At 36.7% G+C, this 72,089-nt stretch overlaps 1 protein-coding gene and 2 pseudogenes across 1 annotated transcript; 1 reads left to right on the top strand and 2 right to left on the bottom strand.

Annotated features, from left to right (window-relative positions):
- The first annotated feature begins 16,367 nt into the window (after positions 1-16,367).
- On the top strand, positions 16,368-57,375 carry LOC149247542 (chaperone protein ClpB3, mitochondrial pseudogene; annotated as a pseudogene).
- A 16-nt stretch (positions 57,376-57,391) lies between these two features.
- Positions 57,392-58,950, bottom strand: LOC149247541 (protein NRT1/ PTR FAMILY 5.7 pseudogene; annotated as a pseudogene).
- Positions 58,951-62,972: 4,022 nt separating this feature from the next.
- LOC149247540 (protein NRT1/ PTR FAMILY 5.6-like) lies at positions 62,973-65,676 on the bottom strand. Its single transcript, XM_089444516.1, has 4 exons — positions 65,257-65,676; positions 64,951-65,168; positions 64,275-64,831; positions 62,973-63,852 (listed from the first exon to the last, which is right to left on the bottom strand). Exons 1-4 carry the CDS (start codon positions 65,426-65,428, stop codon positions 62,973-62,975), a joined length of 1,827 nt encoding a protein of 608 aa, XP_089300642.1. The 5' UTR covers positions 65,429-65,676.
- Between the last annotated feature and the right edge of the window lie 6,413 nt (positions 65,677-72,089).

The raw sequence follows: 72,089 nt of genomic DNA, 5'->3' as shown, positions 1-72,089 counted from the left end.
TTCAATCCATTCTGGAATGGGAAGGGAAATTGAGAGCAGGGTACTTTCCTCCTCAAATTGGCGAGATAATGCATCTCCTACACTATTTTCGCGCCCTTTCTTGTAAATGATCTCATAATCATATCCCAGCATTTTGGCGAGCCATTTATTTTGTTGTGGGGAGGATACGCGTTGCTCCAAAAAATATTTAAGACTGTGATGGTCTGTGCAAATTTGGAAACATCGCCCCAGTAAATAAGGTCGCCAGGTATCTACTGCATGTAAGATGGCCGTCATTTCGTTCTCATAGGTAGATTGTCCCAGACTCCTCCCACTTAGTTTTTGGCTTGTGAAGGCCAAGGGTCGACCTTCCTGCATTAAGACCGCCCCAATACCCATACCCGAAGCATCACATTCAATGACAAAAGATTTGGTGAAATCAGGTAGTGCTAAGACTAGAGTGGAACACATGGCATTTTTGAGAGATGTAAATGCTTGTTGTGCATCATCATTCTAGAAGAATAAATTTTTCTTGAGGAGTTGAGTGAGGGGCTTCGCAATGCGACCATAATTCCGGACAAATTTGCGATAATAGCCTATGAGATCCAAAAATCCTCTCAGGCTCTTCAAGGTCTTAGGTTGAGGCCAATCCTGCATTGCCTGGATCTTTTTGGGGTCCACCTTGACACCTTCATGCCCCACAATGTGGCCCAAATACTCAACTTCTTCCATGCCAAAAGAACATTTGGACATCTTAAGAAATAATTTATGCTTGCGGAGCAGTTGCAAGAGCAGATCTACATGCTGAAGATGTGCGGCCCAAGTGCAACTATAGATGAGGATGTCATCGAAGAAGACAAGGAAAAATTTCCTGAGATATGGTTTGAGAAGGTGGTTCATAAGGCTCTGAAAAGTAGATGGGGCATTAAAAATACCGAATGGCATGACCAGGAACTCATAATGTCCTTCATGAGTTCTGAAAGTAGTCTTTGGAATGTCAACTTCCTTCAGCGAATTTGGTGGTAGCCTGAGCGGAGATCCAACTTATTGAAGAATTGATCCCCATTGAGTTCATCCAACAAATCATTAACAACCGGGATGGGAAGTTTATCTTTGACTGTCAACTTATTGAGGGACCTGAAGTCTGGACACATCTGCCATTCCCCATCTTTCTTGAGCACCATGACCACCGGTGATGAATAAGGACTAATGCTGGGACGAATGACACCTGCTTCCAAAAGTTCCTTGATTATTTTTTCTATTTCATTCTTTTGGGTGAATGGATATCTTTATGGGCGCACATTTGGTGGTTGGGCCCCTGGAACCAAGGTGATGCTATGATCATGTTCCCCTCGCGAGGGTGGAAGCTCATGAGGCTTGTCAAAGACTAGAAGATGGTTATTTAAAATTTGTTGCATCTCAGGATGAATCGACAGAGAATTGGGTTCGATGGCCTGGATGGCATTAAATTGAGCGATAACTCCATGATGGCCCATTTTTAGCAATTTTTCCATCCTATGTGAGCTGATGATAGAGGGAGCTCTCGCCTGGAGTCCACAGAGGGTATATGTGGAGTTGTTCTGCTTAAAGCTCATATATAACTCCTGAAAATCCATTGTGATTGGACCAAGAGTGCGAAGCCATTCACCACCGAGGACAATGTCGCACCCTCCCATGTGTATGGCAAACATGTGGGTCTTCTACTAATAATCCCCCATTTGAAGTTTGACATTTTCACAACGGCCTTCACATTTCATTGTTCCCCCATCTGCAATTTGGACTTGGAAGTTAGAAACTGCTCGTACAAAACAATGCACTACTTTTGTGACTTTTTGATGGATGAAATTATGTGTACTTCCACTATCAATCAAGACTACTACTGAGCGATGTTTAATAAAATCTATGATTTTGAGAGTTTGAGGTGAAGAAATCCCTGCCAAAGCATGCAGCGAAATAACTGGTTCGTCAGGGACATTGTCCTTCTGGTTGTCTTCTTCTACCTCCTCTGGTTCCTCAAGTGGTGGGGCTTCCTCTGATGAGCTATAATCAGTGGCATCAGTTTGAAAAAAAATTAGGCTCCTTGCATTTATGACCTGCGGAGTATTTTTCATCATAGTAGTAACATAATCCCTGTTTTCTTCTTTCGGCCATTTCTGCAGGTGACACCTTTTGAACCTTAAGTGTTTGAATTGTGCTGTGAGCCTATGGGGGGCGACCCTTGGCAGTGAAATTTGGGCGAATGGACTGGGCTGCTAACACACGTTCCACGTTACGAGCTACCTTGCAAGCTTCCGACCATGTGGGAGGGTGGTGTAGTCAGACGTTGGCTTGTATGGCCTCTTTAAGACCGCTAATAAAACGTTCCGTGTAGAACGCATTAGTGCGGAAAGCTAATGCTTCAAAGGCTGTAACATATTCATCCACTGTGCCAGTCTGTCGGAGCTTAGTGAGACGACCCAAAAAAGGAGATTCCTGGTCAAAGCGCTCTGTAAGAGCTTTTCTGAAGATGGCCCAAGTCAGAAAACTTCCATTGCAACGTTGATGCCATTCCCACCATTGCCATCTTGCATTGTCCAAGTACATGCTCCGCACCATAAGCTGAGTCTCATTATTTAAGATGTTATTCAGATTGAAATATTACTCCATTTGTGCTATCCATGCGACCGGGTGAGTACCATCAAATTTATGCATATCCAGCTTGGGAGGTTGCGGACGGGATTGTTGGTGGGTGCCCCAAAGGTGAAGAGTGCGGCTAAATTCACCCTCACTATGTCCATTGCCAATATACGCCTCCTCATGGGCTTCCTTTCTTGCCTTTAAAGAGTGCGTCAGTTAGTCTATGAAGCTGAGATTGGATGGCTTGCAAGGATTGTTCAAGTTTGTGGATCTTCTCTTTGGCCATAGTTTGAGCTCTAGTTTCTACCATGCACCGATCCTATGTACTTGAAATTTGGGACCGCCCAAATTTTTTTCACTGACAATTGAATGGTACCACCTTGCTCAGCTCGTCGTCCTGATTCTTATGGGCTAGATCACCAATAAGTGCCCCGGGGGGTCTCAAACTTTTTTTTTTTCCCGAAAACTCCTAACGAAGTTTTACTCCTTTCTTAGGAATAATGCAGTAGCCGAATCCCGTGGTTTAAAGACGCCGGAACACGTCTCTAGCCAAAAAAAAAATTGCTAAGAAATGGAGATCCCACCGGCCCTAGAAAGAGCTCTGATACCACTTGTTATGCTCTTAACCTGCAAGACGATACTGGAATACAGAATATGCGAAGAAATATACCCAGAACTTAGAATAGTGAGAAACAATAGCAAGTATTTTATTATTCAGAAAGCAATGTTCACTTCCCTCTTCGAGGGGGCAACCTCCAATAGATCAGAGCTCGATTACAAAATAAGACACGATGCTCCTTGCAAGGAGTCTCTATATTTTATATATGACTCATACATGCAATACCATGGATCAATACCATGGTTCTTATTAATACCATCTATCTAATACCATGGCCCATTTGCAACTAACTGTGGTCCCGTCATTAATTGCGGGTTAACCACTTAAAATTATTAATACGGGCTTTATTGACTCCTTACTTAACTATAACTATGACTCAATCCTACTACATGAATAAGGGGGTTAGGTGGGAGCCTAACACACAATATCCTAGGTATTCTCCTCAATATCCTCCATACCCAACTCCATGTTATCCTTACCATTCCCCTCCACCACAACCACAACCCAATCCACATCCATCTCAAATATACACTCCCACTCAACTACATGTACCACCATTTCCAAACCCACACATTGAAGTAGCTCAACCCACTTACAATGCTGAGGTACAACACTTCTAAACATCTCCTCTTGGGCTAAATGGTATTCACCATAGCTCAGGAAGATTATTACAAAAAAGTGATTCTCTTGATGCCAATGAGGTACAATATGCAGAGAAATAAGATTTGAAAGAGAAGATCAAAGAATCATTGGCTGCATTTCATGAAGAGCAAACATCAAAATCAAAGATCGAGAGAACTCCCTCATGGTTACCATCAAATCCTCAATGTATTCAAGAGAAAAATCAACAAAAAGAGGAAGACTTGAAGGTCATGGTAGAAGAAGACATACAAGATGATACAAATAAACAAGTGGACTAGAGGCATCACAACTATATTGAAATATGGTTCCACACAGTCACTAAGTTGTAGAATCACTCTCTTCCTTAATTATGCTTGATCCTTTCAAAGTCAAATCATTTCGTCTCTGAAATCGAGGTACATTTCAAAGTATTCATTTCAAGCTTCCACATCATTTTGTCTATCATCTTGATGTGTATGTGGTTCCATTGGAAGTATTATTATACTTGAAAGTCATTTTGTTTTTCAAGTAGGGTAGGGTAGAAGGAGAAAAAAAAAATGAAAAATAAGAGAGAAAAAAAACTAAGGTGAAAACATCCTTGGAGGCACCTCAGATTGGCTCATTGATTGAAAACCTCCATGAGGCAGTCAATGGGTTGGAAAAAAAAAAAAAGAGAGAAAAAAAAAGGTCAAAACCTCCTTTGAGGTGCCTAAGCAGACCTACTAGTTAAAAACCTCATTGTGGCAGCTAGTAGGCCTAGAAGAAAAAAAAGAGAAAAATAAAAGAATCCTTGCTCCATGCATGTGTGTACTCTCCAACATCTGCAAGGAACAAGAAAAAGTTGGTACCAAAAGGAAAATTGGTCAAGCCTAGTCAAAAGAAGTCAAATTTTGAATTTCTCCCACTTTTCTCAAATGCTCCAAAAAGACCAAGGCCATGCCAATCCATCACCCTCATCTATTTTCACCATCCACCCATCATTCTCAAGATTATACCACTCATTTTCCTTGTTGTCCTAAAAAAACTACAGGATGCTCTGTTTTACTATAGGATACAAAAATACATAGAGCAGAAATTTGTTTTTTTCATAACTTGAAAACCATGCATTCATTTGCCAAGCGGTTTCAGGGGGAGATGCATATGGATGATGGTAAAATGCTCAAGCAATTTCAACAAATTCTAGTGCACAGTTCCCAAGCAATTGACCTCCCTTGCCTTTAGCCATTATTTCATTTTCTCAATATCCGTGCATCCATTTAAAAAGATGTTTCATGGGGATATGCATATAGCTGATGTAACATGCCCAAGAAATTTCAGAAAATTACATTGCATGATTTCCAAGAAATCGTTCTCCATCGCCTTCAGCCATTTTTAGTTTTTCTCAAGATCCATGCACTCATTGACCAAAAATTTTCTATGGGGAACTGCATAATGATGATGGCAACATGCTTAAAACGTTTCAGCTCAATCCAGTCTACCATTTGGGAGATATGGACAAAACAAGTTGTCGTCCTGTAACCCTACAAGATTCCCTACATGATACAGAAAAACACCTACAAGATTGGCAATGAGCAGTTTTAAAGCAGATCCAGAGGTCAAAGAAGCTCCTCCAGAGCCTAGCAGTAGTAACAGGATCATCAGCATCACCATCCAACACCTGCACATCAACATCAACTCAGCAACAACATGCATGTCTCTCCAATAACCATCAGGTAGGTACAGGTATGCAATATTCTTGACCTCTTCTCTTGAGCATATTATAGTTACAAATTTGTTGTCAATGCATGAGAGATGAGGTTTTATAAGCTAAGAATTGGTTAGTAGTCTCAGCTGCCTTCAACTACTTAATTGCAACACACTCCTTCATTCATGCAATGTTGGAAAGTCAAATTATGAACGGTGACGATTTCAAAGGAATGAGGACAACAGTTAAAAGAAGAAATTTTTGTGAGGGCCAAGGTCACCACAGCACTCCAAGCCCTCCATCCACTTCATATTCACTATCTATTCATCATTCATCCATTCCATTTTGTTCTTGAAAGAAAAAACAAAAAGAGCATCCTCTCCATTTTGTGAAATTTCCATTTCCAGGTCAGTAAGAAGGATGGTCAAAGAGCAAAGGAGTATTACAGAGAGACCCCTGTCACTCACATTTTTATTTTACCACTCATTACCATTTATTACTCCACAATTTATGTCATTTTTCCCACTCCTTTACTTCAATTTACAAAGGGACTGTGTTTTCTACAGGATGATCTTACAAGAATTACAGTGACCCAAAAATCATACAGGAGGCATTCCTAAGGAAAATAAATGACTTGGTATGCCAATAAAGTGCACCCCCTTCATCATTCCATCACCATACCTTGTCCACCATCATCACCCCTCCATTCACCGTTAAAAACAAAATCTGTTTCAAAAAAAAAAAACAATCTTCGAAAAGAAGGGAAACAGGGAGGAATAGAGAGCATCAACTGAGTATTCCTTGTTCTCCACACTCCTAGTCTTTCTCTCCCTCCATGTCACCATCTCAGCAAAGTGTATGAGTAAGATCTCTAAGGGAGAAGCAGCTATAGGACATCCTGTAGCAGCCTATCCCACAGAATACAAATGATAATAGCAGTAAGCCTCCAGCATGAGGATCCAAGAGCAGAAGGAGCTCCAAAGTAGTAGGACCATCACCATCTTCAACCACAGGTACCTGCACAAACAAAGGAGTCATTAGAAAACAACAAGAAAGGGAAGAAGAACTCTCATACAGTGAGAAGACCCCGAAAGACGAGGAATGACTACTACAAGAAGGTAGAATGTTGCTACAAGAAGGAAGAAATGAACAAATTATGCTAAACCCCAAGATGGAAAAAAAAATTCAGAGAACTCCAAGGCAATTAGGAATTCATCTAGGCCAGAAAAGAGAAGAAGAAGGCAACACAAAGAAATAAGGCATTCACCATTAAAATAGAACTCAATCTGTAGTGATGAAAAGAGGTGTTTGAAGAGGTCTCCAATCTCTTTCTAGCTTTTATCGAGGGCCTAAAAATTGGAGAAATGCATGGGAGTCAAGTTGATGGCCTTCCCTAACCTCAGACTGTCATTTATGCTCAAAATTGGTATCCTCTAGTTTTAACAGGGTTTCCTGTACTTTTGACAAGAATTACTACAGGATGTCCTAGTTCTCATCTAAAGGCAGTTTGAAGGTTTTAGAGGTTTCCAAATGGTGGAACAAGGTAGTAGAAGATTGATAAGGATATGGAAGACCTTGCTAAACAAAAAAAATATTCAAGAACTCATCATGAATAAGGGCAAGAAAGCAAGTTGATGGTCTCAAGAAACAATGATTTTTCTTTGAACAAATATGTTTTTAGGCTTGTCCTTGCAGAGCTTAGAACAAAGATTCTTAATGCACAAGAGAGAGGCCACCAGGGCCATGGATGAGGCACAGTGAGGTCACTAAGTTGCTCAGAGGATGAGCAACACTTTCAGCAAGGGGATATGATGGACCTCTAAATTAGACATAAATTAAGGCCCATGCCTCCACTTTAAAACATAAATTAATGCCTATGACCATCCTTCAGCACATTAAGCCTCTCCTTTTGCATAAGATAATTTATTTTTAACTTTAATATATTCATTAGGAAGGTTTATGAATAATTGAATATTTGTGCCTAATATTATTTATTTTTTGTGGAATATTATGAGAATATTGAGCAGATTATGAAGAGTTGGAGGAGGAGATAATTTAGGGACTTGTTCCCTACTACTGGAGGATCAATAATAGATAATAATTCAACAAGATATAATGGAATTATGGCACAAATTGTGAAACTCCAATGACAGAGAAAATCTAGGAATGTGTTCCACTAATCAAGGGAGAAGATCCATTAATCAAGGGATTTCGGTGGGGAAAGCTTCTTCCATCCATGGGGAATGATTCTTAAACATTTTATATAAGTACCAAGTCAAATTTTCCTCTAGTGAATGATGAGAAAATCTAGGAATGTGTTCCCTGACATTTAATGCAAATTCCTAGTTTTGAGGACTAGATCCACTAATCAAAGGATTTTGGTGGGGAAAGCTTCCTCCATTCATGGGGAATTATTCCCAATCATTTTGTATAAGTACCAAGTGGAATTTTCCTCTAGGGGGAGATTTTCATTAGTGTTATTGTGGAGAGAGATTGTAGTTTTGCAGTTCCATTGTATTTTCTTTCAGGGATGTAATTCTATTGATGAAAATAATGAATATTGGTGTCATCTTCAACTTCTAAATCTTGTTTTCCTCCATAGGTCTCTGATTTTCCTTGGGCCTAGCCATTCCAAGAACCTCAGAGCCATTTTGCATCATTTTCCTTCCTTCTTTTCATTGCTTATTCACATGCATCTCTAGTTTTTATTTCTTTCTATTTTTGCATTTAGTATTAATGATTTCTTGTTGTAGGATTGAGTTAAATGGTTGATGTAAGTTCTTCTGCAAGATCACAAGCATTATTTCATCCTTGTAAAAGCTTTGGAATTTCATAATAATCATTGAGTTTCTTGGATTAGTCTTCTTATTCCCAAATCTAGATTGCTAGACCAACTTTTTAGCAAAGAACAGTAAATTTCTGCTATTTTTTATAGCATGCTAACGAGCTTCAATTGACTTGATTCCACTTGCATTAGATCATAAAAACATTATAGGTCATTAAAAAATTACCCCATTTCATTTGCACTTGATTTGGTTAGGCATTTTTTAGATTTACTAGCTCACTAGTTCTCGAATTTCTAGATTTTTGACTAGTAATGTTTTTTATTTTATTAGAATGGGTTAACAGAGGTCTCTTTGCGCGATTACACTTGGAATGGGGACTTAAGACATCCTAGTTAATTACAAAATTTGTCCCATCCAATTTGGATTTGATTTTCTTGCTCATTCGATGAATTATAGTGAATCTGTACATCTTGTAGGAAACTTCTCCAAGCTTTTTGAGCAAATCCATCCATCTCCCAAATTTGGTTTTGAGTCCTGAGTGATCCTATGCATTTTATCACTCCACTCCACCCATCTACCACCTTCCCTAAGCCTTGCATCACCAACAACACTTTCCATTTTTCTCTTGGCTGTAACCTGTGGGTTTTTAGGGGATCCTATAGGTTTCTAGTACATCCTATAGGTTTTCCTGAAGTGGCATGTTTTTAGGTCGAATTGACAGAAAACCTCTGGGAAGTCACCAAAATCCTCCCAAGGGTCTCCCAAACCATCCAACCATCTCCTAACCCTTCTAACCATCGTTCACCATCCTTAATTCACCTGCCACATCACCAAAAGAAATTAGTTTGCATACTTTATTTTGCGTGAAAAGACAAAGAAAAAAAAAAATTATTTCAGTCCCTTTACCTGCACATTAGTGATGTTTGATGCTTCTTACTTCCATGCTTAGATAGTAGCATTTGGTTCATGATAATTTAACATTATTTCAGAGCATAGTTTCTTGGCAGTTCATTAGGAAATGGTGTGATTTATCATTGAATTTCTGTCTCTTTCCTTGCACTTTCTTTCTTGCAATAGGTTAAGCTTCCATTTCGAACATTTCATTTTCTGCAATTAGTTTAGGATTTGACTTCATTACATTCACTCGATTACACCATGACAGCAAAGGAAGGACACATTGTATGCCACACATAGAGTGCAGACACCTCTTAAGTTTATACGAACCCCGGGTTGATAATTAAAGCCGGTAGCCTTTGGAGTTGCAGCATTCTTATTGCGATACTGAGGATCATCACAATACATTGATGTCCAACCACTAGTTCTGATAGCGAAATGTTACAGCCACAAACGCCTGCTCCTCCAAAGAGATGTACTAGCTCTGCGCAGTGGAGACACGAAGGCTCATTACAATACTATCCAAGCTCTCTCCAATATAGTCTTATCAGAAGATTGGCCAACCAAAATCCTTTACAATGGGTTATGAGGGACTATTTATAGAAAAGGGTGGGGTGACACTTGAAATTCCCATTTGTGACAGTTCAACTATTCTCATGACTCTTCATCTACTCTATGATTGTTACATTCAACTATGACACATGACTTACACTTGAAAATACATTACATTACAAGTGGGGTGATGCTTGAAGTTCCCCTTTGTGACAGTTCATCTACCCTCATGACTCTTCATCTACTCTATGACTGTTACATTCAACTATTGACACATGAATTACACTTGACAATACATTACATTACAATGCACATGTACCCATGTAAGACAAAAATGGCTTGAGCAACTCATGCTAGACATCACTATGACTTAGGCAACCATGGAAGTCCAACTCTTCAACATCCTCGCGATGATCAATAGTAACATACTGATGCGAAGATCGATAGTCCGCGATGGTGTCCGTGTGCTCCAAGGTGACATACTTATAGAACCTAACTCTTGCATCTATAGCATCCGGGTATACTTCTTGAGCTACTCTTTCCACCTCATCTAAAAGCATGCACGTCATTGTCTTTAATGCAACCGGACCAACAACATACTTGTGCATGATTTCTGCACTGATGGGCAAGTCTGGGCTAGTGACATTGCGCATCAACTCATCAAAGTATCAGTAAAGCTCTAGTCAGACCTATGGCTTTGTCTTCGCTTGGGTGAGAGTCCCAATAGATGGGATCATATGTGCGCACACCACAACATCCATATTGTTGAATACATGTGCATGGGAACCATGTATACTAGTGATGAGCTACAGGTGATCCTCATAATTCCGGATCTCACTCCGGATACGTGCCTTCAGCTTAACCACACTTGCCTTCATTATCTTACACAAACGAAGCGGGGCTTTCTTGTATTTCATCATCCATGTTTGCATGTAATCAACAACAACATGCAAGTTCACCAAGATACATGCTCTTCTAGCACATCACTGTTATCATCCATTGAGATGGACGCCTTATGCACTATACCAAACTTGGAGTACAACCCTCACATAATTGTGTCAAGGGATAATACTTCATCTAGTATTGCCTTCTTCAGTTCAACTTGGGTTGACGTTGTCACCAACTCTCCTCCTTGCTTGGCTGTCAGTAGTTCCTTAGCCATTCGCTCATTCTCAACTATCAGAAAGCAAACACTTGAGGTAGTGGCTTCGACATACAATCTGGTAGCATCAGCCAAGGCTGTTGGATGTTTACGCACGTCAGGCATGATCACTCGTTCCTCAACTTGCAGAGGAGATGTATGATCATCTGAAGTTGACACTCTGCGAGACTGCACAACTCTATGTTGAGACTCATCGAATGAGATGTTGTGCATCTCTCCTTCCAGTCGATCAACAAGGATGTCAGTGCCTCCTTGGTAATATGAGACTTGCTCATCTTCTAGATGCAGTGAAGCGGGTAAGTCGACCTCTTGGTGGTGAGGCGTAAGGTTGATGTCCTGTTCCAATTCCCGTTGCTCCATATTCATACCCAACTGTTGAAGTGCTTTCTCTATCTCACGAGTGAAGTCCTGCTCCTGTTACGGTTCACCCTATCTGCCTGATGCTAGCTACTTTGATGAGTCCACTACCTGTACAAGTGTTGGTTCATCTGTTTGCACATGTTGCACCCCTTGCTATACCTATTGTTGTTGCACTTCCCTCTGCTGTTTGTGTAGCTCTTGTATCTTCTGAAGTTGCTCCATCACCTCATCCAACTCCTTCTCTATTTCCTCCATCCTTCTCTTCTACTTATGCCTTTGTGTGATTCTCTTGTCACGTTGTTGCCTCTTTGCCTCTATAGCCAAATATTCTTTCTCCACAAGTGGATTTTCTCGTAAGTTGTAGCTTTTCTCTTCCTCCTTGCGATCAAAAATCTTCTTCTCGCCCTTTTCACGCACTGGTACGCTGAGTTCTGCTATAGCTTCTACTTCTATTACTGGTGCTCTCCGGGATGCTGCTTCACATTTCTTCGCTAACCACTCCACAGTGAAGTGGACCTGTTCATTGGGTCTAGAGATACTGTAGCAATATTTCGATGGGTCCTGCTCCACCCAATGAAATGCCACATGGGTCTAGTTGAACTGTACTCTCGTGCAATTATCTTTCACAAGACAATGTCGGTCATACGGATTGTAACTTCGGACATCCAATGGATACTTATTCATATGTTCTGCTTTGACATTCTCTTTCTTGAAACTCCGGATCTCGTATAACCCAATCCCCAATGGAAGAGTGGGCCAAGCTGCCTACTTCTTCCAGTGCAGTCTAGCTGTCAATCCTGCCGAGATGTGATATGCTACTTCCTTCATGATGAGTATGTCCAAGGCAAACTTCAGTAGAACATGCAGACGCTTCTCTGTGCTGAAAATTCGTATGAAGGTGTCGGACGGTGAGGCATACCAATCATCAATGTCTAAAAGTGTCTCCATTTTTCCTTCAACATGCAGGATGGATCATGTTATAATATCATCTTGTAAGCCAGGGTGACAAAATGATCGAACGGCCTTGTGATAACTCCTCTGAAGATGCATTCGGACAACAACTTACAATAAGTGTTCACAACAGTTTCTGCCAATGACCATGCCCACTCTAAGCCCAAGAACTCCTATTGGGCATAGATTACATCTAAGATGTAGGTAGACATGTAGACCTCTACTTGTATACCTTCAGCTAAAGAACCAACTTGCTGGACTAGTTACATGGTTTTCCCTCTCTGGCCAGTTGGTCCAGTGTGATCACCCAAATTTGTGAGAAGTTTTCCATGCTTTCTTGGCCATACAATTGACATGAAAATATTACCAAGTATTGATATGCTTTCCGTAGTATCTTCGTCTTGTAGATCTGGTTAGGTGTCATCATGAATATAGCTAACTCCTTTACCTAGTTCTTTTGAATGTCTCTAGAGTTGGCACTGCTACTAGGTAAGCTTAAGGGAGTCTCGATGATAGTCATGGGCTCTGAGATTTGGTACATCTCATCATAATCATGTGCCCAGAAGTTTGTAATCTTCATCCCGCCGACACTGGTCAAAGTCATCGTCTCGGGATCACTATGTGAGATGATCGAGTGTATCATGTCTGCGCATGGGAAGTCGAGGTATTTGCATCCAATTTGGTACAAGGAAAACTTGTGAATGTTCACATACACTTGGTGGTCTTCGAGGTGTTCCCTAAAAGTGCCTACAAATGCTTCATTGACCTCTTGCCATTTCTGCTTGACGTCCTTGTTTATAAACAACTTTGTATCTTCATAGATTGGTAGACGTGCGGACACCCGCTCAACTCCTTCTCCAGCTGCACTTCCATCAATGTCCTTTGATCCTTCTCTTTTGGAGTCCATTCATCCTATACTACTAAGAGGTGGATGAACACATGACGGAATTGGAGAAAAAGCGACATTTATCACAAGAAATATGTTAGCAAAAACCAAAGAAAATTTGGGAATGACATGGCACATGCGTGGGGATTGATAAGCAAAGATTGTGCAATTTCTTCTGGGAGACTAGGTGGGTGGCTTCCAGAATTGCGCAAAAGGTAGTCTAGGTTATCTGGGAGGCAAGACTAGCTACTATATTTGCGCAATTCGTAGTCCAGGTTTATTGTTGACTACTAGAATTGCGCAATGTGCAATTCTAGCTGGCAATGACTACAGGCTTATTGATTGCATTGCACAATTTTCTGGGCCAACAGTCACTGTCCCTCAGAAATGTGCAAAGCAATCCTGAAGGATAGTTACTAGGCATAAATGTGCATTTCTGGAAAGGAAGACATAGCCTTCCTTCCCTGGATTGCGCAATGTTGTCTTGGCAAGGCAGATTCCGGGCTAACGCTGCCCAGACTTGTCGATAGACAAGTGAAAGAAAATGTGAAAGTGAATGCATGCCAATCTGTGTGAAAGCATAAGTGATAGATCATGCATGCAAGCATCGAATGAAAGACTAAAAAAAAAAAACGTGCATGTGGGTGAAGCGAGTCGTCAAATCGGCGACCGTTCGTGAAAAACAGTTTCATGCATGCAACAACAGTGAGATAGCAACGAAAACTAAAAGGATGCTAGTATAATCTCCTATACATGTAAACAACAACAATCGTTCAAAGAAATCAATAAAACAACACTCACACAAGCGAAAACACAAAAAGCGACGGAAATGTTGAAAAATACAAGTTAAGACCACTTACCCATGAATAGTTGAGCCAGATGTGTCGAAAAGTCCTAGATGTGATGTGGGATGTTAGAGCTCCAATATCGATGTGAAAGGATGAGCTCTGATGCATCGAATAAATAAGTTTGCGCTCATGACGTGCATGCCACAAATCTAGGAAAAAGCGACACTTAGAGGGAAGATTCTAAGACAATATTTGCATGTAACCTCCAGCTGCTAAAAATATCTCCCTAAATCAAGGGATGCCTTTTTCATGTTTTCTTTTTCTATTCTAGGACAAGCAAGCTATGCATGCAAGTCAAGTTTCCTTGGTCCTAGGTGGAATTGTTCAACCCAACTGCACATGCAAGAGGTTGCTCAACTGCTGGGAGAAAATGCACATTTCTGGATGGGAGTTGGGCTGTATTCCTAGGAGATTTGTGCAATTTATAGGCAGATCAGCTGACTACTGCCCAGGATTGCACAATGACTGGGCTGAGTAGTCATGCTGGGAAGAATTGCAAAATTTTCTAGATGAAGCCTGACTGGAAGAATTGCATAATTCTGGAGCCTAGCAGGATGCCAGACAGAATACCACAATTTCTGGAGGGAAGGTTGGTTGCCCTCCAGAATCGCGCAATTTCCTGAGGGAGCTACTCAGCCTGGAGCTGGACCAAGTCTGGAGGAAAATCCTGTGAGGGGAATGCATCAAGATTTGATTGATAGGATGTCCTTTTGCAAGAAAAACAATGGAGCTTGTGTACTTGATGAATCAAGACAAGGTGCTATGAAAGGTTGATAGGGAGGCTCCAAAAAGAATCTAAGGCAAAATTTTGGAGGTTAGTTGTAGTTGCTAGAATAGGACCACTAGCCTTTGTGACAAGAAATTCACCTCAAAGAAGCCCCTTGAAATAGACCCTTCCACTTGGAAATTTTGTGGCTCCAAGCCCCAAACTTTGTGGAGAAAGCTAGAAATAGTGAGGTGAAATTAAAGTGAAATTAAGGAACAAGATGCATAACTTCGACTTAAAATAAAAGAATTGAAAACTAAGATCAAGCTTTATAATAAGAAATATTTTGGAAATATTTCAAAGGAGAAACAATTGTTGGAATTGTAGATGTAAGAGATTCAACAGAAAATGATCTTAGAAGTTCGCACTGTTGAACAAGTGTTGAACGAAGATGTCAAGTTAAACAATTTAGAAAAAGCAAGATAGTAGGAAGAGACACTCTGGTAGAAAAAATTGAGAGTGCAATGGTTGAAAGAGGGTGAGAAGAAACCTAAGTTTTTTTAAAAATCCATGGTTCAAGATAGACTCTTTAAACAATTTTTTTTCACTCCAAGATAGACGTGGTTGTAGAGTCCAAGAACTGCTTTATCTTGACACCTTTTTTGTCCATGTTACTTCCCTTTTCCTATTGCTATCATCCAAATAAATGCAAAAAATATAAGGTTTTGTTAAGATAAGCATTCATATATCCTCTTTCTCATATTTTGTCAATATGCCTTATTGTTTTATTAAATTTTTCATGCAGCTATAGAATGGACATGATTTTGCAGCTAATCCATAGACCCCAGCTACTTCCATTGTTGATAGGGTGCGAGTGCGCCAACTCAGCAAAGGAGTATATGGGTAGATAGAGAATGATCCTGTTATGAATATAATTCATAACAATTAGCTAAATAAAATAAATATAAATATTAAATAATTAAAATATTATTTAGGTTAATTAGTCATTAAATTAAGTGAAAAGGCATGTCTAAAAGACATGGCCCTTTCACAAAGGGTCACCTGCTGAATTATAAAAGCAGGGTCCTCATTGTACATTCAATATCATCTTATACATTTTATATAATAATAAATAATAATTTTTAATACCTGTGTGTATTTTTAATAATTACATCTACAAGCTATCAAGTTTTTGTGCTTCAGCATAAGTTTTTATGCTACAATGGTATCAAAGCCATGACACACGATATAATCATGCGGGCCTTTGAACGTAGTTCGCCGCACAATGTGTCATTACGTTCACACCTTGATTATGTTGAACAAATCAGTATTCAAGAAGCATTTCAGCATTCCGAAAAATCATTTGCAGAAATCAAAGCATGTCAAAAGGAAATCGATAAGAGGGAAGTTGATAGCAACAGTGAAGAACAAAACAAGATCAAGATGAGGACTATCTTGAGAAACAAGGAGATGTAAAATATCATAACAATGAAGAAGAAGTCGTCAATGAAAAACTACAATTTGTGACTCCGGAGAAAGAGCAAGTTGTTGTAGATATTGACAATGAAAGGATATTAGATTTATCCTTGTTGGAAAAAGATGTCGATAAAACTTTGTCGTTGGTGGCTCTTGAGAAAAAACAAGGTTTAGGAGGTATAGAATCTATACAAGAGGATATAGTCAAACATTTAGGGTTTTCAAAAATGTTCACAAATTCTCGAGATATTCATGGTTGCAGTGAAAAATATGAAGAAATTCCCAAAGAATTTTTCTGCACGTTTTCGAAAAACTTCATATCAGATCCAGTCACAGTTCCCTCGTCTGATCTCACATACAATCGAGACTCTGTCAAAAATTTGTACCACCCAGAAGATGTGCAGCCTGATCTGATACTGAGAGAGAAAATGGAGGAATGGCTCTCGCATTACAATCTGGAGCCTCTCTTCAACTCCGAGGAAGAAAATTTCGAGGCATCCTTCCATTCTGTAATGAAGGAACGCAAACAGATATCATTAGACATGGGTGCATTGGTTGCGGGAGCTAAATTTCATGGAGACTTTGAAGAGAGATTGAAAGTAGTTTCAAAGAAGTGACAGCATCAAATGGATAGATCATTCTCTTTATCGATGAGATACATACAGTTGTTGGGGCAGGTGCTACAAGTGGAGCTATGGATGCAGGCAACTTATTAAAACCTATGCTTGGACGAGGCGAGCTACGTTGTATTGGAGCGACGACACTCAATGAATACAACAAATACATTGAAAAGGATGTTGCTCTGGAATGCAGATTTCAGCAAGTATATGTGGGTCAGCCATCAGTGGAAGATAGTATATCTATTCTTCGTGAATTGCGTGAATGCTTTGAATTGCACCACGGAGTTAGAATATCTGATGGTGCTGTTGGACACCTAATCCTAAAGGGTTAGTGTGGAAGCCGAAAAGACTAAGCAGTCCAAGAGACCTTGGGATCTGAAACCCAAGAGTCACAACATTGTATTATAAATGTACATCTCCTGTTAATAAAAAAATGTACTCACTGATTTATCTTTCATATCTTTTGTGCTGTCCATGTGTGTTTAACATGGTATCAGAGCAGGCGATTGCTGGCCCTGCTCATATTTGAGCCACTTGTTTTGTGGTCTCTACCTACATGTCAGTTCTGTCTTTCTCCTAATCAGAATTTCCAGTTTTACTGTGTGTTGTACACTGGTCTGACATGGTCTTACATTAGTATGCGTTGATGCTGCTCATTACAACGCTCATGTTACTATGCGTTGATGCTGCCACAGGTCCCAGGTTCCCAAATTAGTTTTTTTGTGCTGTAACTCCCGCAAGTTTTCTGTCATTGGCCTCATTATTCCCTGTCCCTCTGCCAGAAATTGGAGCGTTGGCTGCATTGTAATGAATGTGAGACCATGCGCTGTGTGCTCAGAGGTCTGCGTGTAAATGCCCTAGAATGCGCTGACGGTAGTTGTTTAACGCTTGAAAATGTTGAATGAATTCACACCTGCCCTGACCTGAGCACTGTTCTCACTGAACGCTGTCATCCTGACCTGATTTGAAACGTTTGCACTGTCCTTGTTTGGTCCGAGAAACATTCAATGGGTGTCAAATAATGTCGCAGAGGTTTTATTTATGTAACTGGGCCTTGGTACAGAATGAATCTGGCTGTTCTGGTGCCACGGGTCTGACAAAATATTAAGTTGCTACGGTTTGCGACGGGTCAGCTCGAATTCTTGGGTGAAAAGGGCTCATGGATTTCGCTGTGCGGGCTGGAGTTCTATTGCCTGCTACACAATTTGAATATAAAGTTCAACTCCTTCGTATATCTGCCATTTCTGCTTGAGCATTTCCTATTCTTGCCGCCAAACATACCCATCCATCCTGGATTCCTGGCTACCAAAGGCACATGAGCCTGTCATATTTGATTCTACGCCTACCTGACAGTTCATAGCGGTTTTTACAGCGCTCACACAGTGAAATAATGTTTGGTATCGACCTCCCTTCTGCTTCAGTGCACATATTGCATCTTTAATCATCTCAAAGTAAGTTGGATGAGCAGGTCCTGTATTGGTTCCCTTGGCAGCCCTGAGCTTCTTCTCATCGGCAGCCTCGGCCTTGGACTCGTCAACCTGATTTGTTTCAGCTAAGGCAGCTAATTCAGCAGGCACAGGGGACTCAGTGTCCAAAGAAGGAACCACTTCATCAGAAACCATTTCTTCTGCGATAATCATGGCCACGGTTAACTGGCCCATAATTCACCGGAATCGAACTCGAGACTAACGCACTTGGAAATCGCAAGACGCCCCCGAAACTTAAATTTTCTCACGAGAGAAAGAAGGCGGCTTCCTCTAGCGTGGTCGCTGTAACACCACAAAATTGCTGTACAAGTCCTTGTAGTTCTGATTGTAAGAATTGTTATGATTTTCAAAATATGAAACAGCTGGATTCTCCTATCCATCTGCTACGTTTTAATTAGCTCACAATGAGATCCGTTGGCCCCTCCTGGTGAATGCTCAATGCAATAGAGTCTGAATTAAAAAGGGCAACTTCATACGATTGGTTTCCTTGACAAAACTATGAAGTGGTGCTGACCCACATGGATTTCAAGCTTGATTTGTGTCAGCTTTGTAGCTGTGAAAAGTAAGTATTGGCAAAATGGATTAATCCCTATTCCGTGCATCAATAATCTCTGTACTTTTCCGTAGCTGCAAAATCCGAAAGAATTGGGTGAAGGAACGAAACCACTGAGTAAGTTCATGGAGGATTACTTTGGCTACGGCGTGATTTCTTTGGTGCTGTAGCTGGAGCCTTGCTCGGATTCTATGCTTTCTTTGCATTTGACATCGAGGCATTGAACTTCCAACACAGGTGAAAGGCATGGCAGAGGAGCTGCAAAATTCAGAGTTCTGCGAAGCGGCCATCTGAGTTTTTCCGTTTGTTTCTTTGATATTGAAATCCTTGTAATATTAATCCTTACGTAGGCTAACGTTTTGCTATAGGATGTGGATGCCTCTTCCAGCCTTCTCTTCTCGCTTTGGTAAGTGGGCATATCTATAAGCGAACTAATCCTCCTTGACACCGGCGAATTCCAAAACCGATATGATTCAAGGGTTCTCTAAGAGGAGCTCCAAGAAAATTGTATATTGGGTGGCATATAATTCCAGCCCACATAAGTAGTTGGTCCTCCATATTCTGGTACAGCCTAAGAAATTTTTTACCTTGGAAATGGGCATGCTAAACCAAAGTAGGTAGTCTTTGTGACTTATTACAGTTTAAATTTCTTCTGCATCTCTTTGTGATTTGATTGAGTCTGCTGGCTGGTATATTCGTTGGGCTCTGTGGAGAATCATCCTCCTAAACTACACTGACAGCTCCATTGTGGAGTAAGATTCGGTTAGCTTATATGTTACCAAGGACTCTTCTTTACTCTCCAACGCTCTCTACAATTGCCCCACTTTTCATAATTGAGAAAGACAAGGTCTGTGGCTTATGACCTTCTAATGTAATTTAGACTTTGAAAAGTTGGGAAAATTGTTGTGACCAAAACGGAGTAGATCATCGAATCTATGCCCGATATCAGTTTCTTGAATAATTCTGAGGTCTGTATTTCCTTATCAACAATTGTATTTGGCTGCACTCCTCAAGCATATGGGCCTCTGAAGTGTTTTCAGGATCATTTCCAACTTCTTTTGTAGTTTCATCAACTGTTTCCGACTTTTCAGCATACACGGCTGCATGTTCAGATTTAGTTTCAACTGAAGTGACTACAGTTTCAATATTTTGATTTTGTAACTTGGAGGGACAAGATATATCAGTGCTTGCAGTTTCAGCAATTTGATTTTGATTTTCATATCGTACCTTTGACAGGAAAGACAATAATTGCGAAAATGCCATGAAGATGAAAATAATTTGTTCACATATATCTTTGATATTTCTTGTGAATTTGGATTGAGATAGCCTTGAAGATAAATTATTCTGCCTAATGGAGTATTAAAGTATATAGAAGTTATCATCTTATTCCAAAAGTTGCATGATTTTACCATTCAGCCAAAACTTGGTGCAAATCGAAAGAGGAGCCACTTCTAATATCTTTAAAAAAAGGGTTAAAATAAGTGTATTTAACAGAGTTTGATTTGTTGATAAAATGGGAAGACTTTATGGAGTATTAGAGTTATTGAACACACTAATACATTCTAGTGCCGAAAACATAGTCAACATCAACAAAGACACTCTCTGTGACATTCAGAGTTGCCTGCGTAATGCACAGGAAAAGATAGATTTTTTGCAGCTTGAATCACAGCTACAGCAAGAAGAACTAAAAGGAAGGAGTCATTCTGAACCTGTTTATGTTCAAAACAATGAAGCGGACTCCCATAAACAGCATGTCAATATTGTTCAAGTTCATTCAAATCCAGTGCTCAATAAAGCAGCAATTGTACATGCAGATGCAGAAACTCAGTCTGCACTTCCCAAGCCCATCATCAGACCTTGGGAACAGCCTGTCCACAACAAGCACAGAACTGGTCTTGGATATGACAAGGACTTGTCCTTTCATATTCCAGACTATGCCAAGCCCATTCAGTTTCAAAGTGCTGGATTTATTCATGACAGTTTACCTGCTCTTCATGACAGTTCAGCTTCAGCTGTTCCAGACTCTGCCCCTCTTCCACAGCAACAGCAGCAGCAACAACAACAAAAACAGATTGTGAAATGCCAACACTGTGACCGAGTTGGCCATTTGAAAGATCATTGTTTTGATCTTCATCCATGTAAGCACTGTCATAAAACCTCTCATTCTTCAAACAGATGCTTCAAAAACAAATGTCCTGCAAGAACAAAGATTCATCTTGGATGGATCGCTTCTTGGCAATGGGCATCAACAGCCAAGAAGATATTCCAAACACATGTGAGAACTTGTTCCAGAGTATTGAACAGTCTTGCAATTGAGTTTTCTCCATCCTCTCACCTTGTATCTGACAGGGGGGGAAATGATGGTCATCTACAAGCTTCAAAGCCACATCAAGCGAGCCTGAGCCACAACCTGCCACACCAGTTTCAGAGTTGTAGCCAGAGACAAAGATGCCTGAACATGCCTTCAGTTGGCAATCTGGGACACTTCCTCTAGCAGAAGACTCCAGCTTCTTGCCAGTTTTGGAAGAGTTCCAGGAATTGCATTAAGCATTCCAGAGTTGTTGGTCATCCTTAAACCATCACAGATTAAGAACACTTCCTCTAGCAGAAGACCCCAGCTTCTTGCTAGTTTTGGAAGAGTTCCAGGAATTGCATTAAGCATTCCAGAGTTGTTGGTCATCCTTAAACCATCACAGATTGAGAACACTTCCTCTAGCAGAAAACTTCAGTTTCTTGCTAGTTTTGGAAGAGTTCCGGGAACTGCACTAAGCATTCCAGTGTTGGTGGTCATCCTTAAACCACCGCCCTTTTTTACTAACATTTCATAGAGCACATTCAGCCTAGTGCTGCCATGCATTTTTGCACATTTTGTATTACAGCTCTCTTCTTGGACTCATACATAACCCTTCGGATTAAGGGGGGGGAATGTTGGACACCTAATCCTAAAGGGTTAGTGTGGAAGCCGAAAAGACTAAGCAGTCCAAGAGACCTTGGGATCTGAAACCCAAGAGTCACAACATTGTATTTTAAATGTACATCTCCTGTTAATAAAAAAATGTACTCACTGATTTATCTTTCATATCTTTTGTGCTGTCCATGTGTGTTTAACAGGTGCACTAGTTGCAGCTACTGTTCTTTCAGACAGGTGTATTACTGGGCGCTTTCTACCTGACAAAGCAATTGATCTTGTTGATGAAGCTGCTGCAAAATTGAAAATGGAAATGACATCGAAGCCTATCGAATTGTATGAAGTGGATAGAGCTATGTTGAAGTTGGAGATGGAACGTATTTCTTTGAAAAATGATATGGATAAAGCATCCAAAGAATGTCTTAATAAGCTGGAATCTGATTTAGAGGCACTAAAAAAAATCAAAAAGAGCTTACGGACGAATGGGAGCAGGAGAAGACACTTAGGACTCACATTCAGTCAATCAAAGAGGAGGTGGACAGGGTGAATTTAGAGATGCAAGCAGCTGAACATGAGTATGATCTAAATCAGGCGGCTGAACTGAAGTATGGGACATTGATATCTCTTCAATGACAATTGGAAGAAGCTGAAAAGAAACTTGCTGAGTATTGGGAGATTGGTAAGTCGATGCTTCAGGAGGAAGTTACAAAAATTGATATTACAGAGATTGTGAGTAAGTGGACTAGTATTCCGATTTCAAATCTGCAGCAGTCAGAGAGGGAGAAGCTTGTCTTCTTAGAAGAAGAGCTCCACAAGAGAGTGGTGGGTCAAGATATTGCAGTGAAGTCTGTTGCTGATGCAATTCGAAGATCAAGAGCAGGACATTCTGACCCTAACCACCCAATCGCTAGTTTCATGTTTACGGGTCCAACTGGAGTAGGAAAAATTAAGCTGGCAAAAGCTCTTGCAAGCTATCTTTTTAATACGGAACATGCACTTGTAAGGATTGACATGAGTGAATACATGGAAAAGCATGTTGTATCTCATCTAGTTGGAGCTCCACTTGGGTATGTTGGCTATGAAGAGGGTGGACAGCTAACAGAGACTGTGCATCAAAGACCATATTCAAGGGTTTTTATTTGATGGGATTGAGAAAGCCCATACTGATGTGTTCAATATCCTTCTCCAGTTGTTAGATGATGGAAGGATAAATGATTCACAAGGGTGTCTAGTTGTTTATCTATCTTCCACTGGTGAACAAATTATAGGAGAAGAATTAGAAATTCCCAATGAAGAAGAGGAACAAGAAACTCATTTTGACTATCCATTGATAGAGGAACCAAAAGAATTAGAAGATCCTTACATAAGTTCTGAAGAATATATCATGGCTGAAGAAGGAGAAGGGGAGGTACACAATTTCAATGGTGAGAAAAATAGGGTTGGAGGAGCTAGAGGTATAGGAGGATGTGGAGATAGAGGCAAACAAGGGGGTAGAGGTAGAGGAAATCAAGATCCTTTTGGATTTCCTATTTTCCATGAAGATACAACACTCAAAATGAAGAATATTTCACCTTCTATTCTTCCTAATTTCCATGGAAAAATCAGTGAAGACCCAAGGACATTTCTCTTTGAATTTGAAGTATTATGCATATCATATCATTATCTTCGTGATGCTCAAAAATTCAAATTGTTCCCTACTACCTTAAAGTATTTGCCATTAAAATGGTTCATGAGTCTAGGAACGAATTCTATAAGGACATGGGCACAAATGAAAGAATCTTTCTTAGAGAAATATAGAGACTATTGTATGCCTCGCAACATTACAGGGGAAGTCTTCAAAATGACACAAAAAGAAGATGAGAATCTTGAAGACTTAGCCGAGATATTTGTCTATAATATTAAAAGGGCAAAAATGGATAGTTTAGATGAGGAAACTTTGAAAGCCCTCCTACTCAAATCTATCAAAGATGAGTGGATTGATCTCCTTAACTTAATAAGAAAAGGAGATATTTTTCAACTAGCATTTGTAGATATATGTGATTTATGTGTACATATCTCAAGGGGTAAAGCATGAGTTGAAAAAGGTCCTAGGGACCCTCTCTTATCAAGAATCAATAAATCTACAACTGGGACACTCAGTAGGGAAGAATTAGGAAGTTTGGTTGATACTTTTAAGACATATATTTTAGGGATTCTAAGTGAACAAATTGACATCCTTAAACTACAAAACAAGAAAAAGTCCAAAAATACTGCATTATCCATTTTTTGTCCTAGGTGTCGAAAGAAGCATGCCCTAAGAGAATTTCCTTTAGACTTAAAAACCATAGAAACTTTTGCCATATGTGTAGATAACCATGATACTAAGGAATGTCCTTATTTAACTAGTCTTAAGGTTCTAGTTAATGATGAAGGGATACCAAAACAAGTAGACCCTTGTTGAATTTAAGCTTCTGCGATCCATGTTAAGTTTAATGAGAAGATTTCAGCGAAAATCAAATTATATTATTTTTGTCAATGCGTTTCGAACCAATGATTGCCGTCCATCATTAGGGCTTTTTTACCGTTATCTATCTTGTTGAATTTAAGCTTCTATGATCCATATCAAGTTTAATGAGAAGATTTCAATGGAAATCACATTATAATATTTTTTTCGATCCGTTTCGAACCAACGAGTGTGGCCCTGGACCCTCTTTATTTTATTTCCAAAAGACCATGGTAGAAATCTCAAGAAAACCAACCACAAGGCTTTAGATCACAAAAATTTGATTAGTGTTTACAAAATAATTGGAATCCATCTTGGTAGCCTTGGGCTCAGCCACAATCATAATCTTGGAATCAAGGATGGCAGAATCCTTATGGGGCCTATGCCTAATATCAAAAATATTCACTATCCTATCCTAATTTTCCACCACAATTTTTACCCCAACCTAATCAAATTTCTCAAGCTAACCAATTACCTCAAGTCCAAATTCAAAATCAAAATCCACAGATCTCACTACCATTTGCATAAAAATCAAATCAATTACCTGCTCAACTACTTTTGAATCCCAATAATAAAATGTCACAAAAAACTTGTTTACAATATGGAAGGGGAAAATCCTCAAACCTATGTAATAAATCCACTAGATCTAAATAATGTTCAATTAAGGTCTGGTAGAGTATTGCAAATAAAATCCCCTGTTGTTATTCAGGAATCAAGGACAAATCTTCAAAAAGATAAAAATCAATCTGAAGAAGAAGAAACCTGTCTTCTTAGAAAGGAAATAATAAAACATAAAATGTTCTTATAAATACTCCTATTATAGAACAACCCTCAATATCCAGTAGACAACCTTTTCCTGAACAGTTGAAAATTGATGAAGGAGTAGAAAAACAAATCACATTGCCTAATTATAATATGCTCGATGAATTAAGAAATGTTTGTATAAAAATCCCTTTTTTGCAAACCATAAAATAAATACCAATCTTTGCAAAAACAATAAAGGAATTAAGTACTCAAAGATCAAGAAGAAAAATAAAAGATATAAAAGGAATTGAATTAGTCGGGAAAATTGCAGACTTCATGATGGGGAAACCAACAATAGAAAAATATCTAGATCTAGGGAGCCCCATTGTGAAAATTCACATCAATGGAGTTGAAATACCAAACACACTAATTGATCTAGGAGCAGCCATAAACATAATGAGTAAACAAGTGAAGGATTCAGTTAGGCTTCCCAACCTTCAATACACACCAACATTGTTACAATTAGAAGATAGGTCTGTAATTAAACCTGATGGTGTGTTAGAAAATGTTTGTGTATCCTTAGATTCTTAGAAATATCCTGTCGACTTTATGGTCTTAACAAACTGTAGGAATTTACAGGGTAAGTTCCTCAGACAAAACACCAAAGGACACCGCTCACAAACAGATCACAGATCAATACACCAGTACTTTTGACGTGGTTAAAAACCTCAAAGAGGGAAACAGTCCACGGCTTGAGCCAACGCGACCACTTCAGGCAATTTATTAATAAAAGAATGAAAATTTGCATAAGCTTCTCTCATGGAAGGTTAACCTACAAATGACCCTCCATGCTCTTTAAATAGAGATCATGGACCAATCGGGTGTTAAGCCATGGATCAAGTGTCGGTAATACCGAGGAGAGAATGAACCATCAGATCACTACATATCGTGACCGTCGGATTGTAAGTTACAAAATGTACATAGTAAAGAAACACACTTTACCTAACTCTATACTAGACCAAGTTATACTTAACTATTTCCTATGTGTCGGAATATCCTAACATCCCCCCTTAAGAACAACTTGGGATAGGATTGAAGGATTTACAAATATGACACAATAGGAGAAGGAAGGAGGCACTAGAGCCTATCCCCCCTTAGTGACAACTTCCTGAACTCCAACCATAAATCGAAGTTTAGTGAACTTCACCTCTGTGAGAGCCTTTGTAAAGATGTCTGCAACTTGATCATCTGTTGAACAATATTGCACTTCAAGAACATGGTCGTGAATGAGCTTTCTGATGAAGTGCATGTGCAGTTCAATGTGTTTGTTGCACTGATGTTGGACTGGATCTTTGCATACTTGAATGGCACTTTGATTATCACACCAAAGTGTAGTCGGATGTTGCTGCTGAAAGCCAAACTCTGACAGGATCTGACGAAGCCACAAGACTTCCTTACTAGCTTCTACGGCACCACGATACTCTGCTTCTACTGAAGAAAGAGAAATGGCACCTTGTTTCTTGCAAGCCCATGTAATAGGTCCTGAACCAAGAGTGAACACATAACCTGCAGTAGACTTTCGATCATCATGGTCACTAGCCCAATCGGAATCAGTGAAACCAACCAATAGAGGAGATGCTTCGGCACTGTAATGAATCCCAAACTGAACTATACCTCGAACATAACGAAGTATTCTTTTAGCTGTTTTCCAATGACTTTCACGTGGGTTTTGCATAAACCGAGCAACAAGGCCAACAGCAAAGGAAAGGTCAGGACGAGGGTTAGATACAAAAGTTTTCCTACAAGTTGACGATATAAGGTAGCATCAACTTCAGGAGAAGTACAAGTGACTGAAAGTTTGACTCTAGACTAAAAGGGAGAAGGGGCTAGCTTACAGTCTTCCATGTGAAAATGGCGTAGAATATCACAGGCATACTTGGACTGGGAAAGGGAAATACCTTCCTTGGATTGCAAGACTTGAAGACCAAGAAAATAATGTAAGTCTCCTAAGTCTATCATTTCAAACTTCCTTTTAAGGCTAGTCTTCACATGGTTTATCAGGTTTGGATCACTACGAGTCAGGATAAGATCATCAACATAAAGAAAAAGAATGATAAGAGACTTGCCCACTTTCTTGGTGTAGACAGTATTGTCAGAATGACACCTAGAAAAGCCATTTTCTACAAGAAAGTTATCCATTTTAGCATACCAAGCTCGAGGAGCTTGCTTGAGACCATAAAGGGATTTCTTAAGCCGACATACAAGGTTGGAGTCTGTTTGTATAAAGCCAATAGGTGGTTCCATATAGATTTCTTCATGCAAGTCCCCATGCAAGAAGGCGGATTTAACATCCATCTGATGGACTTCCCATTTGAAAGAGGCAGCAAGGGGAAGAACAAGGCAGATAGAGTTCATTTTGGCAACAGGGGAGAAGGTTTCAGTATAGTCAATGCCTTCAACTTGTGAAAAACCCTTAGCAACAAGACGAGCTTTATGTTTATCAAATTTCCCATCTAGTCCATACTTGGTTCTGTAAACCCATTTGCATCTAACAAGTTTTCGTCCCTTTGGTAGAGGAACAAGATCCCATGTATCATTTGCCAATAATGAATGATATTCTTCATTCATAGCTGCTTCCCAATCTGGATGGCCTGAAGCTTCTGCAAAGGTGTCAAGATCATAATTCACTGAATCTTGAGCCATTAAAGAAGAGGCTCTATCAAACTGAGAACGTGTATGTTGCTAATCTGTAGGATCACCAACAAGATCACCTGTTGCATCCCGAGTAGCACGGACCCATTTTGGAAGCTGACGAGCTGAAGGAGAATCTTGAGAAGGTGGGGGAGGATTTTCATCCTCTCTTTCATCATCTGAAGAAGAAATATTTTCAAAAGTAGAAGAGATAGGGAGAGGTGGCACTTCCACCGAACTAGGCTCGTAGGCCGATATATTTACAGCAAACTTTACATCTCTTCTAATGATAACATTTTTGGACTTAAGTGGAATAAGTCTATATCCTTTGACATCTTCAGAATATCCAACAAAAATACATTTTTCACTCTTAGGTTCTAAAGCTTTATGTTTCTCATGTGGAATATGGGCCCATGCTTCACTTCCAAAAACACAAAAGTGACTTACATCTGGTTTAATTGAGCTCCATGCTTCTTCTGGAGTGATATTCTTTAAAACCTTAGTAGGACTGTGATTTATTATGTAATTTGCACAGTTAATTGCTTCTGCCCAATAATTAAGACTAAGTCCTTTAGATTGAAGCATACAATTAGCCATTTCCTTTAAGGTGTGATTCTTCCTTTCAGCTACACCATTTTGTTGTGGAGTATATGGAACAATATGTTGCATTTGAATTCCATTCTCAGTGCAAAAGTTGATGAATTTGTTGTTAACATATTATCCACCATTATCAGATCTTAGCTTAAGAATTTGATGTCTAGATTGTTTTTCAACAAAAGCCTTAAAGGCCAAGAACATGTTAAATACTTCACTCTTGAGTTTTAAGAAGTATACCCAAGTGCGTCTGGAGAAATCATCAATGAAAGTTAAGAAATACTTGCAGCCAGAGAATGAAACAACTGGAAGTGGACCACATAAATCACTATGCACAAGCTGTAAAGGGGTTGAGGCGTGCCAAGAGGCACGTTTTTCAAAACTGTCCCGATGATGTTTTCTGAGTACACATCCGGAACAAACACCATCTCTGCAAGATACCATTGGAAGACTTGTCACCATATTTTCTTTACATAGATTCTGAAGAGAGCGATAGTTTAAGTGACCAAATCGCTCATGCCAAAGTTTTCTCACTTCATCATTATGAGCAACAAATACCGAGGGAAGATTTGATGACCCAAAGTTGTGAAACTTATACAACCTTGTAGAATCATCAGCAATGCCAGTAGCTAAAATCTGTCTAGGATCTCTTAGGTCCTTAATTACAACATCATGAGGTGAAAATTCAACGATTTTACCTTCACCTGAATGAGTTATCTGATATATAGATAGAAGGTTGCAGGATAAGGTTGGAACACATAATACATCATTAAATTGACCATTGTATATATTAACAGTTCCAGTCCCTACAACACTAAGAGATCTATCATCACCAACATATATATTTTTGGTGTTACAATCATTTAAACAAGAAAACATGGCTTTGTTTTTGGCCATGTGATAAGAAACTCCAGAATCAATAAGCCACTCATGAGAATGAGAAGAAGAAGATACATTTAGTGCATAGCCAGACCGAGATGCTTGACAAACACATGCAGAAAGTGCCATTCCTGAAGATGAAGTTGAAGTTGAAGAGTGCTCCAAATGGATATTATGCTTCTTCATTGCTGCTTCCAAGGCTTCCATCTTCTTAAAGCATTTGGATTCTAAGTGGCCATCTCGATTACAAAAGTTGCAATGTCTATCAGTCTTCTTCCCTTTGTTTTTATTTGTCTTATCATTTTGTTGAAATGATTTTTCATTTTGAGGCTGAAATTGCTTAGGACCCTTGTTTGGTTTAGGACCATTCCTTTTAGGATACAACTTCTTAAGATTCTTTGAATTTGGTTGCTGCTGGGCGGCTAACGCTTTCTTAGAAGAGTTTCCAAGATTAAGAAGACCAAGGTGTAAGAGTTTTTATTCTTCTCTTATTAAAGAATCACAAAAGGAATCAAAGGAAGGGGACTTGTAGGCTTGTCCTTGAGAAATGAAGGCTTCTCTTGTAGAATGGAAGGTGGAAACAAACACAGAATAGGTTGGTCCCAACTTAGTAAGAATGGAGTAGATAAGGCTACTATCTTCTTTCTTAACCTTAACACCTTCCAAGAGAAGTCTAAGGGTCTTGAACTTGGACAAAAAATCTTCAATGCAAGAAAAATTATTAGGGTCCAATGTAAGCAACTCATTTTCGAGTTGATGGGCTTTAAGTTCATTTTTAATTCCAAAAACTTTAGTGATCTGTTTCATTTCTTCTTCAGGAGTATCAAGTTCTGCAATATGGAATCTAAGATCTGGAGAAATAGACATCCCTATCAACCCACGGGCTTGATCTTGCCTATTTTCCCATTTAGCTGCCTTATCTTCATATTTCGATTTAGTTTCTTGGCCTGAGGCTATTCTGTAGAGACCTTTACTTCTAAGTAAATCCACAATGTAGGACCACCATTGGAAGTAGATGGTGCTATCAAGAATAACTTAGCATGGACTTTCCATTTTAACAGAAAACTGAAGCTATAGATGCTGAAACTAAGTGTTCCAATGGAAAGATCTCGAAAAATTAAGGCTGGTTCAAAAAAAATGGCTCTGAAAACGGCTTTCGGATGAAGAAGTCATGGCTTTTTGAAGAAAAATTTGATGAAGATGCCGACGAAGTGCGGGAATGTGGGGAAATGAAAAATCTGCCCCCACAAAAAGGAGACTTGAACTCAAGACCTCTACTCTCATAATTTAGCTTTGGACCAAGTGAGCTAAACAAGTTTGAGAGAGAGAGAGAGGGGGGGGTTGAAGCTTTGGGTTGCGTGCTTTCTTTGAGAAAGCTCTTTTTCCCTACAAAACAAAAAACACAAAACCCAACACGGACATAAAAAAAAAACGAACCTTACGGCTCGAAGTTAGCTTTAGCCGGAAACTAAATATTTTCCTCAATGTTTCTAATTTTCCGAGATCAGAATAAGGCGCAGAGGAAAAGAGCATACGCATGAGAAAAATCCTTCCTTTCAGTTTCTGATTTGCCCAGATCGCACAGAGCCGTGGGGCAAAGAGCATACGTAGAAATGAAAGGTATAGATCCGGTAATAAAAAAAGCTAAATAAACCGAAACCGAAATAAACAGAGAGAAAATAACTGTAAACTGCAAATAAACATTGTATACCTCCAGATCTTAAAAATGACATACCTAGGGCTACCGAAAACCTTTTCGTGTGAAACAAAAGGGGTTCCTCACTGGAACAGATGCTTTCAACACAATAGAGTAGTCCTATCGGCTCGAAAGCAGTCAAAAACAGTATATCTAGGAAACGATAGTCGGATGCAGTTCTACCGGCTTCAGATTTGGATCACCAACGGACGCGGCCCTCAAATAGCTCTGATACCATGTAGGAATTTATAGGGTAAGTTCCTCTGATAGAACACCAAAGGACACCACTCACAAACAGATCACATATCAATACACCAGTACTTTTGACGTGGTTAAAACCCTCAAAGAGGGAAACAGTCCATGGCCTAAGCCAACGCGACCACTTCAGGAAATTTATTAATAAAAGAATGAAAATTTACAAAAGCTTCTCTCATGGACGGTTAACCTACAAATGACCCTCCATGCTCTTTAAATAGAGATCATGGACCAATCAGGTGTTAAGCCATGGATCAAGTGTCGGTAATACCGAGGAGAGAATGAACCATTGGATCACTACATATCATGACCGTCGGATTGTAAGTTACAAAATGTACATAGTAAAGAAACACGCTTTACCTAAATCTATACTAGACCAAGTTATACTTAACTATTTCCTATGTGTCGAAATATCCTAACACACACAAGAATAATCTAGGAGGACATCCATTAATCCTAGGAAGACCTTGGTTAGCTACAACTGATGCTTTCATAGATTGCAGATCATGTGACATTTTTATCTCATATGGAAGTTCTACAAAGAAATTTACATTATATCCACCTGCAAAAACAACAATAGAAATAGAGAATGAGGAATGGATAGATGATGATGATATACAACTTATTTTCACTACTGAACAAGTAAGAGAGGAGGACCAAATTTTAAATCTAATGGAAACTAATGAATCCTCCTCACATTATGACCATAGTCGAAACAAATATCTCTCATCTAGAAAAGTATCTTTACTCTCTATGGAAAAATTTGGAAATTCTTCAATAGAAAATTTTCCAGGTAAAATTTTAAACATTAATGAAAACCTGGAAGAATTACAAAAGAATCAATTGGTAGCAATTTTACAAAAACATTTTTCTTCTTATGCATGGTAATACACTGATATGAGAGGAATTAATCCTAAAACTTGAATGCATCATATCTACATTGAAAAAAGTGCAAGACCAGTTAGAAAACCACAAGGAAGAATGAACCCAAATCTGAAAGAAATTGTTAAGGAGGAAATACAAAAACTGCTAAATATAAACCTCATCTATTGAATATCAGACAGTTAGTGGGTTTCACCCCTAATAATCATTCCTAAGAAAAATTGGGAATGGAGAGTATGTATCAATTATAGGGAATTGAATAAAGCAACATTAAAAGACCACTTTCCACTTCCTTTCATAGATCAGGTCTTGGACACATTAGCAGGGAAAAGTATTTTTCATTTTTGGATGGTTTATTAGATATAATCAGATTTAGGTAGCAACTGATGATCAAGTTAAAACCACATTTATCAGTCCATGGGGAACTTATGCTTACCGAGTACTTCCCTTTGGATTATGCAATGCTTTGACAACATTCCAAAGAGTAGTTCTCAGAATTTTCTCTAATCTTATTCACGATTGTCTGGAAGTGTATATGGATGATTTCACAGTTTATGGTCACCATATTTCAAGAGATGGAATTAAGGTAGGCTCATCTAAAGTAGAGGTCACTTCTAAAATATCAGTGCCAAAATGTCAACGAGATGTTAGGAGTTTTCTTAGTTTTAATGGATCTTATAGAAGGTTTTTACAAAACTTCACAAAATTTTCATCTCCACTCTTCAAACTACTTACCGAAGACTGTGAATTTAGTTGGCATCTTGATTGTCAAGCTACCTTTGAAACTTTGAAAAAGAAAATCTCTAAAGCACCTATATTAAAAGGACCTAATTAGAAAATTCCTTTCCATATATCAACTCTTTCTTCAGATACAACCTTAGGAGTCGTGTTAGGACAAAAAGACCTTACTACTTTTGCAATCTATTATAGCAGTAAAAATTTAACTCCAACAGAGCTAAATTATACTATAACTGAGAAGGAGTATTTAGTTGTAGATGATGTCGTTAACAAATTCAAACATTATATAACTGGCTTTGAAACTTTCATTCACACAAACCATTCTCCCATTAAATATCTAATGAATAAACCAATCACTAATGGAAGAATAAATAGATAGATCTTACTATTACAAGAATTCAACATCACCATTCTCGATAGACCCGGAAAAAAATAAAAAAATAAAAAATAAAAAATAAAAATAAAAATAAAATAAAAAAAATTGTTGGCCTTTTATATAGAATTCAGAATGATAACAATGATCAACCTATGGAGGATAAATTTCCTGATAAATATCTTTTTCCAATATCTACTAAATCACCTTGGTATGCAAATATTGCTAACTATTTAGCTATAGCGAAAATACCATTTCATTTGTCTCCTAGCGAAAAGAGTAGGATAGTTCACAATAGCATATATTATTAATGGATAAAGGAAGAATTGTACAAAACATGACCAAATCTCATAATTAGAAGATGTGTTTGAGAATATGAGATACCAGAAATACTTAAATCATGCCATGATTAACCATGTGGGGGACTTTTTTCTAACAGAAGAAGTTCTTATAAGGTCCTACTCTTAGGATATTATTGGGCTTCCATTTTCAATGATACCAAGGAATATGTTAAGCGATGTGACAGTGGTCAGAGAATGGGGAAACCTACTCTTTCAAAAGCAATTCCATTACAACCTCAAGTACTCATTGAACCATTTGGGAAATGGGAACTAGATTTTGTTGGTCTAATCAATCCACCTTCAAAACAAAAAAGGTATATTCTGGTATGTATTGATTATGTAACTAAATGGGTAGAAGCTAAAGAAATTCCTCTTGTTACTGAAAATGTTCTAGTTTCTTTTCTTTTTTAGGATATTTTCACTCATTTTGGTGTCCCAAGAGAAATTGTTACAGATCAAGGAACACAATTTACATCCAGATTAATGGAGAAGCTTCTAGAGTAGTATAAAATCAAGCATCAGAAATCCACTCCATACCATCCATAAGCCAATAGACAATTTGAGTCTACAAAAAAGGTGATTAAAGAAATTCTTACCAAGACTGTACACTTACATAGGAAAGAATGGGTAGAAAATCTTCCAGAAGCTTTGTGGGCTTATAGAACTCCATGGAGAAGTACTACAGGAAATACTACCTATGAACTTGTTTATGGGAAACATGTATTACTTCCAATAGAGTTCCAGATTCAGACCTATATAATAGCAGTCTAGTTGGATCTTGACTTATCAAAAGCGCAAAAGCAAAGGATGGGACAACTCAATGAGCTTGATGAAATAAAACAAGAATCCTTCCAGAAGACCAGCCTAGTTCAACAATAGAGATCCAGATGGCATGAAAAATACATTAAAGAAAGAAAATTTCATCTAGGAGATTAGGCATTACTTTTTTATTCAAAGTTCAAAAACTTCTAAGGAAAATTCCAAACTCATTGGCTTGGACCTTATGAAGTTTAAAATGTCTTTGACAATGGTGCAGTGAGAATCAGGACTACTGATGAAGAGAAAATTCATCTTTTAGTGAGTGGAAATCACCTTTATCAGAAGCCATTGACAAAAGAAGAATTTGTCAAAAATTTCCAAGATAATTCAGAATTGAAGATGGTTGAGAAGAATTCTTCTTCTTTTCCACCTTAGAAATTTTATTATTCTCTATTAGAAAGAAAAAAAAAATATATATATATATCTATATATATATATATATATATATATATATATATATATATATATCTATATATATATATATATATATATATATATAAAGAAAATAATAATAATGTATAAACATGAAAACCAACTTCTGTTGGCACCTTAAATTTTCTCTTCACCATTTTTTCTAAAAAATCCCTTTTTCTAAACATCCCTTTCTTAAAAATCTTTCAGCTACAGAATTAGTGACTTTCTGTAGCTCGGGCAAGTTTCTACAGCTCTAATAAGATTTCTGCAACCAATCTGACAGGGACACTTGGTGGCTCAAATTGAAGAAATGATTAACTCCTTTCAAGTGCAAAGTACCTGCAAAAGACATCAAAGGACAAATAAAGGTTAGCAAATCAATCTAAGGTATGTGACACTTTAATTATACAATAGGGGTTACATATTGCATATATGAATTGTGTGGACATAACAATACCGAAATAAAAATGAAATCATTGTAGTTCATGGATGATAGTCCCTTGTAAAATCCATTATAGTCTGCCACCATTTTAACTTCTATCTCATCCTCATTTCAAATCCATTAATTGGATTGCTGAATCATTAAAATAAATGCATTTAAACAACTAACTCATCTCTGTAAACCTTCATCATACTCACTCGTTCTCTCATTCTTCGAATTCATACATTCCTTCCATTCGAGAGAAAAACGCTACTAAGACCATTTTCCTTGTCAAGTAAACAATTCTTGAGATGAAACATCTCTCATCATGAGTGTTATTGTTCGAACAAAACTGACAGAAATGAAATTTTTGGAAGGATACCCTCAGACCAGTGAATTATTACAGACATTTCAGTCGTTAAATTTCATAGAAAAGTTTTATGGTTTCCATAGGAAGGTGACAAAAACCTTTGCACGATATTTGGATGGAACAAAGGTTGAAATAGGCAATGTCAAGTTCACAGTAACAGAGTCCCTAATTTCAGAAGCCACCGAATTGCCTAGAATTGGAGAAAAGTGGTTCAAGAAAAGAGGAATTGAAGGGGAAGATTGAAAAGTATTCTTGAAAAACACAGGCATGGATACTACCATCTTCAGAAAAGGTATTCCTAGTTCTTCCCTCAAAAGTAAATGGAGAAATTTTCTCCTTGTCCTTCAGAAATTTGTTACTTGCGAAGGTCGATTTGGGTGTATGCTTTTCTATCACATTAGGCTATTGATGAATTTCCTTGAAGAGAATCAATTGAATCTTCCATATTTTCTGTTGCATAGCCTTAAGAAAATGTCAATGAATGTTCAAAAGAAAATACATTCTATAGACAACACAATGTACTATCATGGATTAATAAAAATCTTGATTGAGTTTCACCTTCAAAGAATTGTCATTAGGAAAATTTTCTAGTAAGAAATCATTTTGAAGAGAAAACCCCTAAACAACCAAGTGGTAGCAAAATAATTAGGGGAAGAAAGAGAAAAATGGAGACAGTGATAGAACAAGAACCACGATCTCAACAAGAGTTGTCAAAGGATGATTTACCAATTGTAGAAATTTTACAGAAAATGAATAGAGAAAGTCTTAGAACAAGGAAAGTTAGCAAGGAAACTAAGTTTTTACCACAAACAAAAATCCTCCCTTAGAAAGAAAATGCAAAATCGAAAGAAAATAAAATTCAAGAATGGCTAGCCACAGGTTTGAGAAGAAGCACTAGATTGAACACAGTGAAAAAAGTAGCCTCAAGAGTTGCAGAACATATCAATGTTGAGTTGAAAGAGCAATCTGAAGGTCTCAAGAACTCTCTGAGAAAATCACTGAGACTGTCACCAGGAGTATTACCACCTCCCTTAATTTCACCTCCAAGGAGTCGAGTACAAAGTCGAGGTATTGATCTTGTTCAGCAAGAAATTTATGATTACATAGAATCATTAGAGAGAAAGGAAGCAACAACCAAAGGATCAATTAAGAGCCAAAAATAAGTAAGTAACCAGTTTAATGAGCCACAAGAACCTCCAATATCTAATGTATTGAAGCAAGAAATATTGGAGTTGGAGACATTAAACAGGTACCTCAAAACTGAAAATCAAATGCTAGAGGCACAAAATGGAATTCAAATTTCCAAGAGTGACAACTTTATTCTCCACTTAAGTCTATGGTATAAAAAGAAAAAGAAGTTAAAGAAAGAAAGCAAGGTAGTGAAAAGACAAATCCTTAACCTGGAGTATAAGATCCGTATGAGGAAACCAAGGATGGTAGTGGTTGCCAAGAAGAAGAAGAAATTGAAATCTGGATGTGATAGCAAGGATATACAGGATAATGACAATGGTGTGTTCTATGAGGACATACAAAACCTCAAGTATGGGGGAATGTAGAGATGAAGAACTGCTTTATCTTGACACCCATTTTGTCCATGTTACTTTTCTTTTCCTATCACTATCATCCAAATAAATGCAATAAATATAAGGTTTTGTTAAGGTAAGCATTCATATGTCCTGTTTTTCATATTTTTTTCAATGTGCCTTATTGTTTTATTAAAGTTTGCATGCAGCTACAAAATTGACCAGATTTTGCAGCTGATCTACAAATTTGAAGCTACTTCCATTGTTGACAGGGTTCAAGTGTACTAGCTTAGAAAAGGAGTATATGGGTAGATAGAGAATGATCCTCTCATGGATTTCTTGTTGTTTACTTGAGCTATTCCATCAATATATTCACACTACAGCACGGTCAACCAAGACAATCAACCGTAAGATAACATGCTAGAACAAAGTCTGAGTTTGAAGAGATATTATCAATTTGATTTTTCAATAGAAAATCGATGAAAAAGAGATATGATTTGGATTGATAAGGATTGTAGCAAAGACCCGTAGGCTTTAATTTCTCATGTTGTTAACTAAAAACTATATAAGAAAAAAGGCAGCTCTGTGTTAAGAGTGTGCCACTGAATGTAATTTTGAAGTGTCATGTAGAAACTCTTGTCCGATTAATGCAAAGATCTTGGTTCATACATTTTATGTGCTATTAATTAAGTCTATTGACTGCCTCATGGAGGGTCCCTGCATGTAGATCAGGTCTTTGATTCACTGCAATTATATTTTCTTTTATTTCGTAGATTTAATTTATGGATGATCTACTTTTATATTTTTAGGATGTAGTTCAATGGAGTTCACGACTAGGTTCACTTGATTGATCTATGTATCCATAATCTTATTTGCTTTATACCTAGCATAACTCAATAATCTTGTTTGTTTTACATCTAGCATAACTCAATTATCTTGTTTGCCTTATACCTAGTATAACTCATTGATTTCGTTTCATTCATAGTTTATTTATTTGATAGCTTAGTAATCTTGTTTCTGCTTTACTTTTGCTATGAATGAAGTTGCAATATATAAGAGTGACAGTCCCTCTTAGCATCTAAACTCGCACATTTCACCTTTTTAAGTTGATAAAATATGATCTCCTTCATATCATTTCATGCTTTCACAATTAGCTCTGTTTAGTTGCAACATAAAAAAAATCCGAAAACAATTGAAAAGTAGATTAACTTAATATATTCATTGAAATGAGTTAAGATCATTATTCAACCATTCTAAAAAGATCAATTCAATTAGAACTAACTCTAGAGATTTCATTTAGAATAATCAATTAACAAATCTTAAAAATAACATCCCAATATAGATAGTCTCATCATCTCCATACTCATTCGAGAGTTTGACATTAATTTAGATAACAATAACATAATCACCTTAATGACATAAGTGACTTCTAGCACATATAGTGCACTTGTACTTCATCAGTTTACAAGCCTTGGTTGATAATTTATGCTTGCAATTTAAGAACATTAAATTGACTAAACAATGGCTCTAGGGAACTTCAACATAATGAAATCGAATGGGAATCGATGGGTTATAACAAGGATGTAGTTTCTAAACCAGCTCTAAATAGGCAACAAACTATTAACAGGACTATGCATTGTATTCCCAGGCTTGTCAACGAAGATAAACATGACACTTTGATGAGGGTGATCTTATTCCAAGAAGTGGAGGGATAGATAATGTCCATGGCTCGAAACAAAGCACCCGGACCAAAAAATTACACCAAATTTGTTTTCAAGGCATGCTGGAGTTTTATAATCATTGAGATTCATGAGTTGGTGGAGGAATCTAGAAATATTTAGTTGATGTGGGGAGGATTGAATGCTACTTTTATCTCTTTAATCCCTTAGTTCAAGAAATCTGAAGACCAGGTGGATTTAGATCCATTGCATTATGCAATGTAATTTACAAAGTAATTGCTACAATTATTTTTAATCAGCTAAAACCATTATTGAAGGTTCTTATTTCACCTGAACGAACAAGATTTACGGAGGGTCGTTGGATTTCTAATGGAATTATCACAACCCATAAGATCATCCACTTTCTAAGAAGTCAAAAGAAGCGAGGTATGATGGTGAAGCTTGATCTATCCAAGGCCTACAACAAGATTAGTTGGGACTATCTATTACACTTCCTTGATGCATTTTAATTTTCTTAGTTGTGGATGTCATGGGTAAGATATTGTATCTCCCCACGTTTCTTTTCTATTTTTCTTAATGGATCTCCTTCTGGAACTTTCAATTTGCCTTGTGGGCTCAGACAGGGTGACCCATTTTCCCCTTTCTTTTTTATTTGGTAATGGAGTGGTTGGGATGATTATTCAAGGATTCTTGTTCTAGAGGGTCGAATAGAGTGTTGTGTTTATGTTGGTACCATTCCTTGACCTCCTTTTTCCTCTTCAAACACATTGTTTGCCTACCTTTTTCCTTCATACATCTCTTAGACTCCTTGAAATTGATTAGTTAACAGTATTGTAGTTGTTAAATACATTAGAATTGATTTATGAGTTTTATGTTAAATAATTAGGGATTTTTTTATAAAAAGACTACAGGAAGTTGCAACATCTTGTAATTGGTTTATTGTTTGACATATGGCATGACAGCTAAGCTATAGCAAAAGGTAGGGATGAAAAATAGAATGTACAAGCATGGACGAACACCTATCCTACAGTAGAACCAACACTCTTGAAGGCACGGTCAATGACGGTCAAAGCACAGCATGTTGGCGACAAAAGCAGCAACAGCATAGGGTTCTAAACCGATTTAGTTTTGTTCCTTTTTGAAATCGGTTCAGAATGGAAACAACTTAAAAACTATGCCATAGCAAAAGCGGCAACATCCGCATCACGAATGTACATTCATTCCGAAATGTAAACGGTGTAAAAACATATGTAAACACAGTTATGTGTTGTCAGTTAATGGTTATCATTGTATCATTTTGATAACAGAGCTTTTGAACTTAATACCAAAAACACGGTTGCAGTCACGATTTCATTGTTGCGTTGATTCTATAGTTGCTTGAGCACAGTCCAGTATACCTTTGAAACGCGGACGGGTCCTGTGTGGAACGGGTATACTGTCATTCCATTTCATTTGCAACTTCTGAATATTCAATAGTATGCACAGTGATTAGAGTTCAGTTTATGCTTTCGTTGATTTAATTAGAAATTCGTATGAGTAATGTTTATGATGGTAGCTTGAAGGATTCATCGCTGAGATCGTTGAATTGTATCCTGTAAGGGATCTGATCTTTCGTTATTTTTAAAAGCATCTTCATGAACCCTGTTTCTCATATATTTGAATTTTAAGTGTGCTTATGATCTTTCATGAATGATAAACATTGAATGTTGAGTGTTCACTGAACAGGGGTTTTATGCATAGCATCCTCGTAAGGGGATTGAAATCTTGGTTTAAGTAATACACAGTGTTTTTAGAATAGGTAGATGAATTGAGTGACCTAAGTGTCCAGGTGATAGGGAGCATACCTCAACCTTCCGTAAAGAAGTTCTGTAACCTACCATCACGAACACTTAGTTAGGAATCCTTTATGTCTATAGATTGTAGACGCATGCCTCGAAGTTTACTGATCCTGGTCGCTAATAAATATAGCCTAATCTAGCACCCTAGATAGGACACTACATTTTGGCGCTGTTGCCAGGGAGGCATAGTTAAAGGATCTAAAAAAAAATTCAATAAACAAAAACGAGCAAAAACATAGATTTAGAAATCATGTTCATTTATGCCTAGATTTAGAGATAATCAAGGTAGATTCATAAAAAGCCCCCATCCAAAAACTAACCTATCATCAGGAGCAGACTCTTTAGGAAATACAACACCAGCTGAGGAAGTGACCATACAAGCATTACAGGATAAACAAAAGTCAGGACAAAGACTTACTCTCATCGAAAGGCAAACTTTATTAGCACATAAATCGTAGAACACTTTCCTAGATCCTCCACACAAGGAGAAAGTAGCACAGTGACTGAACAATCTTTCTTTAATCTCCTCTTTAAAACAAGTGACACTGACACAGAGGAACCTATTAAAATGGCTGAGGAAGGAGATGGATCAGTACCAAATCAAGGTCGAAGAGATGAAGAGGGGTCAACCTTTACGTTTCCTATACATGAACCACAAGAAGATGATGAGATCAAAATGAAAAACATACCTCCATCCGTGCTACCAAACTTTTATGGTATGGATTCAGAAGACCCAGACTCATTCTTGTTCGAGTTTGACATTGTATGTCGAACATATGGTTACACATATGATCCCCATAGGCTTAGACTCTTCCCAGCGGCATTAAAGGCATCAGCCTTAAGATGGTTCATGAGGCTTGGTGAGCATGCGATAATTGATTGGGATGGCATGAGAAGAATATTTCTAAGGAAATATCAACCTTATTGTAGATCCAAAGATTCCAAAGACGATATCTTTAGAATGAGCCAACAAGAGGATGAAACCTTGGAGGAATACTTAGAATGGTTTGTCTACAACTTACAAAAATCTAAACACCGAACTATGCCACTTGATTTGATCCGCACAATATTCTTGAAAGGCATCCGAGAGGAATACATGGATGATCTTAATTTGATGGGCAAAGGTGACATTTCTACCTTACCTTTTGAAGAAATCGTTGAATTATGCGAAAAGTATTCAAGGAGCAAAGCTAAAATTGGAAAAAGAACCCTGTCATCCAAAGTCACAAAATCTGCTTCAGCAAGTGTCACAAGGGCTGAAATAGGGAATCTGTTAGAAGAATTTAAAACAGATCTGTTAAGCACCCTAGGGAACCAAATTGACACTCTAAAAGCTAAGAAGAAACAAGAAGATGAAGATCAGATAATGGCTATCTTCTGCCCAAAATGCCGGAAGAAACATGCCTTAAAAGACTGCCCATTAGAAAACATCCAAGTTTGTGCCTTCTGTACTGAACATCATGATATATTTAATTGTCCTAAAGTTAAGGTTTTGCAGAACTGTAATATGGCAGCCAATGCAGAGATGGAAAACGTGTATTACATGGGCACAAAGAGACCATGGCAGCCAAGGCCAACACCTCCAGGTATGTTTCCAAATCAAAATTTGCAATTTCCTGTAAATGATCAAATGTATGCTCAGAATTCATGGAATGTACCCATGCCATGGCAGCACCAAAATCATCCACAGCAACAATGGAGACCATCTCAACAATACTCTCAATCCTATCATACATATCCTCAATCATACCAACCATATTCGCAGCCATATCAACAATATCATCAGCCATACTCATCACATCCTCAACCATATCAGCAGTATCCTCAGCAACAGGTTGTTTACCAACCTCAACCTACTCAACAAGCACTGCCTACTCCTCCACCAATAAATCCACCACAACTGCAATTTCCATCTAACTCACAACCTCCCAGACCTACTCAAATTCCTGCTCAAACTGTCCCAAATCCAAATAACAGAGCAGAGAGGCCAGCCTACAATGTAGAAGAGGGAACCTCATATCCCACACTACCCTTGCAAAATATCAACTTGAGGTCTGGTAAGGTACTCCACAAAGATTCTCCAATAACAGATAAACAAGAAGAAAACACAGAAAATGAAAATGAAATGACAAATCAAAGAAAACCAAACGATGATACCAAAGATAAGCAGATGCAACCATTGCATCCACCTTTTCTAGACCGATTGGTCCAAATGAAACCTCCAATGTCTATACCACAGTTTGATGTTTTAGATGAGCTCAAGAATGTCTATATAAAAATTCCATTACTGCAAGCCATAAAAGACATTCCCATATACACTAAAGCAATCAAAGAAATGTGTCTTAAGAAGCCCGTTAGGAAAAGGATTGATCCACAAACCATTCATGTTATAGGACATTTAGCTGGCCTTATGACAAATACCATCTCAATGGAAAAGTATGTTGATCCTGGTATCCCCAGAGTTACTACAATCATTAACAACATACAGATTCCAAACACTTTAATAGATCTTGGGGCTGCAATAAATGTCATGACCCTTGAAACCATGAGAACACTCCAGCTCGTAAATTTGCAACATACAACGATTGTTCTAGAACTAGCTGATAGGTCTAAAGTGATTCCTGAAGGGATTTTGGAGGACATAATTGTTTCACTAGACTCTTGGGAGTATCCAGTGGACTTCTTAGTTCTTCAACACAAATCCAATTTAGGAGGGCACCCTATCATCCTTGGTAGACCATGGTTAGCAACTGCTGATGCATTCATAGAATGTCGATCGGGCAACATGATCATTTCAAGAGGGACTGAAAGAAAACAACTCACTCTTTATCCATCGGCACAGTCACTAGCAGTAACACACAATTTATGGCTTGATGATAAATATAATGATAAAGAAGAAGTACAATCTGTTTTTAGCATCGACCAAATCTATGATTTCCAAGAACAAAATAATAATGATTTGATAGAATTGTTCCTTTCTCAACCTGATATTTCCGAAAATTTGAGAAACAACCAATATCATGCTGCAGAAGTACTTTTAGCCCAAAATTTTCAAGAAACATGAACCATTCAATCTTTGCAAACCACATTTCATGATATTTTTCCAGTTCAATCCATCACAAACACACAGAGTCAGATCATAAAGATTAGTCCAGGGAAAACTCTGAACATAGGCAATCACCTAGACTCATCTGAGCAAGAGAAATTGATTCGACTATTGAGAAAATACCAGAAAGCGTTTGCTTGGGACTACACCGATATGCATGGGATTCACCCCGACACATGCACTCACCATATTTATACAGATAGTACTATCAAACCAGTGAGGCAACCACAGAGAAGAATGAACCCCATGCTCCAGGATATTGTCAGAGAAGAATTGCAAAAACTGTTGAGAGTTAATTTTATATATCCTATTTCTGACAGTCAGTGGGTATCCCCATTGGTTATAGTGCCCAAGAAAAATGGTAAGTGGCACATTTGTGTTGATTACAGACAATTGAAAAAAGCAACGCTCAAAGATTATTTCCCACTACCATTTATTGACCAAGTGTTAGACACATTAGCTGGGAAATCATCAGTTTCTTTTCTTGATGGTTTCAGTGGCTACAACCAGATCAGGATAGCGTCAGAAGACCAGGACAAAACCACATTCACCTGTCCCTGGGGCATTTATGCTTATAATGTTTTGCCATTTGGACTTTGCAATGCTCCAGCGACATTTCAGAGAGCTGTATTAGCTATTTTCGCTGATTTAGTTCATGATTGTGTTGAAGTTTACATGGATGATTTTTCAGTGTACGACAATTCATTTGAACATGCATTAGAGAACCTTGAAAGAGTTTTGAAAAGATGTATTGAATCTAATCTGTCCTTGAGAAATGAAAAGTGCTTTATGATGTTAAACGAAGGGATAGTATTAGGCCACTATATTTCTTTTCAAGGCATCAAAGTTGACCCAACAAAAATCCAGATCATTGTTGATTTGCCAATTACAAAGAATCAAAGAGAGGTAAGAAGTTTCCTTGGGTATGCAAGCTATTACAGAAGGTTTATTGAATATTTTAGTAAAATAGCTTTACCTTTGTTTAAGCTTCTAACAAAAGATGTACTTTTCAACTGGAATGAGAACTGCCAGCAAGCGTTTGAAGCACTCAAAAAGAAGTTATCAACCGCACCAGTCTTAAGAGGACCTAACTGGAGCCTACCATTTCATATCTTTACAGATGCATCTGACACTGCAGTAGGTGCCTCATTAGGCCAAAAAGAGGAATCTTGTAATTATGCCATTTATTTCATTAGCAAAAATCTAACACCTGCAGAATCAAACTACACAGTCACAGAAAAGGAAACACTTGCCATCATATATGCTGTGAATAAATTCCGACATTATATAACTGGTTATGAAGTTTTTGTACATACTGATCATTCTGCCATTAGACATTTAATGAATAAACCAATAACTAGTGGCAGAGTTACCAGATGGTTACTATTGTTACAGGAATTTAACATCACAGTGTTAGATAGACCAGGTAAAGAGAATCAGGTGGCAGATTTTCTTTCTAGACTACAAAATCCAGGTGAGGTTGTTCCAGTTGAAGATTCTTTCCCAGATGAAAATTTATTTGCAATTTCCATAGTGAATCCTTGGTATGCTGACTTGGCCAATTATTTGTCTACAAGAAGGACACCTCCATACTTTACTCCAAAGGAAAAGAAGAGACTAGTTAAACAAAGTTCTCAATACTCATGGATTAATGGCGATTTATTTTACACTGGTTATGATATGACTATTAGACGATGTGTAAGAAATGATGAGATAATTGATATTTTAAAATCTTGCCATGATGAACCGTGTGGTGGGCATTTTGCAGCTAAGCGAACACCATTCAAAGTTCTTAGTCTTGGATACTACTGGCCATCCATTTTTAAGGATTCCAAGAAGTATGTGAAGAGTTGTGACAGCTGCCAAAGAATGGGCAGGCCAACAGCTACAGACGAGATGCCACTTCAGCCCCAAGTTCACCTAGAGCCATTTGAAAAATGGGCTCTAGACTTTATAGGACCCACTAACCCAACCTCCAATGGTAAGAAGTACATCTTAGTATGTACTGATTACATCACAAAGTGGGCTGAAGCAAAAGCACTAGTTAGAGCCACCGAACAAACAGTGGTAAATTTCCTTTTTGAAGAGATTTTTGTAAGGTATGGAGTACCAAGGGAAATAGTGACTGATCAAGGTACTCAATTTACTTCAAAGTTAGTGAAGAACATCACAGAAAAATACCAAATCAAGCACAGAAGAAGTACACATTACCATCCACAGGCCAATGGGCAGGTGGAATCCACAAACAAAACTTTGGAAGGGATCATCACTAAAACTGTGGCAATGAACAGAAAGAATTGGGAAGAGAAGCTCAAAGATGCACTCTGGGCTTACAGAATTACGTGGAAGAATACTACAGGATTTACACCATATCAGTTGGTGTATGGTAAAGAGGTAATGCTTCCTATTGAGTTTCAATACATACTTTTAAACTGGCTGCAGATTTGCAAATTGACCTGGACCAAGCACAACAAGAAATAATTCAGCAGTTGAACCAGCTGGATGAAATGAGGCAGCAAGCAGAGGAAACCACAATCCTCATGCAAAAACAAAGGAAGCAGTGGCATGATGCACATATCAAGAAGAAGCAGTTCAAGGAAGGCGACTGGGCTTTACTTTTTGACTCTAAATTCAGAGATCATAAAGCCAAGTTTACCACCCATTGGATGGGCCCATACCAAATTGTTCAGGCTTACGAAAATGGTTCAGTCAAGCTCAAAACTATTGATGGAGAAGGTCATTCCTTTACTGTCAACGGTCACCACCTGAAACTTTACACTAAGCCCATCAGCAAGCAAAATTTTCTCCAAACAGTATCTCAACAAAGAGAGGTTGAGATACTGCAGCCTTCAGCTGCAGTATCCCTGCCTTAGTTCATTTCATTTCAATTTAGAAATTCAAAAAGAAATTTAAAAAAAAAACAAAAAAAAGAAAACAAAATCTAAAAAAGAAAAAGAAAAAAACAAACACAAAAAAAAATAATAATAATGGGTTAGATGTGAAAACCAGACTCTGGCACACTCTAACCCCGAATTCTTACTTGAAAACCAATTCGTTGGCGGGTAGGAATTCCTTTTCTTTTGTTTCCTGTTTGATTTATCAACTGAATAATGACTTGAGGACAAGTCAAAACTTTAGTGGGGGGGGAGAAGCATCAGCATTTTGTTTTCTTATCTCTCCATTGTAAATTCTTAAAGATTTCTTATCTCATCTCCTCACTGTAAATTTCCAAAGCAGTTTGTTTCAGCATTCCAGATTTCAATAAAGAAGTTGTTTCGTCATTGTTTTATCTCAGAGGGACCTGGTTAAAAACATTATGCAGGGGGACCTGTTCTATCCAGAAGACCATGTTACCAATACCAGCAGTAATGGGACCTGTTTAAGACACATAAAAGGGACCTGTTAAGAGACTGTTACTTCAAGATTACTTCAACAAAGCTTCATCAAGTTTCTACAAGGATCCACAGGTTGGTGGGCACCAAGACTTCATCAAATACCAAAGATCAAGGAACCTGTATACATATAATTCTTTTTCCAGATTTCAAAGAAGCTGCATGAACATTTTCAAGATCTCAGAGGGACCTATTGCATTCGAATCTATCTCAGGGGACCTGTTATGAACAGCAAAGAATAGTCAAAAGAGACTAGTCCTACCCAGCATGCCAATGCAACGCTTGAACAACCAACAAAAGTGTAATGTATTCCTTATTCTTAACATTTAAATTCATAGATTAATTTTTAATGTTAAATTTAATAACTGTGACTACTATGATCAATTTCAGAGACACCTCCATACCTATCACTCCTTATCCTATTGTTAATCCCTATCATCTTCCAATACTTCAACCCATCTCATACTTATATGATTTTGTTAATTCCCTTTCATATCACCTTTTCAATCTCTGTTACCAACCAATTAGACCCTACAGCCATCCCAACATTTCTATTTGGCCGGGTACCAACAGAAGCAGGTCACGTGGTGAATTGTTTGAAAACCAAATGTCATGCGGGCTTGTTCATTATGTTTGAAACGGTCGAATTATGATTTAACCACCAGAGGAAGCCAAATGATGCAAACGACTACCTGAAATCATATCCCAGTACTTCATATATATGCTTCTAGCACTTCTATGATGGCATCCATACGACCAGTACAGCCATTCCTCTGTTTCAAAAGATGAATATGTTATGTATTGAGTTAAGCCGGTTATTTCATTATCATTTTCAATTGTTCTATGTTAGCATTCGACTCCTGTGACTTCAAAAGTAAAGACTGAAAGTAGCAAGCGCCACGAAAGGAAAATGTAGTTAATTGGGTTCGACCTCCATTACAAGACAGTCAATCGAGCATCGTTTGGGTTACTAAAGGAGCTAGTGTTAAAGAGTCGAGGACGCCACCAGGTCAGCAATATTGGGGTGGAAGATAAAAGGTAACAAATCAAAACTTCTTTGTTGAATTTGCTAAACATAAACAAAGAAGAGTTAGAGCACAACTCTCGGCCAAAATGACCAATAGGGTCGAACCAAGCATATTCGACAGTTCCCAGTATCACGAAGATTGCATTTCAATTCTTAAAGAAATACAGTGGCTGCCCTTTTTAGAGAAATTTCGTGGAAGTAATGAAGAGGTCACCAAACAGTTTGCTTTTACATTCAACGGGGAGAAAGCTCTGATAGGTAGTTTTTCATTCAGAGTTTCAGAAGACACCATAGCTCAAGCCCTAGGGATCAGCCCAGAAGGGGAGAAGTACTTCAAGACAAAGCAATTTAAAGAGAAATCATGGACTCAATTTATGTCCAGATCCAGGGTTTCGTCCGTTAATTGGAAGAAAGGCGTCCCAAGGAGTTGGCTGGTGCATCCCTGGGACGAGATGGTCTATATCATCCAAAAGTTTATAACTTGTGAAGGCCGCTACAGTATTGTTTACTTGTACCATATCAAGTTACTGTTACATTTGAAAGGGCAGTGTGTTATCAGTCTGCCATACTTCCTCTTGCAAAGCCTAACCAAAATGTTGAAGACCATCCAAAAGCAGAAAGGTAATGAAGACAAGAGCTTATATCACTTTGGGCTAATTAAAATTCTTATTGAGTATGAATTACAGAGAAGAGGGAAAACGTGGAAGGAGTTCTTGGTTGCTAACCAAATTAAAGACGAAGAGGACAAGGAAGAACCACAGGAAAACTCAGGATTTATGAATGATATCAATGAAGAGATTCCCATACACAAAGCAAGCAAGGTACCTCCACCTGTTAGCAGTATAAGGACGAGGAAAATGAGAAAAGAGGATGCTCGAAAAGCAGACCAAGATAAAATTTTTACCACCTATTCAAGAAGAACCAGGAGAACATCAAAGGCCCAGCTGCAAGAAGACCAGCCTGAATCAAATGCACCTATGCCGATGGATATTGAAAGTAGTGCCCACTCACAACCTGGACCAGGAGCTGAGATGGAGGTTGAAAGCAATAACAGGCAAGAAAAAGATTCACCTCCTGCCATAAAGAAACAGAAGAAACTGGAGAAGCAAATTGAGAAGTTAAAGGAAGAACTAATGGAGGCCAATATGCTGGAAAAAGTTATCAAGAAAGAAAATGAAATGCTCAGAGCACAGAGTAAAGAGACTCAACAGAAAAATGAAAAGTTAAGGGAACAAATTAAGGAACTTGAAGCTGAACAAACAGATATTTGTAAGTGGGCCACTAAATGGTACAACCAAAAGAAGGTCCTCAAGGAAAAGTACAAAAGTTTAAAGCATGAACTCCATGGTCAGAAAGATGCCCAGGTGAAGAAGAATGTGGATACATTGTTGAAGGCAGAAGAGGTACAAGCAGGGACAGAGTTCAGAGGAAGCACATCGGGGTTAGCATGAGGTCATGCTAATTCATTAAGTCGGGGAGAGATGTTGGTACCATTCCTTGACCTCCTTTTTCCTCTTACAACACATCGTTTGCCTACCTTTTTCCTTCATACATCTCTTAGACTCCTTGAAATTGATTAGTTAATAGTATTATAGTTGTTAAATACATTAGAATTGATTTATGAATTTTATGTTAAATAATTAGGGATTTTTTTGATAAAAAGACTACAGGAAGTTGCAACATCCTGTAATTGGTTTATTGTTTGACATATGGCATGACAGCTAAGCTAAAGCAAAGGGTAGGGATGAAAAATAGAATGTACAAGCATGGACGAACACCTATCCTACAGCAGAACCAACACTCCTGAAGGCACGGTTAATGATGGTCAAAGCACAGCATGTTGGCAACAAAAGCAGCAACAGCATAGGGTTCTAAACCAATTTAGTTTTGTTCCTTTTTGAAATCGGTTCAGAATGGAAACAACTTAAAAACTATGCCATAGCAAAAGCGTCAACAACCGCATCACGAATGTACATTCATTCCGAAATGTAAACGGTGTAAAAACATATGTAAACACAGTTATGTGTTGTCAGTTAATGGTTATCATTGTATCGTTTTGAAAACATAGCTTTTGAACTTAATACCAAAAACACGGTTGCAGTCACGATTTCATTGTTGCGTTGATTCTATAGTTGCTTGAGCATAGTCCAGTATACCTTTGAAACGCGGACGGGCCCTGCGTGGAACGGGTATACTGTCATTCCATTTCATTTGCAACTTCTGAATATTCAATAGTATGCACAGTGATTAGAGTTCAGTTTATGCTTTCGTTGATTTAATTAGAAATTCGTATGAGTAATGTTTATGATGGTAGCTTGAAGGATTCATCGCTAAGATCGTTGAATTGTATCCTGTAAGGGATCTGATCTTTCATTATTTTTAAGAGCATCTTCATGAACCTTGTTTCTCATATATTTGAATTTTAAGTGTTCTTATGATCTTTCATGAATGATAAACATTGAATGCTGAGTGTTCACTGAACAGGGGTTTTATGCACAGCATCCTCGTAAGGGGATTGAAATCTTGGTTTAAGTAATACACAGTGTTTTTAGAATAGGTAGATGAATTGAGTGACCTGAGTGTCCAGGTGATAGGGAGCATACCTCAACCTCCCGTAAAGAAGTTCTGTAACCTACCATCACGAACACTTAGTTAGGAATCATTTATGTCTATAGATTGTAGACGCATGCCTCGAAGTTTACTGATCCTGGTCGATAATAAATATAGCCTAATCTAGCACCCTAGATAGGACACTACAGTTTATTTGGTGAATACCTTGTAGTGACTCATCAACAATTTGTTGATGATGTTTTCTTATTTGGACATCCAAATATCAAAGAAGTGAAATAAGTTCATTCTCTCCTTTCAACTTTTATGAAAGATAAAGATACACTCATTAATAATGATAAAAAATGTATTTTCTTTTTCAACTATAAAGCATCATTTCAGTGTCATTTGGATCAAGTGTTGGAGTTTCAATTGCTTGCCTCCCTTTGAAGTACTTTGGGGTGCCCTTGGTTTTAAATCCGATTTTTTTTCTAATGGAAAGACCTTCTAAAGAAGCTCAGCAATATAATTAATAATTGGACTTTTTGAGCCTCGAATTTGGAAAGGAGATTAATGCTCACTAAGTTAGTGCTTCAAGCCATTCCGTTATATCAAATACTATGGTAGTACCAAAATTTATTTGGAAGGATTTTATCTCTAGGTGGAGATACGTTTTGTGGTGGGGGTTGAACAAAGTGAAGAGGTGGTCACTGGTGGCATGGGAGACCTTATGCTTGCCAAAATTAGCTTGGGGGTTGGCCTTGCATGATCCATAAACTTTAAGTGGCACCATAGGGGCTAATTTATGGTGGAGATGGGTGGTAGGAGTAGATGAATTATGGAATAAAGTATGGGTGAGGAAATATGCCACTCTCATGTCATAGGAGGAGAGGCTTAGATATAATTTGAATATTACAAGTTTGATTCTATGGATGTGGGCTCGTGATAATCATGATGTTATAAAAAAATATTCCTTTTGGGACGTGGAAAAGAGAATTCAAAATGTTTAGGATGGTGCTTAACAACAACTAATGTGTTTGTCCTAAAGGGGAGACATTAGAACTCTAAATATGTTTACATCTAGTTTGATTGCTACAACGATTAAGGATTGTTGGAAGCTTGTGAAGGATTCACTTTTTTAGCAATGGTGTAAATTCAAAGAAGATTGGTCTTCGACGTCCCAGGAGTTGCCATGGGAAAGTCCAAAGTAGGAATTAATGAAAATAAATATATGAATGTTGCAACACAAAGATAAATTGTGATGGGGCTTGAGCCCTCTTGGAATTTTTACTCTAAAATAGGCATATTCCCTTCTTGCAAGTCATTCATGCCTAGAGAAAGAAGTAATTTGGTGAAATATCAAGTCGAGGATATATTAGTCCATGATATCTTTTTTTTATGATTATTGTGGAGGTGAAAAGTACTTAGCTGCAATCATATCAAGAAGAAGTATATTGAAGGCCCTTCCATTCACTTTCTTTGTAATATGATAAAAAGGATAATGGAGAATTTACTAAACTCCTACTCATTTCCCGAGGAAGCATGGTCTCTTATTTTATTTTTTATTGAAAGCACAATCAGAATAATGTGGATTTAGTGTTATTTTTAGCTCAATTGAACTCTTCTTTGTTTGTAAATCCCATAGTTAATAGGGATTGGGTCCTAGCGGGAGGTTTTATTCTATGGAATTTGTGGAAGGAGAGAAATGGCATAATATTTAAGGAAAAAAAGGATTGTCGTAGTAACTAAATAGTTGGTCATATAGAACATTAGAGAACCATTATTAGTGCTCTCTTGGACTATGGACAATTGGAAGGTAGATAGCGTTGAGGTGGAGATTCTAATGAAGATGGAGTTGAAACAAAATATGAGCTTCTACAAAGAGAAAATTTTCATGTATCCAAATACTAAATAAAAAATATCATTCTCTCCTCCTCTGAGAGGTTTCATTAAACTTAATTTTGATGGGGCATCGAAGTGCAACCCTAGTATTACTATCTTTGGAGGTGTATCCATGGATTGTAATTCTTTACCTTTGAGAGTGTTCACACACAACTATGTATTGACTAGTAATAACAAGGAAGAGTTTATGGTGCTCAAGAAAGATCTTTAGATAATCATTTGTGAGTGTTATCACATATTATAGGTTGACACAGATTCTCAGATTTCTATTCAAAGTGTCCAACAACTTATAAATGGTCAGCCCCAAGGAAAATCATGAAAAGTTGGAGGTTGGAGTGTTTATTTGAAAGAATTCATGGGTTACTTAGCAATCTGGGCTATCTAATAGTCCTTCACTCCATAATATCAGGGAACATAGTTGTTGATTTCATGGAGAATTTGGAATGTCAATCTCTAGATATTGAGTTGGATGCAAGTTTTCCTCTCTCTTTTGAGGAGGGAGGAATAGAGTCTCTTCAATTCTTGTTAGAGAGGGATAGGGAATTCCTGAATCGGGGTGTTACTACTAAAGAGACGGAATTGTTGGAGGTTGTGCCCTCCTCTTCCCAAGTGTACCAGTTCATTTAAGAAGCACAGGTTGTCGCATGTGCCAACTTGTGGTTTCACTCAGGGTTATAGGTAGACATTTCTTCTTTCAATGGATTTGTTTCGATTGGTTTTGGTGTATTGAGAGAAAATTGTGAGTGGAGGTGAGGGAGGGACCTCCACCTCAAGTTAATGGTTTATGTTTTCTTTGATGGTATGTAGTCTTTCCTAATTTGAAGTTACTTTTTGAAGAATCATATTGGTGTTGGTATTTTCTTTCAATAATGTGGCCTTAGCCTTATCGTTGTGTTGGTGAGAAAGCTCTTTCTTGTTTCTTCTATAGTATTTCAATTTATGGTCTTAATTTATTGGTTTAGTTGGGCAACTCATCATTTATATCTGCTTGTTCTGTCGGGGTTAATTCTCCAATCCCTATGGGTGTTTTCTGGTTGTTGGGTGTCTTTGAGTCCTAACTATTGTTAGATCCTAAATTATAAAGTGCTTTTTGTCTAGAGTATGAGAAAGTATTTCATATTTAGTTTTTATCAAATTTTTCTTGGTCTTTTTCTAGCTAATGACACTATGTTAACAGTGCATTGTATCTACATTTATGTGTTGAGTCAGTGTATAGGTAAGTATTTCCTTCTTTCAGGGATATGTAGAGTTTTGTGGGACATGGTTCTAGGCTATGGGGAATTTTATAACTTGGTGGATTTTGAGCCATTAGTTTGGCAATTAGGTGATGACATAGTGAATTTTAGGTATAGTGCTCAAAATGTCGTGTCTAGTCCTTCTTCTTGGTTTTTTTTAGCACACAGGTATTTCAACATTTATCCCAAGTGTTTTCTCTTTGCAGTATTGATGCCTCCTAGACAGAGAATGAGTAGCATGCGAGGTGGACAATTCTACTTCGAGGAGGAAGAGGGTTTGTCCTTTTTCGTATGAGTTAGTGACTACTCTCTTGAATGCAACTCCTATAAAGGCGAGGAAAGAAATTCAAGTATTGGAAAGTAAATATGGAGGAGATTTCCCATATAATTTAGCTTATGAATTGATTGGTGAAGATGAAAAGTGGAAATGGTTTCCCGATCCTAGAAAATTAAGGAGTCAGAAGCAAAATTTCCTGAACTCTCTCACTTTACATCAAAAAATATCAACCCTGTTGCATCTGGTTTTTAATGCCAAACACGTGGAAAATTACAATGTTTTCTCCTCACTGGAGGACATTAAACACATTCTCCAAAATCCAAGGTTCTATTTGGACAATTTGGATTCTTATTTGGCCCATCTAGAGGGATTTCTTGTGAGTGACTCTGCCTCTAGTAACCTCATGGATCCTTCGGGATTTAGTGGTCAGGCACTGTTTATAATATCCTTTTCATACCATGACTAGAAATGGTGGGATATAATGTTTTTTTATAGTCAATTTTGGTTGGTCTCTAATGAGAGTAGTAAGTTATGGCTTCTTAACTCGATTCCTTATTATGTTTTGGACTAGGTGTAATTTGTTAATGAACTTTTTTTTGTTGGCATGTTGGTTTGTAATGTGGCTTCACGCCTATTTTATGCTTTTTATTTGGCTATAGATTAGTTGGTATCAGCATAACACTGTGGGTTTATGGATGGCTATGTGATATATGGATGAATATTTGTTCTTCGTGTCTCTCTATTTAGATGGATGGCTCTTTGTTATGTTTTTTTGACACGACAGTGGATGAGTTGGTATTATATATGGATCAGTGTGTTATGGGTGACTATGTGCTTTTATGGATGGCTCTCTATTCTTTTTGGTGTCTATGGGTTTTGAATTTAGAAGGTTGGGACATGCTTGGTGGTTGGTCTATGCATATAATGGGAACTTCTTTCTTGTTTTACCCAGTATGAGACCTCTTTTCTTGTTGTACTCTAGGTTTTGTACCTGGAATGTGATGTTATATCCTCCTAGATATGTCTTTTGCTTGATTCAATGACGTTTGTTCTTGTTTGGAATTATGTTTTTTTTTTTAATGCAATCAATTTCTCGAGAGTTTTGGACGGTGATGTTATAATCTTTTGGAAGCGTGCTTTGCTCTGGTTTAATGATGCCGGGTTTAGTCTGGAATTTTTCTTTTTTAATAATGAGGTTAGAGGCCTCTTAACTTTATGGGTTAAATATTTGCAATCAATGTCAAGATGTATTTGCAGGCCTAGTTTCATATTGTCCTATATGTATCTGGTGTGGAAAGGACCAATATTATTGTGCCTTAATGAATTGGATTGGGCATTATTCTCTGTCACTTTGTTGTACTTGGATTTCTGGGATATATTAGTTTTATACATGTTCTTCAATTTACAAAAAAAAAAAAAAAAAATGCGAGGCACAAATATATATAAAACCTCATGTGAAAGGCACTTTGAAAATAATAACTAGTCATAAAAAAATTACTTGACTAGCAGAGGTGGTTCTTAAATTTATACACTATTTCAAATCTATTAAATGCAAAAATTGAGAAAAGGTTTGGGCTCCTAGAGGTTTGATCCTTCTCGTCAGTTGATAGATTCTGAATTAATATGAGTTTAGGTTGGTTTAATTATTATTAGTTTTATTTTATTATTTTAATTTTATTTTACTTTTCAAACTTTATTTACTTTTTATTTTTATGTAATTTGTGTGAGTGAAAATATTTTAGCTAATAATTATAATTATTAATTTTATTATATTTTTAATTTTATATAATTTGACTTAGTTAAAATGTTTGCACCATGTAACATAATATGACATTACAACATCTCTTCCATATTAAAATTTGATAGGTTCGAAAAGAAGATAAAGCTAAACTAATTTAGTTATTAATTAAAATTATTAATTTTATTTATTTATTTTTATATATATAATCAAAATATTATTATTAATAATTATGATTATTAATTTTATTTTATCTAAATTGACTAAATAAAATAGTTTACTCTATACGTAAAAATAAATAAGACAGTCGAGGAAAGAACAAATCTCTCCCCTATTAAAGCTGGGGAGCACCTTTAGAACAATAATTATCTTAAAAATATGCATGTTGAACAAATAAATATGTATTTCGGACCGTTTAACAATTTGCTGTAGAACCGTAATTGAATAGAGTGAGACACCATTCATTCATCAAATCAAAGTGTTAAAACGCAGTAGAATTATTATCAATTAACACACCAAATCCTTTATCAGAGTCGTTTTTTAGGAGTATATCAGCAATTGTGGAGACTCCGTCTCGTTATCCACAAATTTTAAAGCGTAACGTACAAAGTGAACGACATCTTATTAAAAAGTTCTGACCGGAAGTGCTTTGACCTACACCACACATTTAATAAACAAAAGAGACCCGACCAACCCACCGCGCCTCTCAAAATATGGAGATCATACGCGTCAAAGAAGTCTATCGAATATGAATATGCCAAGTGAATTGTGTCAAAGTTACATTGTAATCCTACTCAATTATATATTTTATATATATGGCCTAAATCAATGAGTTTGCATAGGTTTAGCTTCTACCAGGTCATAGGCCTAAATTTTTTAGAAAGGAAGAAGTTGAGTATCTACCATGTTATAGGTTTAAATTTCTGGAAAAAAAGTGATTCATGATAGAATTTAGTTTGGGTAAATTAAAATTCACAATAAAAAGAATATATATATATATATATATATATATATATATGAGTTTGTGTATAGGTTATGGTTAGTTTATTTATTGAATAGAAAAATGATTTATCTATAAATTAGTTTTAATCAAAATTATTTGAAATTTAAAGTTTAAAAACCTCTTGATAGTTTAATTAGTCTAAAATAACTTTCATCTTCTCGTTCTTCCCTTAAATTAGAATAAAGATTAAATATCACTCAAATCAATGTCGAATAAAGATTAAATATCACTCAAATCAATGTCCACACTATGAGTTTAATTTATACAAAATCACTTCCATCCTCAATTCCTTTCTATATGTTCTTCCCTTAAATTAGAATAAGCATTAAATCTCACTCAAACCACTTATCAGTTTTATTTATACAAAATCACTTCCATTCTCAATTCCTCTCCATAAAGTTTCTAGGAAAAAATCAAACCAAATTCCATCTTATGATGAAATAACATATAATATTAATCCAGTATGGAAAGTGAACGATGTCAGATTATAATTCAGGCTCTGCTGATTTAACAGTGATTGGGAAAGCAGGATGAAGACATCACAACTCTTAACAAGCTTATGCAAAAATAACCACGCAATACCTACTTTTAGGGAAAAATAAACATGCCATAACTGTTTTGCCATAGTATGTTTTGTATTCACAGTCCAGTTCAAGCGGGGAGGAAACATATTAATTCGCATAACTCTCCGTCGTTCATGATCCTTGCATAACTAGCTTATGCAAAATCTGTTGCATTAGATACAAATTTCTTAACTTTCTTGTACGTGTGTATGTGAGCAATATCAACATAACAGCATAAATTGACAGCACTCAGTATCGCCAAGAGCCAGTAAAAATAGTCCAACTTACACCTATTCATATTATTCGGTTGTTCCTTCAACTAAGGTTATGAAGACCGTTGAGAAAACTCGAGACGCCGATGATACTTACATAAAAGGCAATACCCAAACTCCTCATACTATCAGGCGCTTCATTATAGAATTATTCCTGCAATCCTACTAGAGTAAACATATCTGCCATTCGCGACGAAGCAAATTGTGGAGCTAACCAGAAAACACTAAGGGGAATTGTAGTTTGAGGGCTGTCAAGTAAGCCATGAGTTTCTGCTACATGGATTCTCTTTTTTTCTACTAAAGCTGACGTCACCATGCACAGGACAGAAAAGAAGAGGCCAATTCCAGTTATTAGTAGCACAGTTAATCCTCGTTCATCGCCTCGCCTCTTATTCTTCTGGCCAGTGGCACCATATACCGGTCGTATATAGTAACAAAAGCAAGTCCAGAGTTTGCAGAAAAGACGCCAAGAGAAACCGGCGAGATTTGGAAGTGCGAACCCATGCTTCTATCCATACTGCTGCTCTGCTTTATGAAGAACGTTGTGTTCTGTGATACTGCAGCTATTCCAAAAATTAAGAAAGACAACCAGATGGGCAGTATCCTCAATATAAGCTTCGTTTCCTCTATTTGAGTTATTTTGCAGAACGTGCATGGATTTGGTTTTAGGCTTATCTGTGAGTTAGTATTCAATTCTGAAGTGTTTTGCACCATTATGCCCGCCTTGTCCAGAAACCTAATACGTTGATAGCAAAACCACACATATTAATAGATCGATATGTCTTAAGCTTTTATGTACTGTATAAGTGACAGGCAACAGAAATAATAGCTCAAAGAGAGAAAAGTTCAATTTGTTGTTTTTAATTTTGAATTTTCAGGAGCTTAACCGCAATATAAAATTATGTGAAAAGTAATTCTAGATGATTATAAGAAATCATATCATTTAGCATTTGGGTAGTTAAATGGGTAGTTAAGTTTGTACCCAGATGTTATAATGATAATGATAAGTATGTAAGTATGCAACCAGGTCTTATAATTATAATGACAGAATGCACCAAGGGGTTATAGCTAGCACTACCAAACCAAACCCAGTGTAAATACAGAACACACCCAATTACCAATTCCTCTAATCATTTAAATCTTTAACATACCGAAAATTATCTGTGTGCGATAGATGCCTCTGGCCTGATTTTATGAATTCCACATCGTGATTCTCATAAAGCGGGCTCACATCTGAAGGCATGCTCATATTTCTTTTCCTTATAGCAGCGACTACAACTTGAGCGATACGAGTGATGGGGCTGTCTCCTGGGAGCTTGTGTCTGTACAAAGGCGTTCCATACAGAAATACAACAGTGGCTATAGCCATGGTCACTGTGACAATCCCGAACCCAAATCCTTAGTTGACTTCATTTTCAATTTAAGTAATTATTGTGACAGTTAATTAATAGTTTGAAAAGGTTAGGTTAAAAATTTCTCTTATGCGATTTTTATTAAAAGATTTTGCTTAATTTATTATCAATCACAAAAATTTTAATTTTACTTCACTTTTTAAAATTTGTCTTTTTTTTTCCTCTAATTATGTAATTTGTGTGAGTGAAAATGTTTTAACTAATAATTATAATTATTACTTTTATGTTTACATCATATAATATAATATAACATTATAACATCCCTCCCATATTAAAATTTGCTGGGTTCAAAGATAAGATAGAGATAGGCCAGATTAATTATTAATTTTATTTATTTTTTTAATATATATATATATATATATATATATTATTAATAGTTATGATTATTAATTTTATTTTTATGTAAGTTGACTAACTAAAATAGTTTACTTAACATGAAGAGATAAGGTATGACAGGAGAGAACAAATTCCATATTAAAGTTTAGTAGCACATTTAGACACAATAATTATCTAAAAATATGCATGTTGAATAAACCAACCTAGATCCATCTTAACCCAGATCTATCAAGGACCGAGCGGGATCCAATCTCTCAAGGTGAAAACCTCTTTTTTGAGTGCAAAATTTGAAGAACCATTTGCACCTCAAAAGATTTGATCCTTCTTAGTGCTTGATAGATCAGAGATAAGATGGATCTAGGATGGTTATCTAACACTATATAATATCTATATTTGTATCTAAGTGTCTCTTTCTTATTCCCTCTTTCTATCACACCCCCCAAGCCTACTCTCTCTCTCTCTCTCTCTCTCTCTCTCTCTCTGCCTCTCTCTCTTCCTCTTCTCTCCTCCCTCTCTCCTTCTCTCTAGCTTCCCTCCCTCTCTCCTCTCTCCTTCACTCTCTCTCAATTGCTCCCTTATCACTCCCTCCCTCTCCCTCCAACTCCATCTTTCTCTCCTTCTCTCTGTTGACTTGTCTCTCTTCATTTATCTCCCACCTCCCTTTGTCTCTCATCCCCCTTATCCGCCTCCTCCCTCTCCCCTCCCTCTCTCTCTCTCCAACTCTATCACTCTATCCTTTCCCCTCCCATTCTCTCTCTCTCCCCTCCATCTCTATGCCTACCTCTCTCTATCTTTCCCTTCTCTCCCTATCTCTCTCCCCTCTTCTCTCTCTTCCCTCCTCTCCTCTCTCCCTCACTCTCTCTCTATCTCTCCCTTGCCTCTCCCTCTCTCTCTCTCCACCACTATCTCTTGATGTCTTTGTTCTTTCCTCCCTCTCTCTCCCCCTCCAACTCCATATCTCTATCTCTTTCTCTCTCTCTCTCCCCTCCTCTATCTCTTCCTTCCTCTCTCTCCCACCTCCCCTGTCTCCCCCCATCTCTCTCTCTCTCTCTACTCTCTTGTTTTGTCAATATCTCCCTCCTCTTTCCCCCTCTCTTCCCTTCACTTTGTTTGTTGTCATCTATTGGAACCTTAGTTAAAATGGACCTATGTTGGTTCTTACTAATACTATTTGTATTATATAAATTTCACATCTTTAAATATAAAAATATTCTCATTTTTTATTTTATTGAAACCTCAATTTAATTTCTATGGGAATATTTGGATAGAGGGTTTAGATGTATCTCAAAACTAATTACAACTTTTTTACTTTTAGCTTCAATTAAAAAAATATTATAAAAATAAATTAAATTAAATTAAAATATTTTTATTATGAAATAAGTTGTGGGTTTTGGGCATGTGGTATTAATAAGTCAAGGTATTGGGCCATCGTATTGTAACAAAAGTTATTTACAAGTTAACAATATCCATGGTAAAGTGGGGGTGAATATCCATGGTTAAGAATCATATTGTTATAAAATATTTTGATTGTGAAATAAGTTATTATTTTTTGGGATGTGGTATTGATAAGCCATGGTATTAGCCCATGTTATTGTAACAAGTCCTATTCATAGTTCATAATATCAATGCCAAAGTGATGGTGAATATCTATGATTAAGAATTTTGTTATATTGTTATAAAATATCTTGATTGATTGTGAAATATGTTATGTTTTTTGGGCCTGTGGTATTGATAAGCCATTGTATTGGCCCATGGTATTGTGAGAAAACCTATTTACAAGTTAATAATATTCATGGTAAAGTGGGGATGAATATCCATGGTTAAGATTTTTTTTGTATTGTTATAAAATATTTTGATTGTGAAATAATTTATGTTTTTTGAGCATGCGGTTTTGATAAACCATGGTATTGTAATAAAGCCTAATTTTTCAAGTTAATAATATGTACCCTAAAGTGGGAGTGAATATCCATAGTTAAGAATCCTTTCATATTGTTATAAAATATTTTGGTTATGAAATACATTATCGTCTTTGGGCATGAAGTGTTAGTAAGCCATGATATTATAACAAAACCTATTCACAAATTAATAACAAAATCAAAATATAACCAATTAAATTTTATTATTTTTATTTTAACTTTTTATTATTAATTAATTCAACATTTAAATGTTTAAATCAACATTTAAAATTATTTACATATTTACATTATACCTACCCAATAAATATGTAAGAATATGTATTTCTTACGATTTAACCATTTGCTTTACAAATTTTTAACTGTAATAGAATAGCGTGAAATACCATTCATTCGTCAAATCGAAGTGTTAAAACGCAGTAGAATTATTCTCAATTAGCCCATCAAATACTTTACCAGAGTCGTTTTTTAAGGAGTATATCAGTAATTGTCGTCATTTACAAATTTTAAAGCGTACCGTACCAAAGTGAACGACATCATGTTAAAAATTTTGGCCAGAAGGGCTTTGACCTAGGCCACACATTTAATAAACAAAAGAGAGCGTAACGTACAAGACATTTAATAAACAAAGAGAACGTAACGTACAAAGTGAACGACATCATATTAAAAAATTCTGACCGGAAGTGCCCTGACCTAGACCACACATTTAATAAACAATAGAGACCTGACCAACCGACCGCGCCTCTCAAAATGTGGAGATCGTACGCGTCAAAGAAGTCTTTATCGAATATGAATATGCCAAGTGAATTGTGTCAAAGTTACATTGTAATCCTACTCAATTATATATTTATATATATGGCCCAAATCAATTAGGTTGCATAGGTTTCGTTTTTTATGGGAAGCAGTTGAGTATCCACCGGCTCATAGGTTTAAATCTAATGCGAAGAAGTAGTTGTTGAAAAATTGGTTGCATAGGTTTAGATCTTTTTTAGGGGAAGAAGTTGAGTATCCACCCGCTCATAGCTTTAAATCTAGGTTTAAATCTAATGGGAAGAAGTGGTTGAGGAAAAATATTACTTTGTGGTAATTAAAATTCCCAATGAAAATGAATATCTAAGAAGCATTATACTATGGGTGATTATATATATATATATATAGATATATATATATAAAAAAGTCAAGATTAGTTTATTTATTAGATAGAATAATGATTTATTAATAAATTAGTTATCATCAAAATTATTTGAAATTTGAAGATTGGAGGCTTTTTTTTATAATTTAATTAATCTAAAATAGCTTTCATCTTCACTTTCTTCCCATGAAATTTGAGTACAAACTGCAGTGAGCATTAAATCCCACTCAAACCACTTTCCACACTACTCAAACCACTTTCCACGCTACTCAAGTGAAATAGTTTAATTTATACAAAAATAACTTCCATCCTCAATCGATTTCCATAAAATTGGGAAAAATCAAACCAAATTCCACATCTTATGATGAAATAAGATATAATATTAATCCAATATGCAAAGTGAACGATGTCAGATTATAATTCAGGCTCTCTGAGCAATGAAAAACAAAGTTTATACTGTTTTAACAGTGATTGGGAAAGCAGGACGAAGACATCACAACTCTTACAAGCTTATGCAAAAATAACCACCCAATACCTGCTTTTATGGAAAAATAGTCATGCCATAACTGTTTTGCCATGGTATGTTTTCTATTCACAGTCCAGTTCAAGCTGGGAGGAAACGTATTAATTCGAATAACTCTCGGTCATTCATGATCCTTGCATAACTAGCTTATGCAAAATCCCTTGCAATAGTCACAATTTTCTTAACTTTCTTGTACGTGTATATGTGAGCAATATAAACATAACAGCATAAATTGACAGCACTCAGTATCGCCAAGAGCCAGTAAAAATAGTCCAACTTACACCTATTTATATTATTGACCAGCCAACCTTGATGCCCTCCTCTTTCGGTTATTCCTTCTACTAAGGTAATGACGAGACCGTTGAGAAAACTGGAGACGCCAATGATACTTATATAGAAGGCAATACCCAAACTTCTCATACTATCAGGCGCTTCATTATAGAAATATTCCTGCAATCCTACTAGAGTAAACACATCTGCTATTCCCGACAAAGCAAATTGTGGAGCTAACCAGAAAACACTGAGAGGGATTGTAGTCTGAGGGCTGTCAAGTAAGCCATGAGTTTCTGCAACATGGATTCTCTTTTTTTCTACTAAAGCTGACGTCACCATGCACAGGACAGAAAAGAAGAGGCCAATTCCAATTCTTTGCAGCACAGTTAATCCTCGTTCATCGCCTCTTATTCTTCTGGCCAGTGGTACCATATACCGGTCGTATATAGTAACAAAAGCAAGTCCAGAGATGGCGGAAAAGACGCCAAGAGAAACCGGCGGGATTTGGAATTGGGAACCCATGCTTCTATCCATACTGCTGCCCTGCTTTATGAAGAACGTTGCGTTCTGTGATACCGCAGCTATTCCAAAAATTAAGCAAGACAACCAGATGGGCAGTATCCTCAATACAAGCTTCGTTTCCTCTACTTGAGTTATTGTGCAGACCTTCCATGGATTTGGTTTTAGACTTATCTGTGTGTTAGTATTCAATTCTGAAGTGTTTTGCACCATTATGGCCGCCTTGTCCAGAAACCTAATACGTTGATAGCCAAACCACACATATTAATAGATCGATATGTCTTAAGCTTTTTATGTACTGTGAAAGTGACAGGCAACAGAAATAATAGCTCAAAGAGAGAAGAATTTAATTTGTTGTTTTTAATTGTGAATTTTCAGGAGCTTAACCGCAAGATAAAATTATGTGAAAAATAATTCTAGATGATTATAAGAAATCATATCATTTAGCATTTGGGTGGTTAAGTTTGTACCCAGATGTTATAATGATAATGATAAGTATGTAAGTATGCAACCAGGTGTTATAATAATAATGACAGTATGCACCCAGGGGTTATAGCTAGCACTACCAAACCAGTGTAAAGACAAAACTCACCCAATTACCAATTCCTCTTATCATTTAAAAAGAAAGTAAGCCTAGCATTTAAATCTTTAACATACCGAAAATTATCTGTGTGCGATAGATGCCTCTGGCCTGATTTTATGAATTCCACATCCTGATTCTCATAAAGCAGGCTCACATCTGAAGGCATGCTCATATTTCTTTTCCTTATAGCAGCGACTACAACTTGAGCGATACGAGTGATAGGGCTGTCTCCTGGAAGCTTGTGTCTGTAGAATGGCGTTCCATACAGAAATACAACAGTGGCTATAGCCATGGTCACTGTTACAATCCCGAACCCAAATCCCCAGCTTACGTTATCCTCAACGTACGCAATTACTGTGACAGCTAAGAGAAGGCCACTTAAAAGCGCAAAATACCAGAAATTAAAGAAGGAACTCTTCTTGGCCATTTCTGTCTTATCTTCCTCATCGAACTGGTCTGCACCAAATGCTTCCGAAGAGGGCTTGTTACCACCGGTCCCCAAGGATATCAAATATAAGGACGAAAAAAATACACCAATCTGAGTAGGCGTTGCTTTGCTGCATATCCCATCACAATGTTCAGGTGGTTTCAGAGCTGACAGTGATACTGACAGCGTCAACAAGAGCAATCCCTAAAACATGAATTTATACAAGATTACTCAAAATGAAATATGTTGCATAATCAGGAGAACTATAAGATAGCTGGTAAAAACCGTTATGCGCATAGATTTTAAAAATCTTGCAGTCTCACCAACAGATATACTATCAAGGAAATGAGGACCATCCAGTAGCATCCACAGTAAACATCTGCTATAAAGCCCCCCACAAGAGGCGTAACGCATGTGACACCAGTCCAGTAGCTAACACTTTTAGCAGAAGTTGCAAGCCCTTGGTGCAAGACAGTCGTTAGATAGGTGATCAAGTTTGTTGAAATCGAAAAGTAGGCGAGCCTCTCGCTGAAATCAACTACTGCACAATCACCCAAAGGCACAATATAACTAAGTTAAACTGCATTCTGACCAGAAATATGAAAGAAGTTTACAAAATAAAGAGATACCTAGGGTTAAGAACGCAGCTTTCCATCCACCAGTTTTTGATCTGAGAACAGGCCTTCCTTTGATATCGAGGGATCCATCCTTGACCCAGTCTTCCTTGTCATCCTGCCTTCTGTCTGGTTGCCCTGATGCCTTCCAAAACCCCATCCATTCCTCACAATGTTGGAATTTCATGATTATTCTCAATCCCACAAGCCAACTTCTCTGTCGCTTGACGATGGTTCAACGAAAGTTCGAAGCTCCACTTCAAGAATGTTGATACTGCACGCAAGCGGTTGCTACGATGTAAATTGTCTGGTGCAATGCAAGTGAATGCTGCCTTTATGTACACTGCATTGTAACTGCAATGCAAGTCAATGCTTTCATAATCTCGTTTTTTATAATTTTTTTGGTGCACTGCATTGCCACTGCAATGCAAGTGAATGCTTCGATAGTCTCTTTTTTAATGCTCGTTTTTCCTTGCGCAATCGATGTTTAGATAGGGCCATTTCTATCCACTTATATAGAAGTTAGCTGATATTAATACGAATGTTCGGGGTGATAATTTATATGTTATTGATGGATTTATGTCAATAATTTAATAATTTAATGTTATTTGTATTTAAATATAAAAATTTATATGTTATTCATGGGATTTGAGTAAATAGTATTGAATGTCAGCATAAACCAATATAATCTTATCTAAATAATATTCAATCTATATACAAAAGCATAGTATTTATAAATTTGTATATCATCAACTATAATATTCAATATTGTAATTCCAGCTAAGGAGTGCGTGCTTCAGTTCCGGGTGAAGATCGCAGGAGATATTCCGTCAATGCTCTAAGATGTGTATGTCATCAACTATAATATTCAATATTGTTTAAATATATATATATAATTAAATAAATAAATACTAACGAAGCAAATAGATATAATCATTTAAATAGTAATTGATGACCATCTTTAATAATGATGTTTAATAAATGTATACAACCACTGGCCAAATAATTATACACAATCATTTAAATAGTGATTAATGATCATCTTTGACACTGATAGAAACCCCACTTCCAAGCATATTATGGGTGAAACGCCATTTCCAAGCATATTATAGGTGTAGTGCCCATCGCTTCCACGTTTTAGTAAATAAATAATGCTCTACGACGTTGACATGGGAACTGATGAACGTCTAAATAATGTTCTCACCCAAAACGTGTTGTCCCATTACGTACCGTGTACATAGCAAACGATGCTTACATAGCTACCGATGACCGTTTTTAACATTGATAATCAAACAAGAAATCTGATCAACTACCGATGTTTATTAAGACAAAGAGAGGAAGGAACTCATTTAATTAAGTAGTATTCTAACGACTTTGTTTTTCTTTCCGTAAAATTATAGAAATTTGGGTAATATTTTGATAAAATAGTGTAGAGATTTTTATTATGGTTGTCATAATTTAAGATTTTAGTGTTTCAGAGTTTTTTTTATGGTGTTTAATTTATTTTTATCATCAAAAACATGATTCAGACACTGCTATTGCAAAATTTGTCGAAATTTTTTTGCCAAAATTTCCACTGCTTTTAACTTATTCAAACAATTCCTCCTCTCACTACTCCATTTAATTAAAACATTCAATATATATAATATATAATATATAATTAATAAAAAACCCACTCTAATCCTGATGATAAGTAAGATAAATTTAACCCAACTCAAACATTTTTGCCAAAATTCCCACCGCTTTTAACTTATTCGAACCATTCCCCCCTCACTACTCTATTTAATTAAAATTAAAATTAAAACATTCAATATATGTGATATGTAATTGATGAAAGACCAACTCTAATCCGAATGGTAATTGGGATTAAAATTTAACCCAACTCGAACATTTAAAAATTATAATATATTTCCAAATACTACTACAATTTAAATGGTTAAAGGGACTAAACTTTAAGAACTATTCATCAAGTCCTAACACACACTCCAATAGGCATAGTAATTAGGACTTTATAGGAAGTCACCCACCTTGTTTTGTCTTTTCTAAATGTCGTATTGGTTTATTCTCGATTCTTCTATCTCTTTGGATGAGGGGTTACATTTCCTTATGTTTTTATTAAACTAATTTACAAAATAATTATAGAAAATAATTTATTTTAATATATTATCATTATATAATATAATATATAAATATATATTTTTATTAATTATATTTTATATTATATTAATATATATTTTATTAGGTATATGATATTTATATATATTTTATGAAAGTATTTAAATAAAATTTATTCAAAATTGTTATTAAAATAATTAAATTTAAAAGAAAAATATTAAAATTTTATTTATTAATAATAAAATATTGAAAATTAATTATCAATATTATTTTTTATTGATTTTGATAAGTTTATGTGTGGGGCAATTTAATTGGTGATTTAAGTGATTTGAAATCGTGCAAACTAAGAGGTACAAGCTTTAATTTTTCGATCATGACATGGTCTATAGAGAGGAGTATAGAGATGACAATAGGTTGTAGACTCCAAAGGTATAGGTGCTAGAATTGAGAATGTGCCATGCGAGTACAAGACTAACCCAGTTGTAAAAAATGTGAAACATGTCTTCTAATATCTAATTTTTTGATCCTCTATCTAAAATTATCTTCTTTAGAATTTCATGTAATCTTACTATCTCATTGATAGAAACTTAGATTGCAATCTTCAATGCTTGATAACTATTCTTTTTTGGAATAAAATGTCCATTTCAAGTTAAAATATCAATCACTACAAATATAGAAACATATTTCTCAATGCTATAAATGCTCCTATTATAAAATACATTGAAATCATGTTGCACTCTCACTTAGCTATCATATGTAGTTGCAATAATCATGTTGGATGTGAATGCTCAATCTTCCCTTCCTAACATTCAAGGCATATAGCTACATAAATATTTATTCCGCTTTCCATTCCATTCCAAAGGAATAATGGTTTTAGATTTGAATTCATCTACCTTACTCCTAGATGAGCCATACAAATAACTCTTTGAGATTTTCTTAAATTTGAATTTAATCATTGAGTAATATGTAAATTCTTCTGAAAAATTGTAATAAGCCATCATAGTCCAAGCTATATCTTTCATATTAATTTTCATCACTTAGTTTTCTAAGTCCAACATAACTTCTTTATACCCTTTATCTTCTAGTTGTAACTCAATACCTCTTCTCATAAATTTATCTTCAGTGGAAAGATTGGAAAAAGGTGGCTTGTGACTTAAATAATCTACCACTCTATTTATTTTTCTCTTAATGTATGATATATCGAAATCATACTCACTAATTAATTTTCAACACCTAATTTGTCTAGCATTTAAATTACTTTGCATAAATATAAGTTGATGTCCATGATGGTCTATCTTCATCTCAAATTTTCTTCCAAATAACTAATGTATCCAAATTACTAGTGCTTGTACTACCACTATGATTTATATAATTCTATTCATTTGCTCTAAGCTTTCTCAAAGCATAGGAAATCACCCTACCTTCTTGGATTGGTACTACATCTAATATTCTTTTGAACCATACATACATACCAAAACATGCAAATCCTTATATAGTACTTTTAAAATAGGATTCATCATCAATAATTATTTAACTCCTTGTAACACGTCCTTTGCATTTCTTTATTGACACACATTTCTTATTTGTAATTTATTTATAGGATTAACAATATTTAAAAAACCACGTAGAAGGATTTTATAATATTTGACCAAACCCATAAACTTGCATACTTTGTGTACACTAGTAGGAGCTATCCATTCGATAATTTCTTCTATCTTTTCCAGATTCATTATATCATTATCTTAAAATTATATTCCCCGAGTAATGAATCTTTGATTCATAAAACAAACACTTCAAGAGTTTAAGTATAGGTTATTCTCTCTATGACATTGTAATACTTTTCCTAAATGTTATTTGTGTTCCTCTATTGTTCCATTCTTATATTATAATATCATCCAAAAAACTTGTGCGAAATGGTTGTGATATTTCTATAATATTCCCTTTTATTGATATGGTCAAAATGGACAAAATCTTCACATGGTATTTACCATAGTATTTTCCCATGGTATATTCCATGATATTTGCCTTCATTTTTTGAGGGAAAACAATAAAATAAGGTTTCTAGAGAGTCCATCAAACCTATAAAAGGGGATAGGAGATAGGCATTTGGATCGTCCTAAGTTTATCTATCTTATTGTATGTTTGTTGAGAACTTGTCATGGCCAGTTCTAACTTGATCCCAGGACAAAAACCCCACACTGACATTTGTATGGTGGACCCATCTAGGATCCATAATTGTGCTTCAGTGTCTTTAATTTCTTATGCTTTTGCAGTCATGCATGTTGAGGCAAGGGCTCCATTATTTTGCTTTTATTTAGCATGTGTTTTTTTTTAAGTATCAATTGAAATAAGGGTTGAATTTTTCTAGATCCCTTTTGTGTTTAGTGTTTTGTTGAAAGTATTTTTATTAGAACACCTAAATGTGCTAGATCTGTTAATTATTTCATTATTTTGGATCTTAGAGTGGTATCAGAGCTCGTTTTCCTGCCAGCTTGAGGGTTTCTTAATTATAGTTGAAGAAAATTAGTTTTAGTGATTCTCCATGGTCACCCTAGCTAAAGATTTCATCAATTTCAATGGTTTTTCATAGCCACCATAGTTGACCATTACAAGAAATTGTTCTATCTATCATTGAGCTTAATTCGACAGATCAAATCTTCATATTTTCCTTATTCCAATGAACAAGTTGGAGAGATCTGATTCCTCACCAACAATGATTCATCCATGCATGTTATTGCCAATCTCTAGCAAATTTTTGAAGGATAAATTCAACAGAAGACCAAGTGTGATCTCTTTTTATTTTCTTATGAAAAATCCAAGTTTTAGAATTAATTGAGAGAGCCATAAATTTCCATGGTTACACAATCTGAACCTAATTGTTGAATGTCAAAACTCTCCTGAATAGAGTTTGATCACGTCTTAGCTCATATTCCTATGATGCAGTGTGTGAAAGAATATTGGTGGATGGTATTGTCTAGGGCACATCCTTTATTTTTGAAGTAATAGTTCATAAGTCCATACAAACATCCATCACATCCACTAGGGAGATTGAGAAGTCAATTGTAGTGGATATTCTAAGGCCATGGGGGGTCATAATCTATCGTACAACCGTTGACAATCAATGTATAAAGCTATAATAGACCCATCCTAATGCAGTGGGTGTATAGACCCACCGTGACAGGACATTTCAAAATTCATACAGAAATGTGATGAGCACAATTATTGCAGCAAGAATTTTGCAACTCCTAAGCCTATGAACTTAAATTATCAACCGGGGTTCGTACAAGCTTAAGAGGTGTCGACAATGTATGTGCAACATGCAATGTGTCCTTAGTTCATTGATCTAGTGAAGTGAATGTCATCAAATATAACCTAAACTAGTTGTAGAAGTAAACAATGCTTCTCTAATTGCCGAAAAATCAAATTAATTATTCTATTTTCAAAATGGAAGCCATTAATCTAGTTGCAAATTTCTTTGAAATAAGAAATTTTAATCTACAACACATAAATATGAAATTCATAAACTAAGTCTACTTCACTTGCATTGAAGAGTTTCAAATGTGAAAATTGCTTCCTAACTCTACTTGTTGTTTTGTGCTTATAGTGGAGGAAGGAAGGATATAGAGTGGTCCTTAAGTCTCCCTAATCATGCATTTAGAGCCTATGGGTAATTATTCATCTAGACTAATTGAAAGTTGCAGTGGGGATCAAAGCTAGTGAAGGAAAGTGATGCTACAAATTTGCTACAGGCGATTGCTATAGGAGGGTTGTAATGCTATAGGAGTGAGAATATTGCTCAATGCCCAAGTAAATAAAATTCAAATGGGATGGAAAATTTTTTGTTATTAAGTAGGATGTCTTAGTTCTCCATTCCAAGTAAAATCACTCAAAAATACCCCTATTAACAGATGCAAAAAGATAACAGAAAATTACTACTATAAAAAATGTAAATTCAAGAGCCAGTGAGCTGGTTAACCTATCAAATGCCTAAAATAATAAAGTGAAAATCAAATGGGTAAATTGTATTATTAACTTGAATATTTTTATGACCTAATCCAAGTGGAATAAACTCAAATGAAGCTCATTAACATGTTCTTAAAAAATAGTAGAAAATTACTACTATTTTGCTACAAGGGACTTCCAGAAATTCTAGACTTGTGAGCAAGTGAACCAATCCAAGTAGCTCAATGATGAATATGACTTTTCAAATTTTTTCTAAGGATGAATCATGCTTGTGAATCTATAAATAACTTTAAAAATAACTTACTTCAATCATTTAACCCAATCCTACATCAAAAGAAGCATCAATACTAAATACAGAAATAGGAAAAATAAAAAGAAGAGATGCATGCGAACAAGAAGTGAAAAGAAGAAAAATAAACTATACGAAAGGGATCTGAAACTCCTAGGATGGCCAAGCCCAAGTATACTTAGAGTTATGTGACAAATACCAAGCTTTAGAAGCTAACAATGGCACCAAACTTCATTATTTGAATTAATCCAAGTACATCTATGCTACAAACAAAAGTGGAGCTGCAAAAATATAAGTTTTCTCCACAAGAAGACTAATAAGTACATGCCTATAGAGGAAAATTCGAATTGGTACTTATACAAATTGATGGGGAAGCATTCTCCTTGAAAGGAGGAAGCTTTCCCCTACAAAAAACCATAAAGATACATACTTTTTGTATAGTAGTATGATGTGAATATATATCTATATATCTATATATCTA

This window comes from Pinus tabuliformis, chromosome 7 (genome assembly GCF_031772625.1).
Source record: "Pinus tabuliformis cultivar Carrire ecotype Pingquan chromosome 7, CPIR1, whole genome shotgun sequence".
Taxonomy (NCBI): domain Eukaryota; kingdom Viridiplantae; phylum Streptophyta; class Pinopsida; order Pinales; family Pinaceae; genus Pinus; species Pinus tabuliformis.
The sequence above is the reverse complement of the archived record's forward strand: the minus strand, read 5'-3'. Positions and strand labels throughout refer to the sequence as shown.

Excerpts from the sequence above, each read along its gene's own strand:
- LOC149247540 (XM_089444516.1), bottom strand. The coding sequence starts at position 65,428 with ATGAAATTCCAACATTGTGAGGAATGGATGGGGTTTTGGAAGGCATCA. Across the intron at positions 65,169-65,256 it reads AGCTGCGTTCTTAACCCTAG|TAGTTGATTTCAGCGAGAGG; the intron begins GTATCTCTTTAT and ends GTGATTGTGCAG. Across the intron at positions 64,832-64,950 it reads CCTTGATAGTATATCTGTTG|GGATTGCTCTTGTTGACGCT; the intron begins GTGAGACTGCAA and ends TTCATGTTTTAG.